The 72089-nt window shown below is 37.1% G+C and overlaps 6 protein-coding genes across 7 annotated transcripts in view; 4 read left to right on the forward strand and 2 right to left on the reverse strand.

The window, feature by feature from the left end:
* The window catches only part of LOC121260844 (probable isoaspartyl peptidase/L-asparaginase 3), a 4098-nt gene extending 2052 nt beyond the window's left edge, over positions 1–2046 (forward strand). Inside the window, 2 exon segments of the mRNA XM_041162890.1 lie at positions 1100–1204; positions 1584–2046. Coding sequence (XP_041018824.1) covers positions 1100–1204; positions 1584–1845 — 367 coding nt within the window. The 3' untranslated portion in view covers positions 1846–2046.
* Positions 2047–18581: 16535 nt separating this feature from the next.
* LOC121260093 lies at positions 18582–22864 on the forward strand. The gene is given in 9 exon segments (XM_041161945.1): positions 18582–18682; positions 18714–18958; positions 18961–19129; positions 19452–19541; positions 20227–20261; positions 20264–20685; positions 20759–21042; positions 21912–22172; positions 22583–22864. Coding segments are annotated over 8 exon segments (1608 nt in total). The 5' UTR covers positions 18582–18682; positions 18714–18771; the 3' UTR covers positions 22743–22864.
* Positions 22865–30613: 7749 nt separating this feature from the next.
* On the reverse strand, positions 30614–43345 carry LOC121260906 (periodic tryptophan protein 1 homolog). Its single transcript, XM_041162983.1, has 16 exons — positions 43091–43345; positions 36830–37029; positions 36376–36455; positions 36192–36290; positions 35901–36024; positions 35091–35149; positions 34935–35000; positions 33812–33882; positions 33625–33721; positions 32256–32330; positions 31946–32044; positions 31596–31739; positions 31483–31512; positions 31316–31378; positions 31118–31195; positions 30614–31007 (listed from the first exon to the last, which is right to left on the reverse strand). The coding sequence occupies exons 1-16, from the start codon at positions 43207–43209 to the stop codon at positions 30924–30926; spliced, it is 1488 nt and encodes a 495-aa protein (XP_041018917.1). The 5' UTR covers positions 43210–43345; the 3' UTR covers positions 30614–30923.
* A 9133-nt stretch (positions 43346–52478) lies between these two features.
* On the forward strand, positions 52479–53509 carry LOC121258981 (dehydrin Xero 1-like). Its single transcript, XM_041160445.1, has 2 exons — positions 52479–52861; positions 52963–53509. Exons 1-2 carry the CDS (start codon positions 52547–52549, stop codon positions 53191–53193), a joined length of 546 nt encoding a protein of 181 aa, XP_041016379.1. The 5' UTR covers positions 52479–52546; the 3' UTR covers positions 53194–53509.
* A 6405-nt stretch (positions 53510–59914) lies between these two features.
* Positions 59915–61692, forward strand: LOC121260094. Its single transcript, XM_041161946.1, has 2 exons — positions 59915–60845; positions 61634–61692. Exons 1-2 carry the CDS (start codon positions 59915–59917, stop codon positions 61690–61692), a joined length of 990 nt encoding a protein of 329 aa, XP_041017880.1.
* A 5174-nt stretch (positions 61693–66866) lies between these two features.
* Positions 66867–72089, reverse strand: part of LOC121260570 — a 10114-nt gene continuing 4891 nt past the window's right edge. Inside the window, exons 3-7 of one of the 2 annotated variants that reach the window (XM_041162506.1) lie at positions 69778–70049; positions 68831–68985; positions 68410–68672; positions 67598–67660; positions 66867–67398 (exon numbers count right to left, since the gene is read on the reverse strand). In XM_041162506.1, coding sequence (XP_041018440.1) covers positions 67372–67398; positions 67598–67660; positions 68410–68672; positions 68831–68985; positions 69778–70049 — 780 coding nt within the window. In that variant the 3' untranslated portion in view covers positions 66867–67371. Of the gene's footprint in view, positions 67406–67597; positions 67661–68409; positions 68673–68830; positions 68986–69777; positions 70050–72089 lie in introns of both variants that reach the window. The other variant, XM_041162504.1, reaches the window with a different exon arrangement.

Genomic DNA, 72089 nt, shown 5'->3' on the forward strand with positions numbered 1-72089 from the left:
AAGAAGTTTTGCAAGTGCACCTCAGGTAATCCAAGAAGAAACTCCCCCAGTCCAATGGCCTCTAAAATTATTTGCACTCAAGGGTTCGAATCTTAGACCTAGAGGGAGCATACCACCAAGAACAAGGCTCTTGCCGCTTGAGCCAGCCCCTAGGGGTTCTATGTTAATGTTCTTTTCAGTCATTCTTTGGCAATTCATCATTTTTAGGTCGTTGTGGAGTCTGAACTCATTCTTGAACACTTAACATTTTGTCATGTGACAATGCCAAGTGGCTCTTTCAGTTCTGATTGGGTAATCTTTCTTAACCACTGCCATGCTAACTGAAAAATTGACGATATGCTAGTGAAAATGAGTTTGTTAAAAATTAATTTTTTCAGAAAGGAAGTAAATATTAATGTATATGGTATATAAGGTGCTCTAGTGAAACAAATATTCTTTGGTACACTTTATGTGCCAGTGTGATTGCAGCATGCAGATCTTATATGCCATTGTGATTGCCAAAAATCAACCTTTCATTAATCCCTTTAGATAACCATTTTTTCCAGAGTAATGATAAATAACTAGCTGTCAGATGCTAGAAGCAGACTTGAGCATGGCTTGACTCCGACCATCCCATATTTTATGCAACGATAAGTTTCATGGTGTAGGTTGAGGTAGAAAGCTAAAAGGTACAAATAGGAGTTGGTTGTTGTTGGGAGTTTAACGTCTCTGTAATTTTGTTCAAGGTTGTTGAAATGCATACCCTTACTTGGCCTCTTATCAAACAAAAGTGTGATGGGTTTGAAAGATAGAGTGCGGGGATGTAGGAAATAAGATAAATCTGATGCAGAAAACAGCAAGAGCAATTTTATAGAACATGAACAACTTAATAGACTATCTTGAAAAGTTTTTCCTTTAAGGGATGCAGGTAATTTATTGATGTAAATTAACAAATTATTGCACTACGTTTTCTTTTAAACTTTTGAAATCAACGGCAATTTAAGGTTATAAAGTTGAAAATCTGGATGTTTCTCATAGCAATGAATCAGATGCAATGAGAATTGACGGTACATTTTATAGGCTTTTGGAGATAACTGATGAAAACTCTTCCGTCCTGCAGGGTAGGTGATGGACCCATTGCAGGATCTTCAGCATATGCTGATGACGAAATTGGTGCATGTGGGGCAACTGGAGATGGTGACATTATGATGCGCTTCCTTCCATGGTGACGTACATAACTTCAAGTTTCTTTCAGTTTGGGATCATTCATGGCACTAGTTTTTAATCATTCACAATCTGAATTCCAAAAGTTCTTTGAAAATCTGGAAAGCACTGGAATATATACTGCCAAATATTCTCCCTGGTGCATTTTGTATATTAACTTTTGGTTTGAATCAGTCCCTATTTTGTCCACAGCTGCTGCACCATTAATATAAGAAAAAATCTATTCAACAGCCTTACACCACACACCTGCTTTTATTTTTTATCTTTTTATTTATTTTTTCCCTCAGCAGGTGTGGTGTAGTGCTGTAGAGTAAAAAACTATAATGTTCTATTTTCTGGTCTGTTTTTTAGTCTTAAGAAATCCTCTCTTTTGATTACAGTTATCAAGTAGTGGAGAGTATGAGATTAGGAATGGAACCCAAGCTTGCTGCAAAGGATGCAATATCAAGAATAGCAAGAAAATTTCCTGATTTTGTGGGAGCTGTTTTTGCGATTAATAAGAATGGGAAGCATGCTGGTGCTTGCCATGGATGGACATTTCAATACTCGGTGAGAAGCCAAGAAATGGATGATGTGGAAGTGTTCACTGTGCTACCTAAATTAGTAACTCTCTTACCTTGGCAAAGAAGCTTTGATACTTAATGTGTATATTAATGAGATGTCTTTCCATAATTCCATTTTATTCCTACAATTGAAGTGACATGGTATTTATATGGCAAAAAAATACTTTAGCCATAAAGGAATTATACAAAATGAAATCTATAAATTGATGTGACTTGATGCAGTACGTCAGATTGTAAAATTATTTTTTAATGTATAGTAGATCTAACGCATTACAGGAAATCACATCAGTTTGTGAGTTTACTTTTGTGTAATCTATTTGTGTCTGTAATAGTTCTTTTATCTTTATATCAGAATTTTTGAACTTTAGACAATCTCACGCATTGCTAATGAGATGGTAGGCAAACATAGACAGAAGGCCAACAGGTAAATGCATTGCAGATACGTGTCTCGTAACTATTTGAGTATTAGAAGGTCGAGAATTCCGGATAGGCAACAAGGCTAATACATGGACAAAATGAAGAGAGATAATTAAGTAAAAACAAGCCAGGAATAAGATCATTCAGGCCATGTGGAGTTTTTTTTTAAATAGATCCAAGTCACATGTCCATGAGTCACCCGATCCTAAATTTATTAAAAAAACTCTCATTTATAGTGAGGAATACCGTAGTAACAATCCTAGGAACTTTGAAAAGATATCAAAACATTATACAAACGACCAAACTCAGGTGGCAAAAGCCAAACAAATAAACCAAATAAAACCACTCCACCACCAATCATCACCGTCTAATAGAAGGCATAGCAATTTTTCCTAAACGAATCAATCCCTGAATATGGCCTTGAATGGAAAAGGTATCATAAAAATCTGAAATTATCCCTTGAGTCCCCTTTTTGCCAAGTAGTTTGCAACCATGTTAGCTTCTCTATAAATATGACAAAATCGAGCATTAATCTCACTTACCAAATTTTTTACTTCTTCCCAAAAGTCGGACAAGTGGAGTTATTACTTCATCGATGTCATGCTAGAAATGAGTTATTATCTCTTGAGCCAGTATTACATATCTACATGGCCAAGCCTAACTTCCTACGTTTAAGATTAGGCATTGTTTGATTACACAAACCATCTAATCTCATATAATTATTTTAATTTTTTCAAACTCTCATACTATATACAATAATATAATTATTTCAAATTCTAAAATGAAAATAATATTAAAAAATTATATTCTAACAATATTTTATTTAACTTTCAACTTTTATCTCATCTAATCTATATAACAAATGAGACCTAAACCTTTTTGTAACCATCGATTACTTCCATGAATCCTTGGTGTCCCATAAACACTCCGCCCTCAGATAAAAATTCCCCAAGTTAGTATTTAGTAATCAAAATCCAAAAACAAAGCCATTGTGATAAATCCAAATTAATTATAAGTGAATTTAACAACACAAGAACGCGTTTAGAACTCTCCCCTCTCGGAATTCTGATCAGTATGGTGTGAAATTCTGGTTACTATGGTATCTGGCTTAGAGCTTTGCCTTAAACCAAAAAAGGTGTTGTTAAGGGTGGGGAACAGAAAATGAAAGAACAAATGAGGAGAGGGGGAACATTCAGGGCAAAATTTTGATGAAGTGGAAAAGAGAGGGGAGTTTCAAGGGTGAGGGTTGGAGAAGGAGATAGTTAAGGAGGGGGTGGAGATGAATGTTGAGAACTCTAATCTGTTGGAGTCTTAGGAGTTGGTTTTGCAGTTTCCAGTGCAGTTGCAAGAGGTGAATGAGGAAAGGCCAGGTACCTGTGTGAGTTTGCCTGATGTTCAGAATATTGTGTATGAAAGCAAGATGCTAATAGAGAGGATGAGTTCCAATGCTGTGGAACAGATTCAAGATAGCAAGAGATCATCAAGATGGAAGAGAAGAGCTAGAGCTAGGCCTGAGTCAGGTAAGCTTTCTAGTTCACACTCTTTGTTGAAAAGAAACTTTGAATCTGTTGAGGATGACTGTGAACTGATGGTGGAAGGAAAGAGGATGAAAGGCAATGATGATTTTGTCTGTGTTGATGATAGACTAGGTGTGGTGGCTACTGAGCAGCACCACCTGACATTATGAATATCCTATGTTGGAACTACCGAGGGCTTGGGAACCTCGGACAGTTCAGGACCTCAGCCTTATTGTTGAGGAAAAGAGGCGCACTCTAGTTTTTGTATGTGAAACCAAAGCCAGATCATGCAAAATAGCTGGATTGCAGAGAGGCATGGAAGGATGCCTTGTTGTGGATTATGTTGGGAGGAAAGGTGGTCTTGTGTTGTTTTGGAAAAATGAGAAAGGTGTTAAGTGATTAACTACTCGAATTTGCATGTTAATGTACTTGCTAAAGGGGAGAGGGATGGCAGGGATTGGAACTTTATAGGCTTCTATGGCCAACCTGAGATAGGAAAAATAGGTTCTCTTGGGATCTATTAAGGAAGTTGATGCCTACTAATGCAGCAGCTTGGTGTGTAAGGGGAGATTTCAATGGGATCATGTGGCAAGAAGAGAAGGCGGGAGGAAGAGGAGAGCTGGAAGTCAAATTAAAATGTTCAAAGAAGTATTGGAGGACTGTGGTTTAGGTGATATTGGTTGTCGAGGGAGTGGTTTTACCTGGTCCAATAAGCACTCTGATCAGTCTTTCACAAAAGAGAGGCTGGACAGGTTTATAATGAATGATAAATGGAGGTCTCTTTACAAGGAGATGAGGCTAGAGGCTTTGACAAGGAGGTGTTCAATCACCTTCCTATTTTACTTTCCATTGCTAAGGGTGGGCAAAGTAGGAGGAGACAACATTTCCCCTTCAGATTTGAGGCCTGCTGGATAAAGCAGGAGGAGTGTGAGCAAGTGATTTGGAGGGATGGGAGAAGGGACATTCAATTGTAGAACCTCTTCAGAGAGTCCAGACTAGGTTACAGTTTTGCAATGGCTCTTTGTTATCATGTTTCAAAGGGAGAGATAAGGGGAGAGGGATGGAGATTGAGCAGCTTTCAAAGAAGATTAAGGAAATACAAGGGATTTATGTCAGAATATTATGGAGGAGTTGAAGACTTTGCAAGATAGGGTGAGTTTGTTACTAGAACATGAAGATGTGAAGTGAAAGAAGCGTGTAAAAATGAATTGGTATAACATGGGAGACAAGAATACTAGATTCTTCCATGAGTGTGCTAATCAGAGAAAAAGAAGGAACAATATTGTGTCTATACTGGATGGTCAGTCAGTTTTAAGGGAGAATAAGGAAGGTATTGCTGCAGCTTTTAGGGATCATTTCTCTAGATCTACACCAGTGCGAAGACATCTGTAGAAGATATTCATGAGTGTGTTAAGGCTTTGGAGCCTAGGTGTTAGCCTCTATGAATGATTTTCTTGAAAATGAGTTTACAAGGGAGGAAGTTGAAGAGGCTTTGAGAATGATGGGAGCTTTGAAGGCCCCAGGACCTGATGGTTTTGGGGCATGCTTTTTCCAGTCTTTTTGGCATGTGGTGGGTGATGACGTGAGTAAAGTTGTGTTGGGATTTTTGAATGGTGGCAGCTTGCAAGACTGTATCAATTAGACTTTTATAGCACTGATTCCTAAGGAAGTGATCCAAGAAGTGTGACTGAATTTAGGCCTATAAGTCTTTGCAATGTTTTTAATAAAATCATTGCAAAGACTCTTGCTAATAGGCTTAAAAGGGTGATGGATGATGTTATTTCAAGATGCCATAGTGCATTTATTCCTGGGAGACTGATCTCAGACAATGTTATAGAAGCCTATGAGATGTTGCATTCGATGAAGTGCAGGCATAGGAATAGAGTGAGAAGTATGGCAGTGAAGCTGGACATTTCTAAGGCCTATGACAAGGTGGAATGGGGATACCTGGAGGCAGTCATGAGGAAGTGGGTTTTGGGGTTAGATGGACAGGTATGATCATGAAATGCATCTCATCAGTGTCTTATATTATTCTTGCTAATGGTATGCCAGGTGATTTTATTGTTCCCACAAGAGGTTTAAGACAAGGAGACAGTACAAGGAGACCCACTGTCTCCTTATCTTTTCCTCTTATGTGCAGGGGATTAAGTTATTTGCTTGAGCAGGCTAAAGAAAAAGGTGAGTTAAAGGTGTTTCAGTGGCTCTGCCGGGGGGATGAAACTGACCCACCTTTTATTTGCAGATGGCTGCTTAATTTTTGGGAAAGCTAATTGGAAAGAATGGAAGAAAATTAGTGGGATATTGGAGGTTTATGAGAAGGCATCTGGCCAGAGTTTGAATAAGCTTAAGAAAACAGTTCTGTTTAGCCTTATAGTTGGTGCAGAAGTGAGGATGGTATTGTGAAGGATTGTGGGGCTAGAGTGCAGAACAACTATGAGAAGTATCTAGGTCTGCCAATTATGGTTGGCAGGTCCAGATATCAATCATTTAGCAATGTCAAAGATCGAGTTTGGAAAAAGCTGAGTAACTGGAAAAATTAGTTTTTATCATCCTCAGGAAAAGAGGTGCTTTTAAAGGCAGTTATCCAAGTCATTCCCACTTATTATGAGTGTTTTTAAGCTACCTAAAAAGTTGTGTCATGATTTAGCATCTCAAATAACAAAGTTTTAGTGGGGTTTCAAGTAGAGGGACAACAAAATTTAGTGGAGGAGTTGATCTAAAATGGGACTGTCAAAAGCTGATGGGGGTCTGGGATTCAGAGAGTTAGAAGCATTTAATCAAGCTCTCCTTGCAAAACAGTGTTGGAGGGTGATGATGAACCCTCATTCTATGGCTACAGTGATACTAAAGGAGAAATATTTCAGACACTTCGATATCTTGCATGCTTCTTTAGAGTTTAAACCCTCGGCTATTTGGAGAAGTTTGTGGGACTCCTTGGATCTGTTGAAGGAAGGGTTGGTGTGGAGAGTAAGGAATGGTAAGAACATAAAGATTTGAGAGGATAGGTGGGTTCCAATGGCTGTAACATTTAAAATTCAATCTCTTGTGAACATTTTACACGCTGAGGCAAAGGTGGATGAATTGCTTGCAGATGAGTGTAGAGGATGAAATGTGGATCTAGTCAAGCAAGTGTTTAATAAAGATGAAGATGTTGTAGTGTGCGAGTTACTTGTTAGTCTTTCTGGACTTCTTGATAAACAGATTTGGGCTTTCTAAAAAAATGGTATGTATAGTGTGAGAAGTGCTTATCATGTCGAAGTAAACAGGATAAAAAGGGAGAGTGGGGAGGCATCAGGTAGATCAGATGAGGCATGGAGGAAACTGTGGAAATTGAATATTCCAAGGGTTGTGAAGGTTTTTGTTTGGAAGGCTATCACTAATTGTCTCCCAACAAAAAAAAAAATTTGATGAGAGGAAAGTTTTAAAAGAAGCTTCATGTCTAGTCAGTAAGAGAGTTGATGAATCAGTTTTTCATGCTTTGTGGAGTTGCAATGGGGCAAGTGATGTGTGGGCTTGTGAAAGAAGTCTTGTGCAGAAGTGGTCAAGCAGTGAAAGGGATATTTTTTAACTTTGGTCAGAGTGGTCTTCAAAGCTCTCAAGATCAGGTGGAGATAATGGCTATGGTGCTGAGAAGAGTGTGGTTGAGGAGAAATGTTTTGGTTTTTTATAATAGGTTCGAGGGACCTATTGCATTTTTTAACCAAGCTGCTGACTGCTTGACAGAGTTTCAACAGGCACAGACTAAGCAGGGAAGTGGTCAGATGAATGTTGTCCAATGCAATAGGGTAATCCATTGGAGACCACCTATTGGGGAGATTGTTAAAGTCAATTGTGATGCAACTTTGAAGATTAATGATAACAAAGGTGGGATTGGGGTGGTGATCAAAGACAGTTGTGGTGAAGTCTTAGTCTCATTGTGCTGTCCTAGACCAAATGTTTCTAATCCTGTATTAGCTGAAGCTTATGCTCTATGGAGGGCCATGAACCTGTGTGATGAATTGAATTTCAGTAAGGTGTAACTGGAGGGTGATGCCTTATCTGTGATTAAAGCTGTTAATAGTGCATAAGTGTGTTAGGAGTGGCATGGTCAATTGATTGAGGATTTGAAGGATGTCTTGAGGAATAGAAGGCATTGGAAAGTTTTGCATGTAGACAGAATTTGTAATTGTGTTGCACAGTCTTGCAAAACTTGTTTTACTTGTAAATGAAGAGAAAGTTTGGTTGGAGGACTATCCTCAAGAGATTCAAAATTTTGTAAACTTTGATAAACTGTGTAAATCAATTGATACATGAATACAACATACATGTTTTAATTCAAAAAAAAAAAAAAAGAACCCTCCCCTCCACCAAATTAATTATTAGTGAATTATAAGTGATAATCCATGTAGAATAAGTGCAATTCTTCCATTTCAGCTAGAATCAAAATTAGGATTCATTGAGAATCTCACTGCCCTGAGCATATTTTCATCATTTACATCGTCTTCTTCATCTTCATGTTCTTTCTTCTCACTAATAATACCTGTAATAACGATTGTTGAGACTCTTGTCATGCACTAAAAAAGCAAAACATGCCAGACAAAAGCATTTACCTTTATTAGTAGCACTTCCATTGTCTTTGTGGTGAAATCATCCCTAGAACAATATCTTGAGGAGCAAAACAGTTTGGTATATAGCTCGGACGTGAATAGGTATTTGTCGGATGTGATTGAACTAAAAACATCCGAGTTTGAGATTTTAACTTGGTGGAATAGGAGCTCATTTAGATATCTCATCCTTGCGAAAATCGCACGTGATGTATTGGCCATCCCTATTTCCACCATCTCATCCTAGTCCACATTTAGCACTAGTGGACGTGTATTGGACCCATATTGATGCTCATTAGCGTCAAAGATTGTCCAAGCATTAATATTTAAGCAAAATTGGTTCGGTTGTAAACTAATTAATTCTTGGGAGGTAGATGAGCATGTAGAAGGTGTTGACATCGAAGGTAAATACTTTATTCATTAATTTTGATTTTTTATTACTAATTTATCTATTTAACTTAACCTCTATATTTTTTTTCCTTCTTAAAGTAACCCTCCTCCTTCAACTTTAGCAACTTAAGCATATTCCACTTGAAGATATTGAAGAACCGCTCAAAGGTTTCATTTGGGAGTTTGATAAGGTGCCTTTTTTTTTTTTTATGATCGGGTGGGAGAAATATACTTGTAAGCTACTATCATGAGTGATTTGACACAAAGATCACTTTTGTTTAATGCTCAACATTAAACCCCCATAATAATACTCTTTTGGCTTTTGTTTGATTGTGCAGGATGCAAAGAAAAAGAGTATAAAGCATATATTGATACTGTCTGGTGATCACCTCTATCTTGATCTCCACCATATTATGACTCCCTTCATTATTCTGTAAGTTCTCCATCAATACTGTTTTTTCTTTCAATATTTTGCACTTGTCATTCTCTAAGTGCTTGTTCCATTTGACAAGTGCTCCTTTGCTGTCTTCCAGCAAATTCTAAAGAGTCTTAGCTATATCTCCCCCTACTTGCCTCATGGTCCAAGCATTTTTTATGACATCCTCGCAACCTTCCTCAAGAGACCATCTAGCCTCGTATCTAAACATCCTCCTCCTCCTCCCTACTATTGAAAGAGCCTGGTTCATACTCAGTAAGAGGGGTCTATGGTCTGAACATCTTGCTGTTAACACCTCTACCCACCCTTCTTTATAGGTCTCCTTCCATCTTGAATTTGCTACTGCCCTATCAAGCCTTTCCTTAGTGAATGTCTCCTTGTCATGCTTGTTACTCCACGTAAATTTATCTCCCCTCCAACCCAGGTCAAAAAGACCTCCCCTTTCTAGCACATTTTTGAAATTATTCATTTGCTTCTCATGCCTTTGTTTTCCTCCCACTTTCTCATCATGTGTTAAAATTTCGTTAAAATCCTCCACCACACACCAACCCACCCCATCATTAGGCTTTAGAGAAGCCAACAAATTCCATGCTTCTTCCCTTAGACTGGTTTCTGGTTGCCCATAAAAACCAGTTAGCAACCATCTCTCTTTCCCATCCTCATTCATGACCCAAGCATTAATGTGTCTGTTTGAATAATTCAGTATCTCTACCTCCACATATTGGTCCCATAGAAGCATAAGACCCCCTCTTCTTCCTTCTGGATCTACTACAAAACACCCTTCACTTCTAACCTTTCTTTTTATACTATCACACTTTTCACTCCTCAATTTTGTTTCCATAAAAAAAATCACATTTGGCCTCTTCTCCTTTACCAAATGGCAAAGGTCTTGAACTGTCCGAGGGTTGCCAAGCCCTCGGCAGTTCCAACTTAGTGTTTTCATAATGATTGGTGGGGCTGTCCTCCAGCCTCCACCAAAACAATTTGTGTCTCTTTCTCCTCACTATTACCACCTTTTGCTTTTTTCCTCTCTTTCCACCACCTCTCCTTCCCCATCTTGTCTAAATAGCCTTTTTGATAAACAAGAAGCCCTATTAGACACCATAGAATTGTTTTTTTCCCTTGCTTTCCTCTTCCAAGCCCCCATAGTTCTTCCTTTTGCCTTCATTACACAGTCACTTGTATCAGTTCTTTCTCCCACTTCACTCCTTTCCTCCCTTGATTCCACACTCTTTTTCTCTTGATTTTCTGTTGTAGATTCCTACCATATTTCAGTGCTAACCATTTTTGCATTTCCCCTTTCATCTTCTTGGAAACTTTGACTTTTACTCATCACTTTCTCGCTTCCTGTATTAAGTTCTGCATCACTCTGGGTTACATCTTGTTTCTGTTGTCCTTCTTTATCCTTCCCACTATTATTCTCTTCCTCATCCTCTACTCCAATTACATTTTTTGTTCCCATCTCTCATTTCTACCCTCCTCTTTCTGCTTAAATTTTGCTCTCATCCCTGCCCTCATCCATGTGCCAAACTGAATCTCTTCCTCCTCCTTCCCCAAACATCCTCATTCTCCATGAATAATACTACCACATCTAAAGCAGAAATGTGGTAATTTTTCAAATTTCAGAGGAATCCAGTAAGTTCTCCCCTTAATAGCGATAGTCCTTCCCCTAGCCAATGGTTTCTCAATCTCTATTTCTATTAAAATCCTCAGAAAAGAACCCCACCACTCCCGTCCTCCTGTAACTCTACTTCCAGTACTCTACCCACAGTCTCACCTAGTTTTTCTCCTCCTGCCTTATTCATACATGCTATTGGTAAGTCATGAAACTGAACCCAGAACCTCTCCCTACTGAAGTCCATCTGCTGTGGTGGTATGAATCCATCTAAGGGCAATATTACGAACAACTGGTTGTCAAATAACCATGGTCTCCCATCTAGGATCCTCTGTTTATCAGCTTGGTTTGCAAAGGTGATTACAAACTTGTTTGTACCCACCTCTTGAAACAGAGCCTTCCTGCTTATCCTCCACACTTTAGCCATCGTAGTTTCAATAACTCCCTTACTAATGTTTCTTTCCATCCATATCTTTCCCACCAGACTGCATTCCCCCTTATTTTTCAACTCCTCCGATATCTCATCATCCAGGTCTACTAGCTGAGATTCTTTCTCCGTCAGCTTCAAACATTCCCATCTTTTTGCAAGATCATTCATCATTTCTAAACCACCCTCTTCCTGATACCACTCTGTAGCGTAAGGAAGATCTTCTACCACCTTTCTACCACCTCTCTGCCACCACTCAGCTCCGTATAGCAGACTAAAACCAGTCCTTCCACCACCTTACTGCCACCCCTCAATGCCGCTTCACACACACTCCGTACCCCTCTGCCACCTCCTAATTCTGTTAGAATATTCCTGGACCCCACTTCACCTCACACCCCTCCCCGAGAGAAAAGATAGAGAGAAGAATTTATCGATATCTGCTCCGTGATCACCTCTATCAGAATGACTATATTGATGCAAATAACATGTTTGTTTCTCTTGGTTTCTCCTTTTCAGATTATCTGATTTTTATTTCATTAATGATTTTTGGGATATATGAAGGTGTGATATCGGGAGCATTGCTGTATATTCGTGAAGACTTTGACTCTGTGAGCAAGAAAACATGGCTCCAAGAAATGATATATAATATATTTCTTGGCTTTACTCAAGTACGTACGTACATATAATATATTATCTCATCTTCTGAATAATTTGCTTGATTTAATTCATGTATTAATTTCATTTTTGTGAAGGTGTCAAATATTAATCCCTTAAGTTTAGGGGTGCTACCTGCCCCCTACGGGGAGGGCCACCCCTTTCCTACCCCCCGCCCCCGCATGGGCTGGGGTGGAAATTTTTTCCCCGCACTCCGTCCCCATCCATGCAGGGCGGGGTATCCCGTCCACTGCATGGGGTGCGGGGGTGGACCTCCATCCATCTCCCCCCGCCCCACCATTAGGCCTAAAATGGCCCAGAAACACATTCAAACCTGTTTTTGGGCCATTTTGGGCCCAGAATTTAACTACAAAAATAAATAGGTTGCAAAACTAAAAACTAAAATAAATTATATGGATAGAAACTATTAACTAATAACTATATACTAAGTTTCAACTAATACTATTAAGTATTAACTAATAATCATCACTAAGGTATTAAGCTATTACAATTATACAAATTAAGAGAACTAATAAACTATTACAATATTACAAACTCATCTAAAAATAGTAAATGTTACAAATTGTATTACTAACTATTGTAGCAACATTACAATTAATTGTAAATTAACAAAATCATAACATTTCAAATTTGATCAATTTGGGGTGGCAATGAGTTCATTGAGTTGTATCGACTGCTATGAGACTGTGTAAATCGAGATCATAAAAACCTATAATATTTGTAATGCCCCGTCCCCGAGGGTCCGGAGAGTTAATTCATATTACCTGATAATCAATTCCAACATTGCTAATACTCTTCCAAGAGTTTCAAATCAAACGTAAACATTTCAAATTTAATTAACCACACATATTCGTATATAAAATCCTCAATACAGTAATCCTAAAAATTACCAACTTCTCTACATGTCACTTAAACTCACATTTCAACAATATAATTATCAAAAATCACCAATACTCATCAAAAACTTTCTATTCTTAATCCACTATTCTTAAGGCATCTCACCCAATTCTTCATAGTCATGATCCTCAACTGAAATATCCAAAAATCATCTGAAAATATTAGAGATAAGAGGGGAGTGAGTTATCAACAACTCAGTAAGCAGAGAATATATACTAGTATGCAAACATGAATATTTACAGATTTCAGAATGCAGAACAAAACATTTTATTTTCGGAATGCAGAATTAGAACATATTATCAAAAATATCAGAGCGAAAGTTCAAAAATATTCTTATTCAAATTCTTTTGGCATAGCATAATTGACCACCATCATACAAGAGCATCATATCACATCAGAGGCCATGTTTAACTCCCGTGGTAGGGTTGTGCAAACCCCGATAGCTAACCGAGTAGAAACAAATGTGAATCTTCCCCTTATTTATTCTCGGAGCCCCGAGTGTGCATACAGGAAAGACCACCAAAAAAATCATTTTGTTTCCAAAGTGGGTGCACCAGAAATAGAACAGTTGGTATCAACCCAAACAGAAGCCACTATTAGCACCCGTGGTAGGTCAAATAGGTCACCATCCACAAACCACATCCCGATTCAGAATGTCATGCCAAAAGTTTTCAGAAATTACATCATATCAAAGTACAGAACATCTTCAGAATAGAACAAAGTTTTCATAAATCACATCATATCAGAGTACAGAACATCTTCAGAACAGAACAGAGTTTTCAGAAATCACAAAACATAATTTTATGCACAAACTTTCATATTTGCTATCTTTTACACAGTTTAGAAGTAATATGCAAAATAGCTCATGTCTACACCAGTCATACCAGAAAATACTTTATTCTTAAACAGAATCTCATAAGTAATGCAGAACAAAGAACTGAGATAGTTTAAATCTCTTTTCATAACAAAACATGCATATTTTCAAAAAAAACATCAGCCCAATTTATTTTTATGCAAATCTAGTATAGGAATCCCACTTACCTGGACGACTTAGCTTTTCAGAATTTTCCTCAAAAAAATGTCGAGTCGACTATAAATCGTCACCTATAAAATAATCACGTAATTTTTGTAAGTTTCTAATCAATCACGTATTTCGATATTAAACCTAAGTTTCTAAACTAACCTATTTTAATTCCTCAAAACTTAAAACCCTCATAATTCCAAAATATATCATCACTTTCTAAAATCATCAATATCTACCATAACCAACGTCAAACTCAAAACACCAATATTTAAACCCGAAACAACCAACAAATCTCATATCATAAACCAATCACACATACAACTCCATAACCCAATCCAACCGACCCCCTTACTCCTTGGACTCAGTCCAGCACAATCAACCAATTCACAGTAAATATGAGTTAGCACAAAAATACATTTATATCTCAAAAGTTCTTTGAGAAAAATACTTATAATGCTGTAATATAATTTTTGAAAGATCACAGAGGTGCTAGAAGTGGCGGCACAGCCACTGAATAATGCAAAATGCACTGTGGCCGTGGGTCTCAAAAACCCACTTTTGAACGGGGACAAACCAAGACCCAAGATTGATAAGGAAGAGCTTAGGGATGTCGGTGAAGCCAATGATGGTGGTGGTTGGCCTTGGGTGGCGGCGTAAAGGGTGGTTGAAGACTAAAATGTCCAAAACAGAAATGTTGATGAATATGCTTCACTGGTGGCAGATCGGGGCTGAGGATGGGTGCATTAGGTTGATAAGAGGTCGAGGATGAAGTGGTGAAGAAATGGTGGCCGGAGGTGGCGCGACGGCGGCGTTGGAGCGAAGAGAACGCTGCGGCTTCAAGCCGTGCGTGGAGGAGAACGCCGGCGAGTGAGGAGCTGAAAACTGGAGGGGGAGGTCGCCGGAGGGTGGGGAAGGTTGTGGGCTAGGCGGTGTCGCCGGACGGAGGTGCACGGCGGCTGGCTGGGGAGGAGAAGAAAAACGCACGGGATGAGGGAGAGAGAGGCTCGTGCGTGCGGGAGGAAGGGGTCCAGAAGAAAAAGAAAGAAAAAGAAAGAAGAAAAAGAGGAAGGAGAAAAAGAAAGAGGAAAAAGAAAAAATGGAGGGAAAGAAATGAGGTCCAATCGTCACAACTTGGGTCACAAAATTGATCCAAAAAAAATTATTTCAAAATAACAGTTTAAATAAAATTAATTTAAACACAGTGACTAAGTAAAATAAAAACAATTAAATCCAACAACACAAAAAATTTAAAACCCTCAAACAACTAATTTAAATTAAGAGAAATTTAAATGCAAAACAATAATTAATATTAATAAAGCATAATAAAATAATTTTCACAACTTAAAAAAAATCATAAAATAAACCAACAAGAAATCTAATAAATTTTAAAACAAGAAAACTAATATTTAAATTAATTAAAATAATCATTCAGTTAAAATACACTAAAATACAGAGTGTCACAATATTAATAAGTTAAAAATAAAAGAAATTAGAATTATAAGTTATAAACATGAAACAAAAATTCAAAATACATGCACGTTGTGCAAACCATGGCAAATTGGCAATGGTGGGCCCAATACACACAAAGTCATACTGCAATAGAGGTAGCCGTAGACGCTGTCTCATGTATCACTATAACAATTAAATTTGAAATTAATACCGATTAAATGAAAATAAATAAATTACATTAAGAAAATGAAATTCAAGCCCACGATTACCAGATCCAGGCTGATCACCACTCTTCTCCTCAACGTCGGCCTCCTCATAGTTAAGAACATTCGGAATATGAATTGGAATCCCTGTGATCCAATTCTGCATGCAAATCAAAGTCTCCACAGTGATAGGAGCTCATGAATACCGGAATGAATCCAATACGCACCCTCTGGTGCTAAAGGCCGACTCTGAGGCTACGGTGCTAATAGAGATGACCAAAATACTGCGGGTTGTCTCTGCAAAGACATGATACTTCACGACATTCACCTTCCACTAACTTAATACATCAAAGTCTCATGCAAATGGTTGAAGCTCCGCTGCCGAGTATCTATCTATCTCTGACTGAGCCTCTGTAGAATTTTTGGACTAAGGAGTTCTACTTCAACCTCTCACCCCAGTCCAATCTACGTCTTTTCCCAACCCCGGCTTCTAGAACTGGTGGGAGATAGGTGTAGGTGCCATAATATTATCATCTCACAAGACGGTAAACTCATCAAATAATCTACCAATGAATTCCCTAACCCTTGATGCAATATGCTCTGCCCATGCTCTGCCGCTTGCCCGTACGCAATTCTCAATCCATATATCATGACATCCACCTTAGATCGAGGATCAACAACAATAACTACATATAACAAAATATTAATCCTAGTGAAATCTCTCCAATATTTGTTGTACTTCGTCCTCATAATCAATATCATCTCCCGCTGCCTAATGTGATTACCCGCGACCATATAATCTAATTCTTCTTTTACTCTACATATTTGCTGACATAAATGATGGGATGTAGGGTACAAAGTTCCAGATAGTGTTGTGGTGACCTCGTAGAAAAGCCTAAAAAAATCTAGGAAAATAGATACAATTTCCCAATCATCATCCATAGGTTTCCCCAATCCCCGTGGTCATTAAAATACTTTACATATTGGATGTTTTCATCACCCAATAATGCAAATGCCAACTTATATTCTTGGGCCACCTCCAATATAAAAAATGTTGAGTTCCATCATGTAGGCATATCAGTACAAAAGTCCTTCTTGGATGTTAGGCCCTCATATCTCACAGCAACCTTAAATTTCTCCAATCTAGAAAGAAAAGATCTCACCCATCTCATAGCAGTCATAACCCAAGCAATCGAGTCATGGAGATTTCTCAAACCATCAGTGACAATAAGATTTAGAATATGTGTCGCACATCTCATATGCAAACACTCACCACCCATGATTATCTTATTTGACTCTCTAAGATAGGTTTTAAGATGTCTCAATGCGACATCGTTAGACGAGACATTATTAACTGTGACTATAACAACTCCTGTCAACCCTCACTCATTTATTGTTGTCTTCAAGACCCTCTCAATCGTCTCACCCTTGTGATCAGTGATTTGACAAAATTTTATAATTTTCTACAATTAACATCCAAGTATTAGCAAAAATGACACTAGCAATATTGGTAAGTTTTTCTACAAATTCCCATCAGTTTGGTGTAAAGTTTTCTGCTTAATTAAAATATATAATCCAAAGAAGAACGAATCCAAGGTTAAAAAAATTGTGGTCTATGGGAATTATTTCAAAATGTCATTTCACACATGATCATGATCTAGATCTTTCCAACCATTAACATATATTATTACTGGCGTGTCCTTAATTTATAGCAGAGATAGTGATTAAGATTGAGTTATGCAATAAACACTATAGTTATAATTTGTTTATCAGAGTTTAAAAATTAGGCAAATGCTTTTGAAAAATGTGATTGGCAAAGTATCATATCCGACCCATCGATCATGATCAATAAGAACAAAACAAATCAAGATCATTGAGGAAGGGAACATCTTCATCCAGAAATAGATTACGATCAATACATTATACCATGTATAAAGTAGAAGACGAACATGAAAACAGGATGAAAATAAAGAATATTAGAAAAAAGCTTACCTCTCAATAGAAAATTTTGATTTCCCAATTAAATGGAGTTTTTGTTTTGGAAAAATAAGATTTTTTTTTAGAATACGAACTGATTTGTATTGTTAGCAGCAATGGCCTGGACTTGAATATATAGCAGAGTAAATAGGAAAACTTCAATCAAAGTTCAAACAATTCATATGCACATTCATCCTCCACAGCACACAATTCACAATCTCATCCTCTATTTAAATTTTAATCCCATCCTCCATTGCATAAAAAAAAAATAATAAAAAAATAAACTTTCAGCAAAAGAAAATGAGAAAGCCCAATCGAAAAACTTACCTTCGCGAGAACCATGATAGGCGATGGAGAGTCGAGACTCCACAGACCAAGGCTCAAGCTTAGGAGCAAAGGGACTAGGAGAGAGATCGAGAGAGAAGAAGGCCGAAGGGGGGAGAGAGATCGAGAGAGAAGAAGGAAATCGCAGATTTGGGTAACTAGGTATATATAATAAAAGGCGGGGCGGAGTAGGGTATTTGTGGGGCGGGGGTGCACCCCATCCTGCTCCCGCCCCGCTGCCCACCCATACTTCAGTTTTCTTAAAATGATTGTATTTCATGAAACCTTTGATTTTTGATCATCAGTTCCCTAGAACTTGGCGCTGGATGCTTGGGGTAGCTGGGATCCACCTTTGGTTCAATTTTTCCTCAAGTTATCACTTCCTGAATCTCCCAATGGCTGTAGAATTTAATGTCCTCAAATCATGTTTAAGAAAACTCCTGCTATAGTTATGTAATGGTGGGTTTGTTATGAGTCAGATAGTTTGAGATGCTTAGAACTTGGCTGTTAAAAGTGGGCTTACTTCAAAACCTTAATTATTCTTTGTCTGTTTTGACAAGAATGAACTTTAGCACTATTGCTGAAGTATGAATTTCTTTCATGAGTGGAGTTTGAGAAGTCAGAAGAGTTGTGCAATGAGTGAAAACAAATAATGTTTTGCATTATGATGTAAATAACAATGGAATATGTAGTATGCATGTAATGTGTGTTAATGTATTATTATTTATTTTACATAAAAAGATTATCTAAATGAAACCTTTTAAAAAGTGTTTAAATATTTTTTTTAAATTAAATATTAAACATGATATACGAATTTTTTTTAAAAAATATTATAAAAGTATTTTTAAAACGTTAAAATATCTTTAAAAACTTGATATAATTCGGATATTCAGATTTACATCCGGTTGCTGTCTAGATTTTTTCAGGATTTATCTAAATTGATAATCGCCTAATTTTTAAAATTCGGATACGGGTTATCCGGATCCGTATCCTTTTCTACACCCTAGGAACAGCCAACGGTAACAGTAGAAGAACTCGTACTGGAACAGCGAGGAGCAGAGTGGAAGAACTATGTCGGCCCAGAACCCTACGAAATGGCGGTTCACATGGGAAGCTCAATCTCACGTCCCAATCCTTCGGTTATTCATCTTCGATTCGTACACTAATCCTTCAACTCAGTGCCATAATCTCAAGGTCCATCTAAATCTCTCTAAATCTCTGGTACTCGTTAGCTTCTTCGAAGACCTTGAAGTCTCGCTTAGGTTCCGACTCCTAGGGTTTTGATCGACTCCGAATCTCCGGTGAGTTTCCGAGCCTTAGATGATCACATTGAGGTCAAGCTTGTCCTACTTCTTCCAGTGGATCATCCAATCGTTACGAGCTTCGACTCCGTGTTCAATTTGTCCCAAGGCAACGAAATTCTCGTTCTATGATGCATCGACGCAGCTAGAAATGGACTCTGGTGAGCTTTATATTCTGCATCTACTTAATACATCCAATGTTTGTGAAATTATGATGCGTTTGGTCGCTGGAACTTTAGTAATTTGGGAAAGAAAATCATGATATATGAATCGCCATTTGAAATTGTTGTATATTTATTCAGCGTGGCTTTTTCATTTTTGGGTTTCGAGGAATGTAAAAAGAATGGACCTTTTGCTTTGCCCATATTTGTAGTTCTTCTTCTTAACTTGACCGTCGTATACTTCATCGTCCTACTGAAATGCTATTCTTGGTATTTGGTTTTTGTTTTGTGGTTCAGATCTGAAGATTCTGTGTTCTGGTGGAGGAGTTCATTTTTACTGTAGAAGTTGCTCGTTTAAGCTGACAAAAAATCATTTCAGGTGACTTTTGTTTACTACATTTGATTGCATATTTTTATCACTATTTTCACTTGTCACTACTATTTATTTATGAGAGAGACACCATACCACCCTATCTACACCATCCCAGTAATCTGTTTCGTACACCTATCTACACCATCCCACTACACACTACAACTTAATTATTTCTATTTGGCACCAATTTGTGTTTTGAACCTGCATTGCGCAGCATGTTCCATGCCTCTGAACTTCCTTAAAGAGAACGCACAGATAAGCATCCGATGGTTCCTTGTTTTTCTCTTTTTTGGTGAGAAGCTGCAGATATTTAGTATAAAAGGGAGATTGAAGAATAATATGTTCTGCCTTGGCTGGTGGCAGTTGATAAATTTTTTTAGTTACATAAAATCTCTAGTTTGATAAGAAAATAAATTCATTGCAATTGGCCATGCCAGTTTATTGGCTTTCATTTTTTTTGATAAGTAAGAGGTAAATTTTATTAATATGAATGAAATAAGCAAAGCCCCGTGTACACTGAAGTATACAAGAGAACACCTAACCTATTGGCTTTCATTACACCTTACTTATTGTTTGTCCTAGAAGTAAAAAGTTCTTATATGTGCTACCTGGAGTTTAATAACCTTCATTCAAACAATTCAATTCCTCTGACTTTTATTTTTTATTTAAAAAGATGTTAATCCTTGTGTAGAAATTTTGTTGAAATGCCGTCAGTCGATTGGAGGAGGTGGCTGATAACTGGTTTGGGACTTGCTGTTGTTCCTTTGGAGGTGTAAGTGAGAAGTTGGTGACTAGGTATGCAAATGCCTACACATGTGTTGAGGGTACTTGCCAATTGAATTCAACAACCATTACCATTTCCAAGAATGATCTTGTGGAATGGAAATTCCCTGATTGGGTTGGATGCCAGCGTAATTCTTCTGGACCAGATTTCAAACATGATGATGGATTCAGTGAAGCTATTCTAGATTCTGGAAGTGAGTGTGCAGGAATCAAACCTGTGATGATTCCAGTGAGGAAATGTGTGCTTCTAAAGGAAAACCAAGGTTCATGCATTATGAGAATGAAAATGTTGCTTCAAAATTCAAATGTGGAGTTAATGAGGAAGGAAACTAATGATGATGCTTCCTTTTTATTGTTTGCCAGAACCAAATCTCTCTAAAGATGTGGCATCAGCACATGGTTGTTGTGGTCTATTAAAAGCCAAGCTCTGAATCATATAGACGAAGGTTGCACACCTCATGTGTTTGAGACTAAGGAGATCAGTGAAAATCAGAAAGTTTGCTCAATGGCTTTTCTTGGGAATATATTCATTGGTTAGATCCTTCAATCAGTCGGCTGATATTGAGTGGATTGAATATGTTTGTCCTCATTGTTCATCTCTTCTTGGAGCTTACCCTTGTGGAAATGGCTTTGGGCCTATAGATCTTGGAGTTCGGTTATTTAAATGTTACATTTCCACTTGTTTGCCAGTTGGGGGATCGGGAGATTCAATTCAGGTATCCATGTATTGATCTACTATTCAAGTTCTAGTATGTTTTTTTAATAAGTAATGTGCTAGTATGTTTTAGTATGATTAAGTTATTACTTATTAGACAGTTATGTATATCTATATGATTCAGTGGAGATTTATATTTTTTTATATAGGTAAAGTGGTGGTGGTTTAAATTATAAAGATCATCTAATTAGTTAGCTATTCATCTTTACTCTTGATCAGAAAAGGTTCTGCAAAACTTTGTACTCTTCAATTGGAAGTATTCTTTGAGGTGTCAAGTGATTGTTAAAGTTCTAAAGTTAGGACTGAAACCTAGGAGATGAGCATGATATGGAGCCATAGGCGGTAGGCTAGAGTGCAAATGATGCCAAGTAGCAATAAGATTGTACCTCAAGGAAAACTAATTTAAGAATCCATAAAGACTTGAGCTCTTTTTGTAACTGCATGGGTACATTTGAATCTGAGAGTAGCATCATTTATTATGTACGTTTCTGACACTCTGACCTTCAAATAAGACAAATTTCCTACAAAGCATTGATCGCAAGATATCATTGTGAGAAGAAGGATAAGTTCTCATGGTGCTGCATGCATCTTTAGACAAATTCCTTTTATGCAACATGCTCATGATTCCCCCCCCCCCCTCTCTCTCTCTCTCTCTCTCTCTCTCTCTCTCTCTCTCGCGTGCGCGCACACACACACACAGCAATTTTGGGCTATTATTTTCAATTATGCTTGAACTAATCAGTAGCTATACCATGAGTAGGAGTACTTTTCTTTTTAGGAAAAAATTACCAGAGAAGGAAGAATTGGATTTATAATCGTCTTGACTATTGCTACAGTAACAAAATTTCAGCACATAAATTTTGTTGTTCTTTTGACAGGAAGTATACCTTGGAAAGAATGTTTACAAATCAACTACTGGAAAGTGCAAAGGATGAATCATCATATCGGACTGTGGTCAGGGATGTGAAAACAAAATCCCCCTTGCTGCAAATCGTTCTTCTGAATCCAAATTCTTGGTGCTTTACTGGTTACTGTTTGGGTGCAGACGAGAACACCGGATCAGTTTTGAATATAAATCTGCAGCCTGTTATCAAAGTGCTATTTTCTGACTGCAACAACAGTTCAGAATCCAAATTGAGGTTGGATAATTCATTTTACTTTTTTGGTATCTTCTTTCTTCACTCCTTAACCATTACTGAATAACACGGGAAAGGCAGGGGGTTCAATTGAAAGCCTATATCTTCCATTCTTGAGTTAATAATAGAACAGAAAGTGTTGCTACATTTTATGCTCACTCTGACATTGTTGGCACAGACAAAGCAGCAAGCACTTTTATGTGGAGATGTCTGTTTGTCCTTATGAAGCACTCGAGTTTAATCTGCATTATTTAGATATTCAACAAAACGTGCATTCCGCTTTCTCCTGTCAAGTAGTCATTATGTGCACGTTTTGCTTCAGCTTGGTGTATTATGGTTTATCTAAATTCTATTCCCTGCCCCTCCCCCCAACTAAGTCTTCTCTACTTATTTATGTAACCAAGTTTATGCAGGATGATAGAAGACTGGGAAACAAAGAATTTAGCTGATGAAGTTTTCATGTTGACACGTCAAATAAAAGAATTGATTAAAGCCCTGGTTTCGAGAAAGGATATACTTCCACCCTCATTTTCTTGCCTTCAAGGTTTATCTTTGTCATCTATGCAGAGGTAAAGTATCCATTTCTGTTCTAACCGTATATGAAGATAGAAGACTGGGAAACAGAATTTAGCTGATGAAGTTTTCATGTTGACACGTCAAATGAAAGAACTGATCAAATCCCTGGTTGCGAGAAAGGAGTTGCTTACCTCATTTTCTTCTTCAAGGTTAACAGTACCCATTTATGTTGTAACTGTATATGAAGACCGAGAAAAAGTGATTCTACCCCTTTTATCATGATTTTGTTGAAAGATCAGACATTCATGTTATGAATGAAAGAGTAGCAAAAGCATTTTTTCGGATCTATTTGGTGGAACGCTCTCTTAGGAATAGAAAAGAAAACAAAAGTGGAAAAGAACTGCAATGAAAATCCATAAAATTATCACATTGCTTTATCATCTCGAGGATTTCTTCTCTGGTCTCTTCTTTGTTCTTTTTGGTATCGCCTTCTAAAGCTATTTTCAAATTTTCTTTGAAATTTGTTGTGAATATAATGATTTTCTTTCTCTCGGCTCAACCAAATGCCGTCAATGAATTGAGCAAGCTCGATGGAGGATAAGTGGTGTGTTTATCCACCAGGATTGCAGGTACATAATTCGTTTGAGTTCAGTCCGTTAAAAACGTACTTGTGAATGGAGTTATTTCACAACTTGTAAGATCTTTTCGCAGGATATAATTAAGTTAAAAACCGCTAAAAAAAAATGGAGTGAAAGAAAGCATTAGTAATTTAGTTCAGTCAGGCTAGGTTCTTGACTGGATTATGCGAGTTTGTGACACCTTTCTATATCAATCTGTCTTCAATAAAAAGAAAGGAGCGTGGTTGCTGGTTCTGGCCAGAACATCTCACGGAATTCCGTTGGACTTTATATTTGCAAGTCAATATTATTAGATATTGTTCTTCAACAAAGGTGCCATCTTTTGTCTCTCTCTTTATCAACAGGCAGAGCAGAAAGACTCGAGGCAGAAGGGGTGAATTGGGATTCTTAAAGAGACTTTTTATAAGGGATTTGAATCCAAATTTCCACAGGTGAACAAAACTTTCTTCGGTTTGTTTTTGGTCTTTCCTTATATGATTTAAGAAAGAAAGCATAATAAATACCAATCCAGAACAGACTGGCTTTCACGTGGTTCTAAGAAAGAACCCAAAAGTTCTGTTTCAAAATGCTGTCCACATTTGAAAGTTTTTGCAGCCCACTTAAGACTGGGTTGTGCGGGCACACATTTGCGGTAGGAGAATTTGTACAAATTCACATTTGGGAAAAGTTTGAAAGCAGTTTGCACCTTTCGCTTGGATTATCCTTAAAGAGAGAATTGTCTTCAGCAGTTCAACCCAGGATAGCAGCTTCCACCTCCCATCATTAACGGTTGTAGAAACCCTAGAATAGGAAGAGTATTTGGGAAAATGTTCCTCTTGTTCGTAAACTCTTATTTTTTCACAAGGAGAATGAATAGTACATAATTATAATGAGAAGCTGACTTATATACATGTCCAAAATAGTTATAAGCTAACTAACTTAACATAACTAAGGGACAAAAAAGTAACTTTTGCCAGCTAAGCTGCTTGTTCCCGTATGACGTGGCAATCGATTTCAACATGCTTTGTGTGAGCATGATGAATTGGATTGGCTACTAGGGATAAAACATATTTACTGTCACAATATAAAGCTACAGGTGAGAGATGAGGAATGTGAAAGTCATGAAGAATTTGTAATATCCAAATTACTTCACAACTAGTTGATGCTAAGGCACGATAATCTACCTTAGCTAAACTTCTGGACATTGTAGTTTGTTTCTTAGATCCCCAAGAAACCAATGAGTCACCAAGAAAAAGACAAAACCCAGTAATAGATCTCCTGCTATCAACACATGCAGCCGAATCAGAGTCAGAAAAACCTCTAATTTGTGTAAAAGATGAAGCAAGAAAATATAACCCTTGAGTAGGAGTCCCTTTGTCATATCTAAAGACTCGGAGGTAGAATCTAAATGTGATTTGCAAGGCTTGTCCATGAATTGTGCTAGGAAATGAACTGAATATGACAAGTTTGGCCGGGTTATGGTGAGATACAATAATCGACCAATGAGCCTTCGATACTGAGATGGATCTTCTAAAAGATTGACATCTGATTTTGTCTATTTAAGTTTGGAATCCATAGGAAATAGAGCAGGTTTACAACCAAGATAACCACTGTCTTCCAAAACTTCAAGAGCATATTTACGTTGAGAAACAGAAATTCTAGTAGTATTGCGAGCTATTTCTAAACCCAAGAAATACTTAAGTTGACCCAAGTCCTTGATCTTGAATTTATCATGAAGATAAGACTACACTTGAGTAACACATGACATGATTGGAAGCAATTATGACATCGTCAACGTAAATCAGAAGTGCTATAAAAGAAGAACCTTGTACCTTTGTGAACAAGCTATAATCAACTTTAGATTGTTCATAACCCAAAGATAATAGAGCAGTAGTCAATTTCTGAAACCATTGGCGGTCGTCCTGCTTCAATCCATATAAAGATTTCATTAATCGACATACTTTGTGCTCCCCTTCTTGTGCAAAACTTGGCGGTACCATCATATAGACTTCCTCGTCTAAATCCCCATGCAAAAAAGCATTATTCACGTCAAGTTGTTCTAGAAACTAGTTTTGACTTGCAGCCAAGGCCAAAAAACAACAAATTGTTGTCATTTTGGCAACAGGAGATAATGTTTCAAGGCAGTCTGATGGAGTGGTTCAGCAGCTGGCTGTATTGATGTTAGAACTGCAAAAAAAAGAACTTAAGCCATCCGAATGGTGAACCTTCCTCAGGAGGACATCACAGAGTAGAAGGGTATGGAGAGACCCATGGAGAGGTTATCCCCAAGTAGGTGAGGCTTGACTTTCCCTCATTTCAAGGAGATGATCCCTTGGGTTGGTTATCTAAGGCCAAGCAATTATTTTATTTTTAACACCTTGCCTCACCAAAACCTAAGGCTGGCCTCCTTGCATATGGAAGGTAGGGCCATGGTTTGGTTCCAGGATTTGGAGGAATCTGGAACCATCACAGACTGGGAAGCATTTGTTAAGATTTTCTTGATTAGATTTTGGCCAAGTTTCTACGACGATCCCATAGAGACACTTATGTGGCTAAGGCAAACAGGGACTGTTGAGGAGTATAAGGTGGAGTTTGAAACATTTTCCAACAGATTACATAAACTGTCTGATTCCCACAAACTAAGCTGTTTTTTTGTTGAGTTAAAATATGAGATCAGACTTCCTGTCCAAATGTTTAACCCACCAGACCTATTAACAACCTTTAGCTTGGCTAAAATTTAGAAGGAAAACGTAAGGGTTAGTAGAAAACAATTTAAACATTTTTCCTTTGGTCACATTGAGTTTGGACATGGGAAGGGGAGTGGTAGTTTGGGGGGACAAAACTGAACAAGGTTGTAGTACCAGTGCAAAAAATTAATCCTATTCAAATGAAAGAACAAAGAGACAAAGGGCTATGTTATTACTGCGATTCCAAATGGAATATGGGGCACAAGTGTAAAAATTCTAAGCTAATTTTAATTGAAGAGATAGATGATAATGAAGGGAATGAGGTTGAGGGGGACAGCCAAGTAAACACCAATTGGAAAGGGTATTGTAGAGTTCCCTAAGGTGGATTCAAGTCCAGAAATATCCCTCGACGACTTAATAGGCCCCTCTAATCCTAAAACCATGCGAGTGATGGGGAAGGTGGCTAGACAATGGGTGGTCATATTAATTGACTTGGGCAACACCCATAATTTTTGGGATGTTGCAGTAACTAGAAAGTCTCGAGTCCCTATCTTGGAGGATGAAAAAGTGAAGGTTAGAGTGGCCAATGGAGAACAATTGTGTAGTGAAGGCAGGAGTAAGGGGTTAAGGTGAATATCCAAGGCAATTCTTTCACCTTAAACCTTTTCATACTAGAGTTAGTGAGATGTGGAATGGTTTTAGTAGTGCAGTGGTTACAAACATTGGGCATAGTTTCTTGGAATTTTAAAGATCTTACCTTGCAGTTCTCAGTGCAGGAGCGATGTATTAAATTGCAGGGTATGGTGACAACTCAATGGCTAGAGGAGAGTCCTTGCAACCACATTGGCAAGTTAGAAAAAAAAGGAGTGGTGTTGCTGTTAATTAATGAAGATGGACAGAGCAGTAAACAATCTTGTCCTAAGTCTATAAGAGGAGTGGTGGACCAGTACAAAGATGTTTTCCAAGAACCTAAGGGGCTTCCCCCCCTTAGAGCCCAAGATCACTCCATTAACCTGTTGCCCAGGTCCAAACCAATGTCGGTAAGGCCCTACAGGTATCTTTTTTTTCAAAAGGATGAAATTGAGAAGATTATTAGAGAGTTACTGAGCTCCAGGGTGATCTAGCCCAGTCAAAACCCATATTCATCTCCCATATTGCTGGTAAGGAAGACTGACGGAACGTGGAAAATGTTTGTGGACTACTGGGCCCTAAATCAAGTGATGGTGAATGACAAATTCCCAATTCCAATGGTAAAGAGCTGTTGGATGAATTGAGTGGGTCAAAACTTTTCTCAAAGCTGGACCTTAGATCGGAATACCACCAAATCAGGGTCAAACCCGAGGACGTACACAAAACGACCTTCCGCACTCATGAAGGCCACTACGAGTTTAGTCATGCCCTTTGGGCTGACTAATGCACCATCCACGTTTCAAAGCTTAATGAATGAGGTTTCTGCCCTTTCTTAAGGAATTTTTTTTTTTTTTTTTAATGATATTCTAATCTATAGTAGAGATGAAGAAGAGCACCTACATCATCTGAAACTGACCTTGGAGATGCTGAGAAGGCATCAACTATTTTCCAAGGAGTCTAAGTGTAGGTTTGGGTGTCGTAAGGTAGGCTACTAAGGCCACCTAATTTCAAGAGAGGGGGTCAGAGCTAATCCAGAAAAACTACAGGCCATGGTTTAGTGGCCCAAGCCCAGAACACTTAAATCCTTGAGGGGCTTCCTAGGTCTCACAGGATATTATAGGAGATTCATAAAAAATTATGGATCTGTAGCTACTGGCCTTATGACACAGTTGAGAAAGAAAAATTTTAATTGGGATGAAGTGGCAAATGAATCTTTTAAGAAACTCAAAGAGGCCTTGACAAGCCCACTAGTACTAGTTCTCCCGGATTTTTCTAAGGCGTTTGTGATTGAATGCGATGCTTCAAGAAAGGGAGTTGGGGTCGTGTTGATGCAACAAGGAAGGCCCATTTCCTTTTACAATCAGGCCCTTGAGGGCAAGGCCATCTTGTTGTCCATGTACGAGAAGGAGTTGTATGCCTTAGTGGCAGCGCTATTAAAAAATGGAGACCTTACCTCTTAGGTAGGTCATTTGTGGTGAAGAATGATCAGCAGTCTAAATACCTCATAGATCAGAAGATTGGGACCCCTATGCAACAGAAATGGCTCAGCAATATGTTGGGATATGACTTTGTTGTGAAGTACAAAAGATGATCTGAAAATAAAGTGGCAGATGCCTTGTCGAGGGGGTAAAAGAGGAAGAGGCAAAACTGGTACTCTTATCAGTTCCATCATTAGAGTGGTTGGATGAGATCAGACACGGGTATAAGGAAGACACTAAGTTGCAGGAGCTAGTATCTAAGTGTCAAGAAGACAAACTATCAAGGCATTATTATTTAAGAGAGGGTTTGTTGTTCTATAAGGACAGGATGTACATTGCAAACAGCCCTAGGCTCAAAAGCAAGCTCATATAGTTTGTGCATGGGAGTACTTGGGGTGGACACTCAAGAATGGATAAAACGATTCAGAGAGTTAGGAAGGAGTTTTACTGGCCAGGGATGAAGTCTGAAGTTTTTTTTTTTTATTGTTGGCACCAGGTGTCCAAGAACATCGTCCTAACTAACCTAGGGGTGCATAAGCTATTGGCAAGGAGTTTCCCGCAAGCGTATTTCGGGTAATTCAAGGAGAAAATCCCTCAGTCCGATGGCCCCTAGAGATTGTTTGCACTCAAGGGGATTTGAACCTTAGACCTGGGGGAGCATACCCCCCAACCCAAGGCCTTTACCACTTGAGCCAACCCCTAAGGGTTAGAAGTTTGAAGTTAGAGCATTTATAAAGAGGTGTGAGGTTTTTCAACAGCAGAAAACAAATCATTCATTTCCTCAAGGATTATTTCAGCCCCTTGCAATTCCCACTCAACCATTGACTCACATCAATATGGATTTTATAGAGAGGTTACTGAGTTCCAATGGTTTTAGCACACTTTGGGTAGTTGTTGATCGTTTGACCAAGTATAGTCACTTTGTGCCATTGGGACATCCTTATACAGCCAAGGTAGTGGTTTAACTGTTTGTGAAACACATGTTTAAGTTACACGTCATGCCACAGTCCATTGTTTCAGACTGTGGCAGTATCTTCACCGATGTATTTTGGAGAGATTTGTTCAAAGCCCAAGGAGTGTTCAACTGGAATTTAGTTCGGCTTACTATCCACCGACTAATGGTCAGTTCGAAGCAGTGAACAAGTGCCTAGAGACCTATTTGAGGTGTTTTGTGGGGGATTGACCGAAGGATTGGGTAAAGTGGGTAGCCCTGGCCAAGTGGTGGTATAACACCACCCAGCATACTTCCTCTAAACTGACCCCTTTCGAGGCTTTGTATGGGTAGCCACCCCCTATACTAACTTCCTATATACCAGGCACAATCAGATTTAAGGAAGTTGAAACTGAACTACGAACCCAAGACTCAATGATTCAACTACTTTGACAACATTTACACCAAGCTCAAGAAAGAAGAGTAAAATATGCTAATATGTGAAGGAAAGAACATAGCTTTACCGTGGGTGATTGGGTCTATTTGAGGCTCCAGGGACAAGACATATCGTCAATCTTCAGTGGCATAGCGGCGGAATCAGAAGCTTGCTCCCCGATTCTTTGGGCCTTTCCAGATCGATAGCAAGGTAGGGGAGGTCGCATATCGATTGAAGCTTCCCACCACGACTCAGATTCACTCAGTCTTTCATATCTCCCAACTCAAGAAGCATTTGGGAGATCGTGTGGTGGCTACGATGGTGCTTACTCCTATGAACAACCACGACGTGGGTCAGCCAGAACCAAAAGAGGTGTTAGAACGCCGTGTGAGGCCTATCAACAATCGATTGTGGTGGAACTGTTAATACATTGGTAGGGACAAGAAAGAAATGAAGCGACTTGAAAAAATTTTTACAAGCTAAAGATGACCTTCCCACACCTTGTGGGCAAGGTGTTTTTGAGGAGGGGTATTGTTATACGGCGAAATCTCCACTGCTGAAGGGGACCAAGGCACCAACAACAGCTGAAGGGAAGAATGGCTCAAGGAAGGGGAATGTGATCTGATGAGAAGGATGGATGGGTTGATTGAATTAGGGCATCTGTGGTAATGGGTTGTGGGCCTTGGGCCAGGTGTGGTTGGTCTTAAATACTTTATTAAGTAGTTGCCTAAGGGTTGAGTTAAGAGTCCAATAAAGAGTAGAGGTGAGTTGGTCTCTACCCATTAGCAGCTTATGTACAGGCTCTGCACACTATCTAGTTGAGTTCAGTCCATTAGGCTCGTCGTCGTGTTTGTTATTTTTCTTTGTATGGAGCACTGTAGCTCCCTTTTTTACTCAATAGGTGGTTACAACGAGAAGCATAAAGCTTTCCAGTGTAGAGGGAACCCCTCCTTATGCGAAATCAGAATACAAACTATCAATTTCTTCTCTCTATTTATTCTCAATTTTCTTCTTCTGGAGGCTCTCACCCTCGAAATGAGTCAAATTTCCCTTTCTCATGCTGGGCTTGTAACAAGCTCTCTTCACAAACAAAGTCAAGAACCATTCTCCGCCCCTTTCGATGATTCATATATAATTTATAAGTCATAATACCAACATTACATTTTTTTTTTTTTTAATTCTCAAGCATAGATGCAATACCAAAATTGAAAAATCCCTATGCTTATACTTACTAAATACATCTCCCAATAAGAAAGATATAGAAAGGGGAGGAGACTGGGAGGTTAGAAAAGATCAAGAGATAATCTGCGCCGTACAGATCTCAAAATTGAGAACATTACGCGTAGCAATGCCCTCCTTCAGAAAAATAAAAGTAACAAATAAAAATTACACCAGTGACAACCTCTTCGCTTAACTGGGAAAAATTTGAAAACCACTTTCATCTTCCAATATAATAACATCAAGACCTGGATTGAGATATCTTCTGCTTTCCGTAATTCCCAAATCTTTTAGCGACCCCAGCATCAGATAATGTGTCCCAAACCTGAAAATTTTCAATGACCATTGATTATCAGTTACACAACTTTCACAAAAATATATTGGAGTGGATAAACCAACTTCATAACAAATTGTCAAGAATTGTTTTACACCCACTTCCAGTTTTCCCTTGGAACCTCCTATTGCCAGCAAAAAGGGGCTTTCCTCTGAGAAGAAAATGGAAAAGACAGCTCCCTGACATTACCCGGAACAAAGCATGAGAATCTATCTAGAGTGGTAACGGTAAAACAAAGTCTACCAGAGGCTTATTTACCTCACGACATAAGATTTAAGAAAATTAGGATTATCGCTTACCGCTTTAGGATTCTGGGATGCAACACAAGAAGGTTGATTGTTTGACAGATCCCAAAGCTTCACCTGCATGCAATGGAAAAGCACAAAACATTAACAATCTGCAGGGTTTAGAAAGTGCCCGTGTGAAATAATAAATTATCTCACAACAATAACAATTATAAAACTACCATTTTATCCTCAGATCCAGTTGCAAGAAGCTGTAGGAAAAGTTGCACAGAGGAAGTTAATAAAGTAACAGACATGACTATGCGAGGCAGAAAAAGAAAAGATGGGTACTTGCATTAGGTGCTGAAGGATTATAAGAGACTGTGCAAACAGCTTTGTCATGTGCATGGAGAGTAAAACTTGGAATTGACTCAGAAGCAGCATCAGACTTGGCAGCCCTGATATCAAAACCTTTGACAGTACCATCTTCAAGACTCACCTGAGAGGATCTTTGAATGATTATTTAATTGATCTTGTTATACAACCTCTCTAACCAAAACTAAGATCTGCCTAAAATTCTCTAGAAACAATAACAGTGTCCTCACACAAAGATGAATTTCTCTTCTTCAAAAAGAAAAAAGAAAAAAAAGAAAAAAAATGAAATCACCAATGGGAAGGTGGTTACAGATAGGCTGAAGCACTCACCACAAATGAGTGCTCGCTGTGTGGATCCCATGCCAAGCTTTCTACATCAGCTGTGACCGACCATTTATAACCAGAATGTGCTGGTATTCTCCCATCCTTCTGCAATGCAAAAATATGAAATATACATCAGATCATTTTATCATCAAAGCAACAAGAACTGGAAGAAAAAAAAAAAAGTCCAAGTCAAAGCTTGAGTCACCGCAAATCCTCCATTAGAGGCTATGTAGATGCACACGTGTTCAATGGAAATAGCTATGACTATAGCGTTAAAGATAATATAAAAAATAATTTCAAGTCAAAGCTTTATTACCATGACCACTGAACGATCAAAAGATCCAGTAAGAATAACTTGTGCTGCATGATTATTCCATGCAACTGCTTGAACCTGCAAAGGATAGGAGGAAGAAGGTAAACATATAAACTCAGTAGACTCATCTGTGTGGAGATCATCAAGAATTTCGTTTGGTTGTATTGATAGTGTCTGATGTGGTTCAAAAAAGTCAAGCATTCCAGTTTATGCTAACACTTTAACATTGCAACAATGCAGAATACCACTCAATTATGGGCAAGTAGCTTGCGTTTGTTCATACAAGCAGATTCATAAATATACTAATTAGTTTGTGTTTAGCTTTTCCCTGACCATATTTTGAGTGCAAAAATTTGACAGACGGAGCTTTATATATATATTTATATATAATTATTGGCACTGGGTGTCCAAGAACAAAGTCCCGACTAATCCCAAAGTTGCATAGGCCCTCGGCAAGGAGTTTCTCGCAAGTGCACCTCGGATAATTCAAGAGGAAGTTCCCCAGTCCGATGGCCCCTAAAAATTGTTTGTACCCAAGAGGACTTGAATCTTAAGACATGGAGGGAGCATACCACCAAGACCAAGGCCTTTACAACTTGAGCAACCACCCCTAGGGGTTCAGACAAAGCTTTATATATTATACACTAAATGGAATGTAAATCCTATAACCACTTGCAACCAAACACGCATATTAGAACCTGAATTCTGCATGTATTGATGTGCCACACTTTGGAATGAGAATGACAATGGGTGACCATAATGCATGAGGGCTTCTAGCATCTCGATGATGGTACCTCTTCCAGTCATCCCCGAGCTCTTTAAGTCCCAAATTAGAATGGTTTTATAATTATTGTCAATTATGTTTGATTTGTATTACAGGCGCCAGTTTGTATCTTACTAATTGCTGATTGATTTCATTTTTTTGAATTAATTAGTCCTAGAAGGGTAGCATTAAAAAAAACTTTCCAACATTGCATTCAATCAAGATCTGTACGGAGTGAAGGTTGTCTAGTTTGAACTAGTTTACTAACCTGCGACCCTACCGATTTAGATCTTTAACCTAGCTACAATTAAGGAGGATTTGGCTTCAAGAACCCAAGATTATCACACTTAAATTTATCCAATAATTGTCCAGTTCTTTTTAAAAAAATAAAATAAAAGGACGGTACCCCAATTTCATTAATATACACTCACTTATGGTGGAGGAATCCAACACCTTGGGCATACATTATTGTCTAACCTCATCACCTCAATCCACTACAAAGAGGAGCTTCTATGATAATACCTATACTACTGCTATGGTGGATAACAACAAATGTCATCCAATTACATAACGAGTAGAAAATATACACAACTAAGTTATAATTCTCACCTTATCAGTATGATGCTCCATAGTAATATTACATTTTCCAGCAGCCACATCCCAAATCTTAACTCGTTTGTCACCACTTGCACTAGCTAGTATATTCCTGATTTTTAAGAAAAACAGAGAATTTATCCAATATACACACATAGGCCCAATGAAGCAACTAAAGACCAAACAGTAGCAGAGGGGTAACCTGTACTCCTTGTTCCAAGCAAGACCAAGCACTGGACCTTTGTGACTGTCTTTTTTGTACTTGATTGATGTCTAACAAAAAGCATGTAATATAGTTGGTAAACAGAAGTTAAAAAATAAAGTATATATTTAGCAGGTATATATATTTTTTTATTGGCAGTGGGTGTCTGAGAACAAAGTCCCGACTAATCCCGGGGGTGCAAGTATATTTAGCAGGTATAATAAAATATATTATGTTGAGATGGAAAGCATACCTAGAAAACAAACCTTCATTTTCTATTATCGGAATGAAGGTTTTCTAGGTATGCTTTCTATAATGAGTTGATTTAACTTTTCTTTACTCTAATACTTGTCTCTTTATTAGATAAAACCGAACCAGTCTCATAAAATCGAACTTTAACATCTATTGGTGCATAAGAATATTTATCCAAAATTAGAGGCTTGTGAGACATGTTGGAGTCAATAGGTAGACATGCCCCCCTTTTTTTTATAAGTAGGTAGACATGCCCATTTTTACAACCAACATGACTTAAAAAAGGCTTAAAAGAAACACCATCAGACAGTTGATATCCCATTTTGTACAAAGATAGATGCTTTCAAAATTTTTGACAAATACTTTCAGGATTCTCCCAAGGATTGAGATCTCTTGAATTGTTATGATAAAATTTTCAGTTTAAATTAGCTCTTGATAGAATATATGGGAGGAGATTATTTTTCCTTTTTTATGACATGGAACCTCACTAAGGTAAGACTGTTTGGACCGTACCACTAGGGAGTAAACCCCGGATACACCACCCTACCTGTCATAACGGTGTATCAGGTAATCTAGAAGAACACCAAGTACAGAATCAAACTCAAGATGTCTGAGTCTACAGCTCATCTCAGGCCCTCTGTTTGACCATTAGGTTGCACATTCACGGGTGCAATTTTTCAATCTTTTTAGCCTTTGAAACATTTTCATCTCTACAACATGGAGAAAATTAAGGGTAGAAGTTGGGTGAAGTTTACAACCGCATAATACCATAAATGCAATAAGCCTACAAGTATTAAGCAACATCAGAGGAAATATCATTTACATGGGAACACTATACTGGCATCATCTTGGAAGGAATTCAGTGACAAACCTTCTTTCCTTTCCCCTTCTTCTCAGCAATGCCACCTAATACTATACATGGTTGTACTTCATCAATCTAAAAACAAGAGAGAGAAAAAAAATTTGGGTTTGGAAGAACATCACAAAACCTTTAGTCTAATTAGATCAATATCAATAGTCCACATACAATGTCAAGGTCCCATATCTCAATAGAAGGTTCCATGGAGCCAACAGCTATAAAATTCCCTGGCAACACAAGAAAGCTTTTAAATATAAAATAAATGAATAAATAACAAAACAAACCAACTTTAAATGCAAAATACTAGCAATAACCACAATCCTTTATGATGTAAAAAATTCACTTCAACAAAATTGGTTATAACAGGGGTTCAGTTTTCATATCAACAGCTACACTAGAAGGATTGTTCTTTATGTGGTGCAGAAAATTTAATGGCCACTCTGATTTTACCTCGGAGTGGAAAACTTGATTGGACTTGAACAGTTAAAATGGTTATAATTTCAATACAAGTATTGGGAAACATTTTTAAGAAAGTGCTGTCAAGACAGTTTTAATTGGATTTCAGTCAAAAACTGATTAAATAAAATTCTGGATTCAAATCTTCACTTTGAAGACAACCAAGTTCAGATAAAAAAAAATTAACAATTACAAAAGAGACGAACATTGAAATTCACTTTGATTTCAAGTAACTAAACCATGAACATACTTGCACCTATATTATTTCATGGGATTCAGATCTTAGTCTGACTGGATCTACCCAAGTCCAAATACCAATTATAATCATTCATGACTATCCGTCAGATTCAAATTCAAGCCATTTGATATGATGGAAGAGCAAAATTAAATAAGATCTGAATCCTGACCAACCCTTTAACATTCATCTCTTCATTTCAATGGGACAGAAGAAAAATTATGTAAAAAGAAGCACATTTGCTATTGGATAAACTCCAAAATTAAACCAAAATCAGTATGTCCCACCTTTTTCTCCACCTTTAAGTGGACAATCAAGCCATGCAGTACAAAGTGGATCCGCTGAAATGATGATATCATGGTGAACATACATGTTTGCATCCCCATCATCAGATTCTTCATATATCCAAACCTGTAAGCATATCAAGGGGATCACTTGCGAGTGCCTGAAGAAAGTTATTCTTTTTTTTTTTGCTTTGGAGGGGTGGGATTCCCATGGGTGGCTGGCACGCGCATGCGGGCGTGTGTGTGTGTGTGTGAGAGAGAGAGAGAGAGAGAATATTTTCAGATATTACATGCCTCGAGATGACTGACATCATCCTGGTTACTACGTGCACATACAATGACAGCATCCATTGGATTAATAGTCATGTCCTCGACCTCTTCAGAGTCCTCATCCTGGAAAGACCAGAAAAAAAGTGACGTTCTAGAATCAAAAGGGTAAAAAGTAACAGAAGGAGAGACCTGAAGGAATCAAACTTACATCCTTATCTTTTAGATATGGATCCATGTTATTACTTGGGTAGTAGAGGTCCCCTAGACCCGTGCTAAATAACTCAATGCCTGAGGTAAGCCATGAGAAAATGAAGTCCTTGTTATACATCCAACATAGCCTTTTGTTTTAGTTTTTGGGACCAATCACATATAATATGAAATTTGTTTCGAGGAACAAGCACAAAAATAATGTCATTGGCAAAATCAGGTACCAATGAATTGGTGCAAATGCCCCAATTTCATAAATATCCTTCAAGGCCAATGCTGATCTAAATTTTGATAATATAGTCTGACGTCACCAACATAAAGCAAACTCCAACACCCCCCCCCCCCCCCTCTTTCCTCTTGAAGAGAGGTAAAAATAAAATTCGAAAGGAAAATACAGACAGAAAAAAAAAAAAAAAAAAAAAAAGGAAATCCAAGAACTAAAGCAGGAAGGATACCATCATCCTCCTCATCATAATGTTCCATGTCAAGTTCCCTCAAACTGTTGGTTACATCATCAAAACCGGTCCCTGAATTTGTGTTTTTGGAAGTTCTCCCAAGTGCATCCGCCACCTCCAATGCATGGGCAGCTTCATCAGCCTCCTTGGCAGCATCAACATTCATATCTTCATCATCTTCCTCGCTGTCACCATCTCCACTACATTACCAAAGAGCCTCATCAGTAGACAAAGCCCGGAATTTGACTAACACATTTTTTTTATAGGTAGAATTTGACTAACACAGAGAACAAGATCGAGATCAACCTTTCTTGCCTCTAGGAAATAAAAATATTTCTCCAAATATATCCAAATTTCAAGAACAGTTTGATAATCTATATTAATTTTCTTTCTGGATTAAATTCTGCCAAAATGCATCAGCATCATCATTTAAATAAACAAAATCGATGACAACATACAGTAAATTTTCTGAAAATTTGAAATTGAATGTCTCTAAAATATGGAAAAAAAAATGTCAGAAAAGCATGCCATTTCCGAACCATATCATTTCTCCAATCCAATGTTTGTAAAAGCGTGCTTAAGCCCAAAGTGCCAAAGCCACAAAGCAGCACTTTTTGATGGTTTTGTGTAAGCTTAAAGTGCAGAAAAGCAGACTTTTGTAATTGTTTTTACTAAAATACAAATATCATTCTAAGTATTTAGTTGATACAGAAGATCTGATAAATTGAGCTAATAGGCTAAATATATTACCATCTTGTTTTTTAAAACTTTTTTTTTAATTTATTTTATGAACATCTTTTTATTATGCATAATTTTTTTCCGATAAACAAAATTTAATTGATCATAAGAATAAGCAAGAGCCCAAGTATGCAGGACATGTACAAAAGCATCGCCTATGCATGTTACTTTAGTGGTACAAGAAATTCATGAAAGTTTATGCCATTAAATCAATTACAATCAACCAATAGATCAAAGTATTGACAATTAAATTTCTAAGTTCATCCATTGACCGGTCTAGATCTTTGAAGCTTCTTTCATTCCTCTCCCTCCAAATATAATACCATAGGCCATCGGGACCATCTTCCATATTGCTGCAATTTGAGAATTGCCCTGAAGGCCTATCCAAGAAACTAGGAGATCGATCACCTTTCTCATCATCAACCAAGATAATCCCACTCGAGCAAAGAATTCATTCCACAAGGTCATAACAATCTCACAATGAAGTAGTAGATTATCAACGAACTCCCCACTCTTTTTGCACATATAACACCAATCCATGAAAATGTTCCAGTGTTTCCTTAAGTTGTCTAGTGTGAAGACTTCTCCAAGAAAGCCATCCATACAAAGAAGATTGTCTTTAGAAGTGCCTTTGTCTTCCAAATACTTCCAAATACTCTTCCATGGGAATGGACTTGCATTATGCATATTCATGGCTTGGTAGAACGAGTGGACAGTGCACTTCCCTTTCTTAGAGGGGCGGCACCAAGAAATCTAATCTTCAACTCTCCCCCTTATATGTGTAGAGTACACTAGTTCATAGAAGTTGGAAAAAGCATCAACTTCCCAATTTTGGGCATATCTAAAGAAAGTAACATTCCCCAATCGAGGCTTCTTTCATTCTTGCTATACAATATAATTCTGGATAAGCTTCCTTAAGTGCCCTATCAATCTAATTTTAGATCCATCACCCACCTCAAAGCGGGTATTCCCAAATTATGTATCTTATCCTCTTTTTATGTTCTTTCAAAGCCCCACCCCATGTAGCCCACTCATCTCATTTGAACACCATCCTCCCCATGCTTCGATTCTATGACTTATTCTTCACAAGGTTCTAGGTGGTATCTCCATAGCCATTTTACCCAAAGAAGCCTTGTTAAAAGTCTACAAATTCCGGATACCAAATCCTGTGTCTGATATTAAGAAGCATATAGTGGCCCGTTTTACCAAGTGAAATTTATACTAGTCATTCATCCCCCCATAGGAATCATGTTGAAGTTTTTCCGTGCAATGAGGCACCCTGATGGGGAGCAAAAATAGTGAGAAGTGGGTCGGCAAGTTGGATAGGATACTTTTAATTAAAGTGAACCAAACACCTTTGAGTAAATACATCCTCTTCCAAATAGCCATTTCCACTCCATTTTTTCTAGCACATCATCCCAAATTGATTTCGGATTGAACGGAACACACAAAGGGAGGCCAAGATATTTCATAGGCAAGTGAGATATCTTGCATCCCAAAATGGAAGACATACTCTCCACGTTAGGAACATCCCCCATTAGAACTACTTCTGATTTGGCCAAGTTCACATTCAATCCAAAAGTGGCTTCGAAGCATAGAAGAAGAGCCCTCAAAGTTCAAATTTGATCATGCTAGCCCCACAAAAGATTAGGGTGTCATCAACTCATCGGCAAATAAGAGATGAGATATGTTGAGCAAACCAATATTTGCCTCACCCACTAAGAATCCGGATACGAAACCACCCTCCACAATACCTTAGATCATCTTGCTAAAAGCTTCCATTATGTAAAATAAATAGTAACGGGGATAGAGGATCACTTTGTCTCAAGACGCAGGAGCTTTTAAAGGAGCTCATCGGTGTGTCATTCACCAAGATAGAAAAGCAAGTAGTAGAGATACAATATTGGATCCATGAGCACCATTTCATACCAAAACCACATCTCTCGAGCATGTAAAGCAAGAATCTCCAATTTACTCAGTCATAGGACATCTTCATATCTAGATTGTACAAAAGCCATAGCTATCCCAACTTGAGTCTACTATCCAAGCATTCATAGGCAATAAGCACTTAGTCAAGGATTTGCCTACATCTGACAATGGCATTTTGAGGCTTGATTCTAACTTCACCACCACCATCCTCAATCTATTTGCCCACACATTCAAGTTGATCTTGTACATCCCACTCACCGAGCTAGTTGGACAATCTTTTACCCCTACCACATATGGCATTTTTTTTTTTTTTTTTTTGGATGAGAGCAATAAAGGTTGCATTGAGGCTTTTTTCAAATCTTCCATTTTCAGGAAATTCATGAAAGACCCCCATTATATCGTCTTTGATCACTTCCCAACAAGTTTGAAAGAAAGACAGAGAAAAGGCATCTAGACCTAGAGCTTTGTCACCCACCAGACCTTTTAACGCTTTCCAGATCTCCATTGCTTTGAAAGCCCTCTCGAGCCATCCTACTTCTTGTGAGTCGAGCATTAAAAATAAGTCCATCTATGCATCATTTTTTAAAATGTGCGCTTTACTTCAATTAGGCGCACACTTGTGCTTTATACCTAGGCTCTAGACAGCATTTGCACTTAAATGCACGTAGCAATTTTACCAACATTGCTCTAGTCTAAAGGTGATACTATTGCCACACATCACCTTAATAGTTATTGACCAATCAATAAACAGGAAAAAGTATAAACATGCAAATTCAGCAACAAATGGCAAAGAAGTCTGCAAATCATCCACTGTTACATGCTTGTGTAACAGATTGAGCAACAAGTCTTCAACTATAGGAAAATCAGAAAATGCTTGAGAAGGAACCCAGATCTCCTCATCAATTCTCACGAGCAGCAACTAAAAGAGAACTTATATCAACTGATTTCAATTATGCTGTACATGCTTATATATGCCTGTGACATAAGACCTCTCCTACTAGAAATGCTCCTCTAATCTATTTAAAATCTAATTAAGACACTTCTACTCAGAAACCAATATAAAACTAGTGTTGCACTGAAACCTATTCTCCTATTCGGCTAAACAATTCATAAATAAAGGAATTCAATAAAAACCCAAACCAAACTCACAGATTTGACTGCAATACAACTACTTTGCTACTGTAAAACAATTATCACCGCCTAGACTAGTACTTCTTGTTTTTTGTTACATAAATGATGATCCAAAATGGCTTGAGGCACAGGGAGCAAATTACCTTTGCCTTTATGGATACCTGGAAAATCAACTTGAGGTATAGCAGTAGCACCCAACTTTTTCTTAAGAACCAAACCATGGAAAACAGGATGAGTTTTACTTCCAGCTGGAAGATCAAGAGTGATCAATGGAAGAGCTTTGGATATTGTTTTTTCCAATACTTAACTTCATTGGTCAGTTGTAATTGATTTCAATGGAATGAGTTTTCATGAATTTCTTGTCACTGAACTAGCACGCTCAAGCGATGCTCTTGTATATGTCCCGTATACTTGGGCTTATACCTATTCTTATGATAAATAAAATTTTGTTTACCGATCAAAAACAAATTTACTTCCAGCTGGTAACTCCAATTAGTAGGCTACTTCACCAGTTTTTTGAAGAACTTTTTAAGGTCCAAAAAGTTTAGGGGACAACTTAAGATTCTTCTTTAAGGATAACAATTTATGATGATAAGACTGTAGACAGGAAACACCCATCACTTTTTGAAACCCCCATTACTAGTGTCCCTTATCAAAATATTTCTTCATCCTATTTTGGGATTACCGCAAATGATCATGAATGCCATCGAGCAACCAATTCCTTTCTATTAATGATTAAGTACCCACAACAAATGGTAAGAGAGTAGGGAAGTAAACCCCATACAACTTCAAATGGGGATTTTGAGGTTGAAGAATGAATACGTGTATGGTGCCAATACTCAGCCCCAAGGCGGCCATTGTACCCATTCTCACAGCTTATCACTTGTAAATCACCAAAGACACAGCTCGATCATCTTGTTGAGTTGTTGACTATTTCAGTTTGCCCATCAGTTTGGGGATGACAAGAAGTTAAACAAGTCCCTTGAAACCAAAAATTTTCCATCCAAAAAGCACTTGTAAATGTAAGATCGTGATCACACATGATAGATTTCATATGATGTATCTTGAAAATCTCTGCAAAAAGTATTTGGGTCGCACTCAATGAAGTAAACGGATATGATAAGTGCGTAAAATTGTCATGCTTTTGGAACAGATCTACAACAACAAACCTGGCCGTCTTCCCTCTCTTGATGGTTGTAGCACTGTAATGAAATCCAGAGAGTTGTCTGTCCATGGTTGTAAAGGAACGGGCAATGGCCTCAGCAATCCCACCAACTTCACTGTGCCTCCGAAAAACCTTGCAATTTGTTATAAACTCCTTCACTTGTCCAATCACTCCCATCCAGTAAAAATAACACTTTATCCCAAGATTTCCAAGGACCAAGTGCTTCTCCCTCAAACAAACACATCAGCTGCGACAAAGAAGGCTTTTCCCAAACTTCCTCTTTGATCACATCCAACCCTAAAGGCACTAGTAGCAAGATTGCTACTAATTCATCCACATGATTTTTTATGAAAATGCATCAGCTACTTTGTTTAGCACCCCTTTCAATTCTCGTGTACGTAACAAAAATCAAGTAGAATTATTTCATTGCAAGGTTTATTTGCTGCTGATGCTATTTGAGTGAAGCAAAGAGGAGTTTCTTCATTTTCCTAAGGGATTGTCTAAGGCAGGTGGTAACAACGTTATTGCAATAGAATTGGTTTGTTTTGGAGTTTGGGTTTTTTTATGACGAGGAATCTCAGAGACTATGCCAATGCGACATGTCTTTAACCCATGTAATGTACCTGAGTACCTCCATAACAAAAATCAAGTAAATCATTGGCTTTTCACCAATGGACATGGCCCTTAGAATTTGTTTGTACCCAAGAGTTCAAAGCATAGAGATGGAAGGAGCATACCGCCAAGACAAAGGCCCTTACCACTTGAGCCAACAACTAGGGGTGTTTGGGAGGTTGTTGTGCAACACTAGCTTGAAATCAATCAATAAAAGCTCTCTTTTAATTACTACTTGTGCAAGGCAGTGAGCAGGTCCATGCTAGCTCCAAAAAATTCACACATTTCCTTCTTTCTTGCTGATTTGATTGTATTATACAACGCAGGGCTCCAATTAAAAACCCAAATTACTTATAAAAAAAAAACTAAAAACCCAAATTCTAAAACAAGTTGACTCTACTGCAATGCAACTTCTACATTACTACAAAACAATTATCGCCTCCTAGCCGTGTTTTCTACCTTAGCTATTGTCTAAAAAGATAAAGTTGATCAATTTACATAAAATGTTTTGCTACTTCGTGCCTCCTCCCTATTCCATCTACCTATACAACGAACTAAAACAAACGAATGTGTAATTTCACGAAGCGAAAATGTAGCCGCTGAACTTCAATTCACGCAAGGCTTGGAAGTAAAACCAAGGATTAAAATAGAGCTAAATCCAGTTCGTCGCCATTAAAGTAACTGACCTTGGTTCCAAAGCGCCGGACTTAATCATCTCTTCGATTTCTTCTTTGGAAGGAGGATCGGCCACGCTGGGCACAGGATTCGCGGCGCCCCTGGGTAACCAAGCAATGGAAGATATCATTGCTGTCCTATTCGATATACTATTATATTGGAATCTCTATATGCGACGAGAAAGTTAAGAGGTAGAGCTAATGGCAGCCAAAGGCGGTGCTGTCGTCCGCTGCTTCTCTTCACATTCGGTGGGAAACGGTTTTTGTGAATGGGGTTTTAGGGGAACACTGTAATTTGTTTGGTAGTGCGTTTCTTGTAATCGGGGACACGGGCTAAGAGTATTCGAGGTTAGGTTATTATCCTACTCCTATTTCAATTGAGCCAAGGTTTCCCTTCGTTCATGGACAATAAATCTTTCTTTTTTTAAATAAAAAATTAATGTCGTGTGCTATATTTACTCATTCTTATCTCAGTATGAACAGATAGCAGTGTCAACTTTTAGATGTTGAATAAAATTTTATCTTTTTAAGAAAAAAAAAATTATTTATTTTTTTCTTTGGCCTCATTTCATTTTATTTTTAAATATTGGTTGATCATTGCCTTTTTTTTTTTTCCCTTTCGGTAAGAGTACATACTACAAACCTTGAATTGCCGTTCATCATTAATTGCGATTTATCATGCTAATAAGAAATAATATTTACAATCATAAAAATTATAAATATTATGTATTTTTTTTAAATAAATAAATAAATATAAGATCCATTTAAAAATTAATTTTTTTAAGAATAGGCTATATTTTTTTAAAAAAAAAAAGCGTGTATCATTTATAATTCATGACTATCTATCATTATTCCATGAAAAATGCTAGATTTTTAGTTTTTTTTTTATTCTTTAAAATTATTTTTTCACATTATTTTTTTAATACTTTTAAATATTTTTAAAAAAATAAAAAAAATCATAATATTATTAAATAATATTTTCTTAATTATTAAGTAAAAAAAACTAAAAAAAAATAAAATATCCAATCGGACAAAAAAAGGGAAATCCCAAATCGGGCTCCTGGCATTGGTCTTATTTCATACCAATTATCTTTGTAAACCTTAAATCCAGCATCTCACACCTTGCAAAAAGTCACTTCATTCAGTTGCGGACCCACGTTGGACTTGAAGGCCCCTCCCAGACTTTTTGAAAACACAAAATACCTCTTAGATTTTATACATAATTTTATAAATATAAAAAATATCCCTCCAAAAAAATTTATAATCTCCATATACTCTCTAAAATATCAATATATCTAGAAACACTTCTCTCCAATTTTTTTTCTTATAGTCCCAAAATTTTGTTTACTTTCTATAGATTATTTAATTTCAAGGATGTGGTCTCTCCAAAATTAAAATTAAAACTAATTTTAAAAAAAATAATAAGCTTATAAATATGTATCCTAAAGTTTCTTGTTATACAAAATTGAGCTTCTTAATTATATGGAATCCAAAGTAAAAATACAAGAAAAATTATTTAAGGTTGATGATCTATATAAAAAATAGTTGAAAGATTTTATTCTCTAGACTTCATTGAGAAAGAAAAGAATTTATTTAAACTCTCAATTATAGCATTATAGGTTTATAAGTGATACGAAAATATCTAGATTTTGCACAAAATCTGATATAGTAGCTTACATACTACAATAAAAGAGGGCATTCTAAAAGATCCCTTGATAGTTTATATAAAGAAAATAAATTCTAAATATTTCATTACAAAAATAATAATGGATAAATATTATTCCAGGAAATATTATCGTCAAAATCTAAAATATATATTAAGTTGTGTTTTCATAATTTTATTTCAATGCATATGTAGCAAATTACTAAAATATAATTTTATATGCAGTTATGCATTTATGATTTTTCAATCTTTTTTCTTAATTTACATAAGAGAAATGATGTTGGCAGTCATAGGATGTGCAAACCTCACCCACTCCCTTTAAAAAGTAGATAAATTTAGGAAATAGAATCCACATGAAAAAAATTATTTTTTAATGGTGAACCTCATTTTTTTTTCAAATGAAATATGTAGAACTTGCACACACTATGATTGTATATAGTATTACTCTTTACAAAAATGTGTCGCACAATAAAAAAATTGAGCCCCCTCGACACAATTGCTGGTTCCACCACTAACTCCATATGATGTAGCCCGACACACCTTGCATCTTTCTCTCTCTGAGAGATAGTTCTTTGCTATCTATTTTCTCTGAAGGGGACACATGATAATGCTTCCTTTCTCGAGGATAAGATGGATGAATGCATGAAAAGCTACCTCAAATGCCCTAAGATAATCAAATTCAATACAACTTTACTTGTTGCAACCATTAGAAATAACATCATCATATTTCTATGCATGGACAGCCAAATATGATCCAAACGAGCCTTCATGAATGGTGAAGCTAAATTAAACTAGCTTTACTCGCAGTTAAAAAAAACTTAAGCTCGAAATTAATTTGATAACATTATTCTAGAGGCTGGAGACTCTCTGGACATTATCATCTTCACCCAAAACAACTTATCATCAAGGATATCTCTCTCTCTCTCTCTCTAAACAAAATTTCCTCATAATCTATTCAAAAAGTTCATACAAGTGCCAACTTTTTTGCGCACAATCTAGTTAGTTGAGCTGCTTATTAAAATATTAGAGCATTCACAATGGCTTTTGTAAAATACATTAGCCATTGTAAAATACATTTTTTTGTAAAATATAAAGAAAGTTACTCAACAGTCAATTCCAATGAATTTTGTATTTCATCTTTATTATACACGTTGCTATAGTAATCCCACTCCAATATAATCTCTCTCTCTCTCTCTCTTTTTTGAATCAATTTATATTTTGGTTTAGCTTATAAATTTGGATTGATTTAAAATAGAAATTAATTATATGACATTGTATATGGAGAGATATTGCAAATATCAAAAGATATGAGGATATCATTGATAGTTAGAGAAAATATTTGAAATGAATAACAAATACTAAAAAGGATAATATGTAAATGATATAAAGAAAAAATAGATAAGCTGATGTATGGTATATTGTGTAAGAAATGCAAATAAATGTAAAAGGGATCAACAGAATCTGGGCTAGGTGATGGAAAAGGTATGGAAGAAAGTTTCTTTTCACTTACTTGATAAAATGTCTATACAAAAACTGCTTATATAAGCTTACAAAAGAATATGACAGCTAACGTAAAGATTCTATTTTCTCCCTTGCTAACAGCCTCAACAGAAAAGGAAAACAATAGCTTTACAAGAAGACAAAAAATCATACACTAGAATATTCCTCTCTATTTTCCTCTAGAACATTATTCCTCCTTTCTTGTTGAGCTGCTACCAATTGCTGATGTGTGTTGTTGGCTTTTCAAATCAACAACTTCATTAGTTCTCAATAGCCCCCCGCAAGATGGAGAGTAGATATACACTACTCCCCTCTTCAGCATACATGAGTAGAAACTTTGAGAATCCAAAACTTTGCTAAGCATGTCTGCAATCTATGATTTGCTCGGAACATGCTTTGTGACAATGCTTCCATCTTGTATTTTACCTCGGTTTAGATGACAATTAAGCTCTATGTGCTTGGTCCTTTCATGAAAGATATGATTTGTGGCTATATGCATAGCAAACTTGCTGTCACAATATAAAATGACAGCTTGAGAATGTGTTACCTGCAAGTTTTCAAACAAATATCTAAGCCAAGTTAATTCACAACACAGATTTGTCATAACCTTATATTCTGCCTCTCTAAAAGAGGACCTAGAAACCACCTGTTGCTTCTCACTTCCAAGACACCAATGACTCTCCAATCAAAACACAATATCCTATCATAGATTTTCTGGTATCAGGACAGACACCCCAATCTGAATCATTATATCCATGTAACTGCAGCTTTGAATTTATAGGATAAAACAACCCTTAGCCTAAGGCTCTTTCAATGTATATTAGAATTTTATGTGCTGCATGTAAATGTGAAACCCAAGAACTATCCATGAATTGGCTCAATAACTGGACATGATATGAAATATCTGGTCTTGTTATTATTAGATATAGCAAACGACCAACCAACATTCTGTAAAGTGTTGGTTCTGGGAGCAATTTTCCTTCTTCTTTACTTAACTTTATGTTTTGGTCCATAGGGATCCTAGCAGGTGCAGAACCAATAGTCCCTGAATCACTTAGAATATTTAAAGCATATTTCCTTTAGCATATGTGAATGTCATGCTCAGACCTGGCCACCTCAATCCCAAGAAAGTACTTCAACTTTCCCAAATCCATGACTCTAAACTTGTCATGAAGTGACCAGTTTTAAAATAATATCATCTACATACATTAAAATAGTTGTGAATGAACTGTTGGTCTTCTGGGTGAATAAATTGTAATCAGTTTTAGATTGAGTGTACCCTTGTTCGACAGTGAATTTGGACAGCTTAGAGTACCACTATCATGATGCTTGCTTCAATCCATATAAACTTTTCTCAAGTTTGCACACCCTCTTGCTATTACCATTAGAATACTCAGGAGGGAGTTCCATATACACTTCTTCATCTAACTCACCATGCAAGAATGCATCATTCACATCAAATTGGTAAATATTCCATTATTTTATTGTTGCTACAACTAACAAGATTCTTACAGTAACTAGTTTAGCCTTGGGTGAGAAGGTCTCATGGTAATCGAGACCTTCTTGTTGAGTGTACCCCTTTGCCACTAGTCTTACCTTAAATCTCTCCACACTCCCATCAATATTGAATTTAACCTTATACACCCACTTGCACCTAATAGCTTCCTTATCAGGAGGCAAATCAACTAAAATCTAAGTGTCATTATGTTCAAGAGTCTCAATCTCAACTCTCATGGTTGTACACCATTCAGGATAATTGTTGGGATAATTGTTGGCTTCTTAGTAATTTTTAGGCTCAGATTGAGAGGTAATAGAAAAAATAAAGCATTTGTGTGCAGTGGATAGTTTTTCATAGAAAATACTATCACTGAGAGGAAAAGGATTACTTGAGAAGTTTTGGCCATTTTGTTTGTCCAAAGCTTGAGATAGATAAAGAGAGATCGGCTGTTGACAAATAAAGTCCTGCAAGTGAGGAGGTGCCCTTCCAGTTCTTATTGATCTGCGAGGTAAATGAGTTACAGATGTGGTATTTGGTGTAGAATCATGGGTAGGAGGATTTTGGAAGTCACTATCAGGTTCACCTTGATCAGAGATTTCTTTCAGTTTGAGTATTTGTCTCTACTTCTTGTGGGGCAAGTTGTGTAAAACTGGTAGGAACTTGAGTGAAACTAACATTTCTTTGATCTAGTTGGGTTTGAATATTAGTGAGAATTTCTTTGTAGGAAAAAATATTTTCATAGAAAACAACATTCCTAGAGATAAAAATCTTCTTAGTTTCAAGATCCAACAAAGTGTATCCTTTAATTCCAAAGAGATGCCCTGTAAACATGCATTTTTTTTGCTCTAACATCAAACTTGTGCCTTCCATTAATAATGGTTGTAGCAAAGGCTAAACAACCAAACACCTTAAGATGGTTGTAATCAAGTTTCTTCTTGAATAGAACTTGATAGGGGCTTTTGTCATTTAATATGGGTGAAGGTGTTCTGTTTATGAGATGCAAAACAGTTAAAACACAGTGATTCCAAAACTTTAGAGGGATGCCACTTTGGAATTTCAAGGCCCTAGTAGTGTTTAGAATATGCTGATGCTTCCTTTCTACAATAGTATTTTGTTGGGATGTCTCAACACAAGTCTTTTGGTGTATAATCCCCTTTTTAAGATAAAATTCTCTCATATTGAATTCCCCCCCCCCCCCCCCCCCCACACCCAATTGTTTAGCCAAACACCTTAAGATGGTTGTAATCAAGTTTCTTCTTGAATAAAACTTGATAGGGGCTTTTGTCATTTAATATGGGTGAAGGTGTTCTGTTTATGAGATGCAAAACAGTTAAAACACAGTGACTCCAAAACTTTAGAGGGATGCCACTTTGGAATTTCAAGGCCCTAGTAGTGTTTAGAATATGCTGATGCTTCCTTTCTACAATAGTATTTTGTTGGGATGTCTCAACACAAGTCTTTTGGTGTATAATCCCCTTTTTAAGATAAAATTCTCTCATATTGAATTCCCCTCCCCCCCCCCCCCCCCACCCACCCACCCACCCACCCAATTATCACTTCGAATGATTTGCATTTTGGTTTCAAATTGGGTTTCTACCATTTAATATGGGTGAAGGTGTTCTGTTTATGAGATGCAAAACAGTTAAAACACAGTGACTCCAAAACTTTAGAGGGATGCCACTTTGGAATTTCAAGGCCCTAGTAGTGTTTAGAATATGCTGATGCTTCCTTTCTACAATAGTATTTTGTTGGGATGTCTCAACACAAGTCTTTTGGTGTATAATCCCTTTTTAAGATAAAATTCTCTCATATTGAATTCCCCCCCTCCCCCCCCCCCCCCACCCACCCACCCACCCACCCACCCACCCAATTATCACTTCGAATGATTTGCATTTTGGTTTCAAATTGGGTTTCTACCATGACGACACAAATTTTGAATAGTTGTGCTAGTGGCATCAGATTTGAATTTTAGCATGTAGGCCCAAGTATATCTACTAAAATCATCCACAATAGTAAAAAAATATCTAGAACCATCACTTCCTATGACATTGCAAGGACCCCAAATATCACAGTATATTAATTGAAAACATTTTCTATTTTGTGTAAACTTATAGGAAAATGTAACTTGTGGAGCTTAGCTAGAGGACATATGCAATAAAGCTTATCACTAGATGATTTTGAAAACTGAACATCATCATCCATATTGAAAACAGAATAAGAAGAGTGTCCTAGCCTATAATGTCAAATGTCAAAGTTTTGATCATCATTGATGACTGATGCATAAACAGGAATTGTAGATGGAAGATTTAATTTGATCAAGGCATCTGATAGAGCTGAAGAACAGACCTCCTCTTGCAGCAATGATATAGGCCTTGCCTAACCTCACCCATACCAATCGTTTTCCAAGCTAAAAGGTCCTGAATGTAGCAAAAATGAGGGAAGAAAATTAAGCAACAATGGAGAGTTTGAGTTAGCTTTTTGGTAGATATCAAGTTAAAAGAAAAACTAGGAACACAGAGAACATCATGAAGAATTAAGGAGTCTGTGATTTTTACTGTACCTATTTGAGTAACAGGTGCTAGATCACCATTAGGTAAGACAACAAAATGGGAAACTTTGGTTTGAAAAGTAGAAAACAGTGAGGCAGAATAGATCATATGATATGTCGCCCCTGTATCAATTATCCAAGGTAGTTCTGAACATTTAAAGATTTAGAACAGGTAGATAAACATGTTGATATACTAGAAACTTGATGGATGTTTCCATTAGAGGAGGTAGAAGCCACAATACTCTGAACATTATTGGTTGAGGGAATCAAGTGTGAAGGATTTGTGCTTGGTTTAAGCAAAGCTAGAAGCTGCAAGCATTGCTTTTGGCTTAAGGACACTTGAGATTTTTCATTCACCATTTTCTGTACAGGAGCAAATGCAGTAGCTTGGTTAACAACAAATCTGGTCTTCCCATTAGACTTGTGAGTTGATGGATATCCATGGAGTTTGAAGCACTTATCTGTAGTATGGCTTGGAATCTGATAGTGAGAGCAAACTGGTTTGCTTGGATTAGCTTTGAAACATCTTTCAAGTGAGTGCCCTGGAATCTTGCAAAAAGTGCAGTGGAATCTATCCCTCTTTTGTGTAGGATTGTTGGTTTACCCCATTCTTTGTAATTGCCTCTAGTGAATAGAGCAATAGAATCATGGATAGATCCTTCTGTGGATATTTCCCTCCTTTTTTCTTCTTGTTGTATTATAGAGTATACTTCATTAAGACTAGAGAAATGTTTTATTAAAAGGATTTGAGATTTGATTCCTTTGTAAGAATCATTTAGGCCCATTAGGAATTTCATGACCCAGTCCCTCTACTGATTTTGAATAACAGTTTTTAAACCTCCACAACTACAACTAGGAATAGCTTCATAGTTTAAAAGTTCATCCAAAAGGGTTTTGAGCTTGGAGAAATAGACACTTACATCATCCTAGTTTTGCATTAGCATGGTAATAGCTTGCTTAATTTCAAAAATCAGAGGTGCATTTTGTTGATCAAAGCATTGTTCTAGCTCAAGCCAGAGTTGATATGCTGTCTCGGCATATATAGTGCTGCACTTGATATCCATGGCCATGGTATTCTGTATCCAGGTAATCATAATGTCATTGCAGTGTAACCAGTGCTCCATAAAGGGATCATTTGGATCTGTGGGTTCACATAGGTTTCCATCTTTGAAGCCAAGTTTATTTTTGATGCGTGATGCCCTCTTCATTGATCTAGCCCATGAATAATAGTTACTGACATCTAAGCTATGAGTGACAAGCATGGCGCTAGTACCATCATTGCTTCCAATAAAATATGGGCTGCTTGGATGGGTTGGGTCATGAGTGTTTGGGTTTAGGTTTAGGTTTTTATTTTGGTTGCCTGAGTTAGGATCTTCCATAGCCGAGCTTTGACACCATGTAAGAAATGCAAATAAATGTAAAAGAGATCAACAGAATCTGGGCTAGGCGATGGAAATGTATGGAAGAAAGTTTCCTTTCACTTGCTTGATAAAATGTCTATACAAAAACTATTTATATAAGCTTACAAAAGAATATGATAGCTAACGTAAAGATTCTATATTTTCTCCCAAGCTAACAACCTCAACAGAAGGAAAACAATAGTTGTACAAGAAGACAAAAATTATACACTAGAGTATTCTTCTCTATTTTCCTCTAGAACATTATTCCTCATTTCTTGCTGAGCTGCTACCAATTGCTGATATGTGTTGTTGGCTTTCCAAATTAGCAGCTTCATTAGTTTTTAATATATTGTAAAAGTTAGTATATAAAATAGAAAAAATTAAGTTTTGGTGATGTATTTTAAAAGATATAATAAAGAAGCCATTGAGAATGCTCCAAGATAAATTATGAATCCTATGTATAAATAAATATTGAGTTGTAAAAATATTATGAATTTCACATATAAAAAAATTTTGAATTAAAATTCGTTTAATAATTTAAAACTTAAATATTTAAATATTAAATTCAACTTAACTCAATTCCAAACCGGCTTCACACTCGGTCTGTTAAATTCATGGACGCGGCAACGTGTCACCACCAAATCCTGCCTCAAGTCACCACAGTCAGACATTTGTCTGCTTTCTGAAACCGCCACGTAGCCATGAATAGTAACGTGGCAGGGGCACGACAGCTTGTGCCACGTCTCCAACGTCGCCCGGTTACCACGCTTGTGCCCGCCTTTATAAACTCGTCATCCATATCCATAACCTACTTCAGGCGTACTCGCTTCTGATCTTCTTGCTGCTTATTTCCTTGATAATGGCACACTTCCAAAGCCCATACGGTGCATCCCAAACTGACGAGTACGGCAACGTTCTCAGTACCGATGAATACGGAAACGTAATCCGCCGAGATGCGTACGGCAACGTGATTCGCACAGACGAATTTGGCAACGTGATACGCACAGATGAATACGGCACCGTGATTCGAACCGATGAATACGGCAACCCGATACGCCACAGCGGCACCACTGCAGGCACGTACGGAGCGGGTGGGTTCGATACGACCACCACTCTCCAAGGCGGGGACCGTACTGGCAAGCTTCATCGCTCTGGAAGCTCTAGCTCTAGCTCCGTAAGTCCTCCTTTTAACTTTGTTTTTTCAAAATCTTTGTTGGTTAATCGTCTTTGTTGTTGTAATCTTTTCTTTGTCGACGAAATGTGTTTATAATATAGTCTGAGGACGACGGGCAAGGCGGGAGAAGGAAGAAGGGGCTGAAGGAGAAGATAAAGGAGAAGATACCAGGTATTGGGCACAAGGAGCACAGAAGTGCGACATCTGCAACAACAACAACAGCGGGTTATACAGAGACGCAGGTTCAACACCCTCACGAGAGGAAGGGGGTGATGGAAAAGATCAAAGAGAAGCTTCCAGGCGGCCACCATACTTCTGAGCACCAGTACTAGTTCTTGTGTATGTGTGTATATGTGCTTGTGTGTGCGAGCTATATGTAAAATTATTAATGCTTGTTTGTAGCTTAAATGCATGACGGTGTTACAGGGTTTAGGTAGGGGTTCATAAGGGTTTTGGTTACGATCGAACTCGATCCTGCTATAAGGCGTTTAATAAGTGGCCGGTCATGGCCGGGGTGGTGGATGTATAAGCGTATGCGGTTCAATCTTGTATTTTATTAAGTGCTTTTTGTTGGGTTAAATAGTGTTATATTGTTGAAGTTTCTGGTTAATTAATTAATTAATTAATATATCATGTTCATATTTTTCATTTTTATTTTACCTTTTAGTGTAGTGGTTGATGATCAGGTACTGCGTACGAACACTACGGTGTAAGTACCATATAATTTATCTCAAGATTTTAATAGGGTCGACTTCTTCACATCCATCGTCCTGCAGTTCGTAATAGACAGAAGAATCATGATAGACACTTTCATGTACTAGAGAAAGCTTTACGTATGTGTGGGGGAGATAATATATATTCCGCTATTGATATGAAAGTGAAAGTGCGGTGAAAGTCAGCTCTAAGCAGATCCAAAGACGTTCAAATCCAGTTTCAATTATCTGGATATAAAAGTGAGTCCCATGCCGAGTGGCAGATTGGCCCATGGCCGTCGAAGGGGAGAGAGAGAGAGAGAGAGAGCGACCGATAGACGACAAAATAGAATAGGATAGTTGAGACAGGAAACAGAGACACCGCGGGTGGTTGAACTTTTACTAGAGACAATCGTCGTCTCTAAGGTACTCTTTTGATTTAAGATATATTTTATTTCATTTTATAATTATAATTTTTTTAAATTTTTATATCAAATATAATAAATAATTTAATTTTTTCAGATCTTAAAATAATAATAATATTAGAAAATAATATTATAATAATATTTTATTAAACTCATATAAAATTATTTCATTTTATCTCTCTATCCAAACTAACAATCCTAAAATGTCATCGATTTATTTAAAAATACATAAATTAAGATAAAACTACATTTCATTAAAAAAAATTAGTTTCTTACTATATATATATATATATATTAATAGAGGTGTAAATCAGTCCTATCTGGTCCCAAGATGATGGACTGAAATTTTCAGTCTATTGTTTTTTGGACTTAATCGGACCGATCACTCTTAGTGAATTGGTCCGGTTCGGTCAGTCTGACCCTTATCCAAATGGACACTTTTTTATAACTACAAGAAAAATATTTATTTGTAGCTAGTTATTTCTCGGGAAAATGACTATTTCCTGTTAAAATGAGTATTTTTATCCCAAATAATTATTCTCATCACAAATAATCCATTACATTCTTTTTTCTTGTAGTGTAAGTTTCGGCCCAACTAACTTTACTAGTCAAGTTTTGATTCAAGTCATGATTTTGAGACTATTTTCAACCTAAATTATTATTAACATACAAAAAAATAGAAAAAAAAACTATTAAAAGATACAAAAATTTATAGTATATATTATTTAATATTTTATATGGTAAATAATAATAGATTATGTGAAAACTATTAATAAATAATTTTCAATTTGTAAATGATTAATAAATAGTTGTCAATTTGTCATTGACCATATATACTTTATACTTACTTGCAACTTAGGTATTTTACAAAAAATTTATCTAATAAGTTTAATTAGAACATATATCATTTAAAAAAAAAAAAAACTAGATCATATATCTAGATGTTAGTTACTAATTAGTTAATGGTGGGACATACAAAAAATGCTTTATATTATCATTAGTCTCATTAATAATTAGATCATAAATTTATGATATATTATTAATGGATAATATATATTATTTAATATTTTATATATTTAATGATAATAGATTATATAAAAATTACATCATTAAATTATATAATTATTATATAAAAATAATGTATTAAATTATTAAAAATATTTTAATATATATATGGGATTCAGTATGGTCTGGTTTAAAATTTATAAATCCGAATATCTGGGACCGAAACCGACCGGGAGAGGATTCAGTCCGATCCAGACCGAAATTTTCAATCGGATCAGTTTTTCCAGCCCAGACATAATTCTCTTTACCCCTAATCCACCCCTAGAGTTTAATAATTTTAATAGACTTTAACTCAGGGAGGCGGGGTGGATCTGCTCTTTTACACGTAGGTCAAATCTTTCTCCTATTTTAATATTTTGTAAAATCATTACTCTTTCTAATAATAGTAATACATAGATCTAATTATTTATATTCTAAATAATTACGATAATTTATTTTAACGTTGTAAACTTGTTACTTGAGAAAAATATGTTGTAAAATTTGTTATAGAAGATAATTAATTTAGTAAAATCTCATGTAAATATAATAAAAAAATATTAAATATATTCAAAAAAAATTATAAAAAATTTATTCTCTAAAAAATTAAAAATTACACATAAGAAAATTATGATCTCGATTATATGCTGATGTGGCAGTATCAGATGTCGCTGTCTCGTTGGCCTCATTTAAGAAATTATATAAAAAATAAAAAATAAAAAATAAAAAGTAGAATTAGGAAGGAGGGCCAAAGTCAGAAAATAAAAGCTCAGTGCTCGGCTATGTCAGAAACGATTGGAACAAAAAGCAAAGCTTTTTCATTTCTTCTACGCGTCTTCTTCATCTTTCAAACCCTAATCTCTTTAGTAATACTTTATCTTATCTTGGTGGGGCAAACAGCCAGAACAAAAAGCCAAGGGTTTTTCGTCCACCTAATGGGCTTCTTCAGGGATTTGCAAAAAGCGGAAAAGGCTCATTTTATTTTGTTTGGAAGAGGGAGTTGAAGTTAAAGGGGAAGAACCAAAGGTGGACGTGCGCTATTATGCTCACTTTTCTTTTCTTTGTGTTTTTTAACGAAAATGGATGTGCAAGTAGGCCTGTGCAAGAAGCCTGATGGGCCGATCAACCCGCATGACTTGATTGGATTCACCCGACAATAGTCGGGTTCATCGGGTTCAGATCATCTAACGAGTTCGATAATTTTCATGTTGGTTGAAACCGATCACCGATGGATTCACTCTTGCATCCATCTTCGACAGATTTTGAACGAGCTACTTGCAAAAACCCATCGATCTTGCGTTGATCTTCAACAGATTCCCCACTGCTAATCAGGCCCCCAAGAAATCAACAAAGTTTTACATTTTTCACTGAGAATAAATCAAGCAAGCTAATCAGACCCACTGCTTCCTCCCGAGGTGAATGTCGTCGATGATTTCAAAGAAAATTAATAGATCTTTAAATAGATCTCAAAGAAAATGAAATACATCACAAAGAAAATAAAATACATCATAAGCTTCATCACCGGTGGGGCATCTGACAAGTTCTAGAGGTAGAAGCGACGATCTACGGTGGGCCCTGACCACCCTCGGCTTTGAGGACTACGTGGAGTCCCTCAAGGTGTACCTGCAGAGGGAGGGTGGGTTTGGGAGGGGAAAGGCTGAGCTACAGAGGAGAGGAAGAGGAAGAGGAGAAACGAACTATGTGAGAGAGGCTGAGTTTGCAGAGCAAGAAAGGGGTGTGGGTCTGCAAATGAAGGTGAACGGGTGAAAACGATAAAAAAGCAAGACAAACGGGTTCGACCCGATCCGACATTTACAGGTCGGGTCAAGTCGAGCTTAAAACCGTCTTCCTTGCGGGTTGGGTCGGGTCCAAATTTGATCGGGCTGGGTCTATGTGCAGCCCTATGTGCAAGTGCTGGCTGCTGCTTGTTAAGCCCTTCAAGGATCTACCGAATACATCAAGGAATGAAAGCTGTACCGATTGAAATAAAAAAAGAAGAAAAGGATCTACAAAAAATATCAAGGAATGGAAGTCCCAACAACTCCAGCGGAAATCCTTTTACCGATTTCTTCTTTTACGGCTGCAGCACCTGTTTCCTTGAGTTTTATCTGAAGGCTAAAGGAAAGAAAAATGGGAGAAGAGAGATGGATTGCGATTTGTTCAGTTTTTATTGCTAGGCATTTGTCATGCATGAGTCATTATTCACGGCACATTTCATATTTGATAAGTTTTTTTTTTTTTTATTAAATGTGAGGTGTGATTAATGAATAATAACTGATGAAAAGATTAATTATTATTTCTAATAATAAAAAATGATGTGACATCAGCATGTATAGAGGAGAGCATTTTTCTGCCGTACGTGTATCAGCACTCATGCTGAAAATGATAAAACTTGAATTTTAAAAGAAAACTAACAATAATAACAATAACAATTATTACTTCTAAAGAAGAGAACCGATTTTAACTTATTCACGAGTTTACAAAAGATAATATTTACTTGACCAATAGAATTTTGAACAAGAAGAGAAACAATTATCTATATTTTGAGAATTCATGACTAGGGGTGTAAAAATTAATCGGAAAACCGGCCGATATCAATCCGGTTTCAATTCTATGCTTTTTAAGAACGGACTGGACCGGTTCATTATATTATATATTTTAAATTACTTTTTTAAATATTATATATAATATTTTTTATATTATATATCATTTTTATATATAATATATAATAATATAAATTATAATTATATATAAGATAATATTATTATAATTCATAACATAAAATTTTAATCTTAAACATGAAAATTTATTTGATCATATGATTTAAACATAATATAAATATATTAATAATAATTTATGGCCTAATAAATTCTCAACATATTCATTTTGATAAATACATAATACATTTGTTATACTAATATACATTAGTATATTAATTACATTTCGCTTTAATTAATTAGTATACATTAGTATATTATTTACATTTTATGTCATAATATTAATACGATTAAAACTAGAAAACTAGACCGAACCAAACCAAAACCGGTAAAACCGGAGGTACCTGTTTAGGAGGGTAACTAATGTGTAATCCATTTTTAAAAATACAAAACTGGTGCATACTGGTTCGATTCTAAATTTTTTTCAAAATCGAACCGGACTGGTTACACTCCTATTCACGACATGATGGAATGGAGATCCTGTCTCTCAGCTTCCATATTTCATTTAGAATTCAAAATTAAACTATCCGTTTTTCAAGCTTTCATATGATGTAATTACCATTTATTTGAAAAAGAAATGATATTTACAGCTCTAGAATGTGCAGTTTCCACGTACTTTGTTTGAAAAAATAGATAAATTTGAAACTCACATAATTTTTTTTTTTAATGGTAGCTCTCACTTTTTTTTCAAATGGAGTATGAGGAGATTGCACACTCCAATACTGTATGTAGCATTACTCATTCATCATGTGTTGGTTAGTTTTTTGTCTGCTTTGCTTTGATTTATTTTGGTGTGAATGGCACTCTTCACCCTGACCCAAACAAGGAATTTTACTTCCGACCTGCTCGAATTTATTTCAGGGTGAATAAATATTTTTTATTAGAAAAGTTTGACCGAATCTCTAACTTGAATATTGTTCATCGGCATTTCTGACCCGGCCCGCTTCCGATCTATTTTAAATTTATTTTAGTCAAAGGTTAACAACTTTGTTTAACACATATTTTGGATATGTCATATAAAAGTGTAACCCATCCTTGATGAATTTTCATCTTCCATTTTCCGGCGCTTCTCGTCGAGAATAATCCTTAAGCTTTCTTAAGTTTTTCTGTTTGGATTTCTTTATTTCTTGCATTCGTGTTCTTGCAATGGGTTTTTATCAGAAAGTTGTTCATTAACTCTAAGATTTTTTATTTCCATCATGAGAATGATAAGTGGTGGCGGATCATGGACTCAACCACTGCCACAGAAAGGACCGATGGGCTCTAGCGAACTCTCTGACTGTATCCCAGTGACGGTATCTTCTTCGACGAACTCGATTTTGCGTGACTGTATTCAGAATGCCTTTTTCAAGGACCAGGATAAAAAAAAAAAAAACCCGTTCGAATAACATTGCCTACTTGAATAATTTGATATAGAGATCAGATTTTCCTTCCTCCTCCTCCCATTCTATTAAGGAGGTGAAGGCAGATGATGTTGAAGAAGGGGAGTGTAGTGTGGAGAGGGTTGGCAATATTAGTCGATCTCCTTGGAATTTTGTGGGTTCTCTGTACTCAATCAGCTACCTCTGATTTGTAGATGGTTATCGGGGAAGATTTTGTTTTTTTCTCTTAGTGGGTCAGATGGTCAGTGTTGGAGTATAGCCTCACAAATTGAGAAAATAGAATTAAATTCTAAAGAAGCACGTGTCAAAGTAGGAAAAGATGTAGAAAGTTAGTTAATTTTCTGTTATTGTATTTTATCTCTATAAATACATTCTGTACTTGTATTAATTCATCAAGTCAATTACATGAAAGCTTTTCTTTTCATCTACTCTGCCTTTGTTTTGTGTTCATCGAGTTTTACTTTCAAGTGTTCATCAGAAAGTTGAAATGGTATCAAATTGAAAACCATACTAGCTTCCACATATTTTCTTTCCTAAATCTTGCAATCTACATTGCAAATTCTGCTTAGGAATTCTCTTGAGATATTTTCGTGCATATTTTCTACATTTCTTGCATTTTCTTGGTAAAATGACAGAAGTAAACCCTCACAATTCTTTAGAATCTTCTTGTCCCTCTAATCCTTCAGATGATTCTTCTAGCCCATATTATCTTCATCCTAGTGATAATCCGGGTTCTCTCATGGTCTAAAAAGTCTTTGTAGGAGACAACTACATCGCCTGGAGTCGATCGATCACTATGGCTCTAATTGTCAAGAACAAGGTAGCTTTCATTGATGGTTCGATTACTGCTTCTCCTACTAATCAGCGTGTTCATCATACTGCTTGGCTCCGTGCCAATAATTTGGCACTTTCTTGGCTCATGAATTTTATTTCTAAAGATATTAGAAATAGTTTGCTTTATGTAGCATCTGCTGTAGATCTCTGGAATGAGTTAAAAACAAGATATTTGAGAAGTGATGGCCCAAGGGTTTTTCACCTTGAAAAATCTCTAAGTTCTATAACTCAGGCTTCTTCATCAATCACTGAATATTTCAGTGCTTTCAAAACCTTATGGGATGAGTATGTTAGCTATAGGTCATTCCCAACTTGCACTTGTGGAAAGATGGCATCATGCACATGCAATCTTTTTGATTTCTTACTACTTCGACAGCAATCTGATTATGTGTTAAAGTTCTTGGTTGGGTTAAATGATTCCTATGCTTCAGTCAGGAGTCAATTACTTCTTGTTTTCCCATTGCCAAGCATGGCTAAAGTCTTTTCTTTACTGCTTCAAGAGGAAAGCCAAAGACAATTAACCAATTCTGTATGCCATGAAACCCATGCCTTGTTAGTCAAACAGAATACTCAACAATTTGTTCAATCAAAGTTCTCCAAAGACAAGCAAAATAAGTCTTCTTTGTACTGCACTCACTGTGGATATAATGGACATACAGTGGAAAAATGCTTCCAACTTCATGGTTATCCACCTAGTTGGACTGGACCTAAAGGAAAGCGAAATCTTCCTACTACCCATGCTTCCATTTCAACTGGAGAGGTTTACATTCAAAACAGTAATGAGAATCAAAAGTTTTCTTTAACTTCTAAGGAATTTACTAAACTACTAGCACTTGCAAATTCAAATCCATCCCCTACACCAGTTGTGAATCTTGTTACTTCTCAATTCTCTGGTAAACTACCACATTCTTGTTATTCAATTTCTTCAACTTCACAGCATAATTTTTCTTGGATTTTGGATACTGGTGCAACAGATCACATGATCTGTTCACCCCTCTTATATTCTTTTACACCCAAGCAAATTAATACTTCCATTAATCTGTCTAATGGCAACTCTATCCTAGCTACTCATATTGGTACTGTCTGCCTCTCGAACACATTATTTCTACATAATGTGTTGTGTTCCAAGTTTTTTATTCAATTTGCTATTTGTTTCCAAACTAACAAAAGAATCTAATCTCTCTGTTTCTTTCTTTGATTCTTACTGTCTTTTACAGGACCAATCAACAAAGAAGATGATTGAGATTGCATTTGAGAAACATGGACTCTACCACTTATCTCAAACTACCTCAAAAGAGGCTACTTGCAATCAACCCCAGTTTAGTTCCTCATCTTTTGTTTCAGCCATTACTCAAACTCAATTAGATCTTTGGCACTATATATTAGGACATGTTTCTAACTCAAGATTACCTTTTCTTAGACAATTAGAATCGTCCATATCTCTTGATTCCACAAATGTTTGTGATATATGTCATTTAGCAAAGCAAAGAAAAGCTTTCATGTAATTGACTTGATGAATTAATACAAGTACAGAATGCATTTATAGAGATAAAATACAATAACAGAAAATTAACCAACTTTCTACATCTTTTCCTACTTTGACACGTGCTTCTTTAGACTTTAATTCCATTTTCTCAATTTGTGAGGCTGTACTCCAACAGTTAGGATGGATTTGATGCAGATCCTGATCCTGATCCTGATCCTGATCCTTTAAGTTCTATTCATCCTGGACTTGAATGAGCCAATATTTCTTCCGATTATTTGTTTAGAAAGGTTGATGAAATTAAGTAATGTGTCGGGATTTCATGTGAAGGATTTGAATAGCAGTTCAAAGCTCTCCTCATAGCCATTAAAGTTGGTCATCCATCTTTGGCTAAATCCACCTTTAAAAAAGAAAGGGAATTAAAGATGTTATCTCGCTCGATCAACTATGATGCTAGGGAAGGGAGTGTGCTTATAGGCAAAAGAAAGGTGAGGGCTGTCTCTAGTCTCTTATGAATCCAAAAATCTTTTCATTGAATGTTCAGGGGTTTAATTATTTCCATTAGCGTCTCTGGGTGAAGAATTTAATTCAAAAATGATAGGTGGATGTAATATGTTTACATAAAACTATAATTTAAACTAAGTTGAATATGTAATATGTAATATAATTCGAATATATTCAACTAAGTTAATTCGAATATGTAATATAAACTATGTTTACAGGAAATTATAATATGTAATAGTTTAAACAAAGTCGAAGTTTGTTGATCAAAATCTTATTTATAATTTATGAAGTTGTGCATATGTGGGTTGGTCCGCTTTAGTCTCTAAAGGGGCCTCAGGAGGTATTGTTGTAATGTGGGATATGAGGGTAGTTGAATTGGTTGAAGATCTAATGGGGACTTTTCAGTGGCATGCTATTTCAAAAACGTGGAGGATGGTTTTGAGTGGGCTTTCGCAGCAACTTATGGCCCAAATATATATATAGCAATTGAAATCTTTTGTGGGATGAGATGGCTGGACTATATGGTTGTTGGGATCTTCCTTGGTGCTTTGGAGGGGACTTCAACACTATTTGTTTCCCTAATGAGCGCTCGGGTAAATCTTAATCTCTTCAGTGATGTCTGATTTTTCAGATATTATTTTTGAACTGAATCTTGTCGAGTTTCCTATGAGTGGAGAGGATTTCACGTGGTCTAATGAGAGGTCATGGTCGAGGCTGGACAGATTTTTGGTTTTCTCTTCTTGGGAGGTCCATTTTCCTGATTTATGTCAGAAACGGCTTCCAAGACTATGTTCTTATCACTTTCCTATTCTTTTAAATTGTGGGGGTATTAATGGAGGACGTAGATATCTTAAATTGGAAAATATATGGTTGAAGGAAGAGGGTTTTGTGGATAGGGTGAGGGCTTGGTGGCCGTCATATCAGTGTTTTGGTTCTCCAAGTTTTGTTCTAACTAGGGGTGAAAATCGACCCCTTCGGTTCGGTTTTTGGGCTAAACAGACGCCGACCGAAAGTTAATTTTTGGGGGAGAAAATCGGCCAAAACCAGTCGACGGTGGGGAGAAACACCGACCGAAACCGTTGCTTCATTTCTTTGGTGGTTCACTGTCGGTTCCCAGACCGGGCTTCCTCTGAAAGAGTAGAGAGAGAAAGTGTTGCAGAGAAGAGAGAGAGAGAGAGGATGAGAACAGAGAAGAACGCGAGGAAGAAGACGAGAGGAGGAAGACGAAGTTATTTTGAAACGACGCCGTTTGGTTTAATACCAAACGCCGTCGTTTAAGTTGTGTTTAAAACATAACTTAGGCTTAAAACGACGCCATTCCACTTAGACTTAAGTAGAACGGCGTCGTTTTAAGTACATAATATATATATAAAAAAAATAGTTGTAGTCGGCCGGTTCAGCGGTTTGAACCAGGTTCGAACCGACGCCGAACCGGCCGATATCGGTTTTCTCTATTTGCTGCCGCACGCCGACCGGTTCTCCACCGGTTTCGGTCGGTTCTGAGCTCCGGCGGCCTGTCTTAGTCGGTCTAGGTCGGTTTCTCGATTCTTTGTACAACCCTAGTTCTATCTAGAACTTAAAACCTTAAAAAATGATTTAAAGATTTGGAATGCGGAAGTATTTGATAATTTGAATAAATAGAGGAAGACTCTTTCTGAACAACTGCACTCATTGGAGGATAGGGAGGTGATGGGTGGAATTTCAAAGGAGGATAGAGTAAGAAAAGTTGAGGTGGTAGCTGAACTAGAGAAGATTTTTTTATTGGAGAAGATCTCATGGAGGCAAAAATCTTGGGCTGAAGGAAGGTGATTATTGCACTAAATGTTTTTACCGTATGACAAACTCTCATCACAGAAACGATCCTTTGAATACTAAGGATCGCATTGTTACTTTTTACAAGAAGCTTTTCTGGGAGGATTCCTCTTGGAGACCCAAACTTGATGGGCTGGTTTTTAGGCATGTCGACCAGCACTTTGTGGACTGGTTGGAGAGACCTTTTGAGGAAGAGGAGATTCTAGATGTGGTTAGAAGGATGGTGTGTGATAAAGCCTTGGGTCTAGATGGTTTCTCTATAGCTTTATTCCAAGATTGTTGGGATATTGTGAGAATGGATATTAAGAAGGTTTTTATCGAGTTTCATGTGTACATGAAATTTGAGAAAAGCCAAAATCCCACTTTCATTGCCCTTATTTCCAAAAAAGTGGGGGTTGTGGAAATGAAGGAATTCCATCCTATAAGTCTGGTCAATGGGGTCCATAAGATCATTTCGAAGGTTCTCGCCAATCGTATGAGTGTGGTGATAGAAAAGATCATTTCAAAAATCAGAATTCATTCATTAGGGGGAAACAAATCATTGATTCAGTTTTAGTTGCTAATGAATGATTGGAAAGCAGACTTAGAGAGGGAGTTCCTGGCATTCTTGTTAAGCTAGAAATGGAAAAGGCTTTTGATCCTGTCAACTGGGAATTTCTTTTATATTTACAAGGGAGATATGGCTTGGAGAGAAATGGTGTGTCTGGATCAAACATTATATCTCTACGGTTAGATTTTCAATCTTGGCAAATGATTCCCTGACTGGATTTTTCACTAGTTCTCGAGACTTGTGAAAAGATGATCGGATCCCTTGTCTCCTTTCTCTTTATTATTGTTATGGATGCTTTGAGTAGAATGATTAATGCAGTTATGGAAGAGGATTTCATGTCAGGTTTTTTGGTGGGAGGAGTCTCTCGTGGTAGTATCAAGGTCTCAAATCTTATGTTCGCTAGTGACTCTTTTATTTTCAGCAGTGCTAATCATGACCACCTTTGATCGTTGAGAGCTCTTTTATTATGCTTTGAACCTATTTTTGGGCTTAGAGTCAACTTATCTAAGTCATAAATTGTCCAGTGGGTCATGTTTCGAATATTAGGGACATAGCAAATATTTTGGGTTGTAATATCTCATCTCTTCCCATGAAATATCTAGACTTTCCCTTGCGTGCCTCTTATAAATCTTTATCAATTTGGGATGGCGTGACTGAGAAGATAGAAAGAAGGTTGGCTGGGTAGAAAATGATTTATTTATCAAAAGGGGGAAGAATTACTTTGATTAAGTACGTTGTCCAATCTTCCAATGTATTTTCTTTCCCTTTTTCCTTTGCCTGTTGGGGTGACTAGTAGAATTGAAAGAATCTTCATAATTTTTTGTGAGGTGATCTTGGGGATGACAGGAAGCTCCATCTTGTAAGTCGGGATAAAGTCTATTCAACAATTACTTGAAGGGGTTTGAGGTCCGTAATTTGAGGCTTTTTAACAAAGCCATTCTTGGTAAGTGGTGGAGATATCAATTAGAGAGGGATGCATTATGGAAAAATATTATTATTGATGCTAAATATGGAAGGGCTTGGGGGAGTTGGTGTTCTAATGAAGTTAGAAGGGTGTATGGTGTGGGCTTGTGGAAGTACATATGGAATGGGTGGGGGAATTTGCCAATCACATTTTGTTTAAGGTTGGAGGAGGAGATAGGATTCACTTTTGGCATGATCTTTGGTGTGGGGATTTGGCACTCAAGAATGTTTTTCCTTCCCTTTTTAGAATGGCAAGGATTAAAGACGCCACTGTAGCTGATTCTGTATCATTTCCCAATAATATTCCCCAATGGAATGTGAGATTTATTAGAGATATTCATGATTGAGAAATGTTGATTGTTACTAACTTTTTTAGTAGATTGTATGACATAAAAATGGAAAATGGTGTAGGGAGGAGATGATAGAATGTTGTGGCAACATGTTAGAAATTCAATTTTTTCTGTTCGTTCTTCTTATAAAGTGTTGACATGCCATTGTGTCAACCAATTCCCTCGGAAGTATATTTGGAGATCCAAGGTTCCAACTAAGGTTGCTTTTTTCTGCTGGTTGGTGTCACTTGGGAAGATCCTAACAAATGATAATTTGAGGAAGCACGATATAATTTGCCTAGACTGGTGTTACTTGTTCAAGAAAGATGGAGAGTCGGTTGATCATTTGTTTCTACATTGTGAGGTGGCAAAAAGTATTTGGGATGAGATTTTCAGTAGTTAGGTGTAGCTTAGGTGATCCTCAAGAGAGTGGTGGATCTATTCGCTTGTTGGAAAGGATATATGGGTAGTCATCATATTGCTGAAATTCTGAAGAGGATTCATCTATGCTTAATGTGGTGCTTATGGCTGGAAAGAAATGGACGCTATTTTGATGATAAAGAACGTTTGTTGAGAGAATTTAGAGAGTTTTTCTTTCGAACTCTTTGGTTTTGGGCAAAAACTCTTGTACTGAATGAGGATATTTTAAATGCTTCTTTTATAGATTTTGCTAGTTACTAGTTCTTAGCTTGTATTTAGGTGTTTCCATTTGTATACTTCTTGTCTACTTAGATTATGCCTAACTACTGCATTATTAAAATCTCTTTTTACTCATAAAAAAAAAAAAAAAAAAACTACCAATAACTTTTGGAATATAATCAATTTTTTTTTATTACCAATCTGTTTCTTATCGGGTCGGGTGAGGTCGGTCATGTGTTTGTTTGTTTGTTGTTTGGGGTACACTTCGAGTTGTGATCAATCACGAATCCATGCACCTGGATCATTCAAGAAATTAACTAAAGCACCTAGCTCTGAATTGGATCACGAATTTCATTTCATCGGTTGCTTGGAAGGACGTGCATGTATGGTAAATTGGTATGAAGTCTACCATGTTTTTCTACAAACTTAAGCCAGTTGAGCTGTCCTAAATTACATAATTTGATCTCGATTGCACCCAAGTTCAATTCGAGGTTCAAAGGTACTATCTAATGTTTGGGAATTCAAAGATTATACCGAGTCCCGATTCAAGTATCTGGCATTAAAACATCATCAAAATATCTCGATAATATTTTGCTCTTACGCTACAATGAAAAGGCTTATTTATATGAAAAAGAAGAAGAAGAAGGTTTCTAATTTTGAGCTATCTGCCAAAAACCATCCGTCCCATTGCCATGAGATGGCAAAGCCAATACTATTGGAACGACAAAAATTTCCCACTGTATAAAGATGGCAACCCTGTGACAAGCTACTAAGCTTAATTTCTTATCTGTACACAAATCTAAAACCTTTCTAAGAATACGGACCATAGCAAGCAGCCGGGGAGTAGGTTTGGCTATTACTACAGAAAAACTCAAACTCCTAATTTGGCTTAAAATGATATGGCCCTTCAAAGCCTTAAGCCAGTTAGCTGCTCTTTGACTTGTGTAACACTTCCTTCAGAACAGCAGCAATTCTATGCGCCATGTGCCGCTCTAAAAACATCTCTTTGACCCTTTCATAACCTCTTTTCCCCATTGTGAGCCTTCTTTCAACATGAGTGGCGAGTTTCACAATATTTTTGGCAAGGGGAGAAATCCCTTCTTTTCCAACAGGATGCAACAGACCTGTCGTCTCATTCACTACGATCTCTGTGGTGCCACCTGCCGCTGTTCCCTACCAAATGTTTTTTAAGAATGAAGCTTCCTTTAGTGCATCAGAATAGAAGAAAATTCGGCTACACTGCTCTTGTTACTTTTCTTTATTCATTTTACTTTCTTTCTCACGAATACTGTTCATTTTTCTGATAAGAATTAGGGCCTTCGCTAGGAGACGAGTGCCAAAAACAAAAAGAAAGGAGTTAATTACCAGTACAGGCAGCTGAAATGCCATAGCTTCGATTGTTATCCTACCAAAGCATTCTCCTCGGGCCTGGATGCAAGTTATATATTAGAACGGATTATTAGGATCATGTACTCCAACTAATTATTCGAAGAGAACAAGAAACTTATAAGTGAACAGACAGACTGATCAGAAGACCAAGACAATGTAAATTGTAATGATTAAAATAAAACCGGCATGCCCATGATGAAACTCAGTAGATCCATAAGATGCAAAACAGAGCAAAGAAAATAGTTCAAAGCTCTTATATGGCTTCTGTTTCATAATCATCTGTCTTAGACACATTCATACTTGGTGCCTTACATGCCTTCTAAATGTATTTTAAGATGTGCTTTCAGGCTAAGTATCCGCAAAATGAATTACAACTAAAAATAGAGTATCATCACAACAAACCCTAGTTCCCCAGATGAAGACCAGATTTCTTTCTCATATTGTATTTGCTATTATATTCAGTTTTCATTCATGTATTGCAGTTTGTTTGCAGGATATTTTGTTCCTCTATTTAACTACTTGTTTTTCCCTTCTTAGCTGATGAGATGACCAAGATACGGGAAGTTAAGGAGTGGTAGGCAAGCCAAAGAATAGGGCAAATAGTGACAAACTTTTTTTATTGGTAATGACATTGTTGCTAACTAATAATCCATAAAACAGAAACAATCAATGTGCGCATGAAAATAGCCACCATCAATATAAGATCAATAACAAATAAACTAATTTAGTGCTTAAAACAAGATATAGCATCAGAGAGAGAGAGAGAGTTACAGGTATATCAAGATTACCTGGGAATTCTGAACGAGAACATCGATTGCAGCTAGGTAAGGTGCTACAGTCAGAGTTTTATTTACAAAGTGAACTCGATCTTGAATTTTCTTCAGCATTACAAAGTTACGTAATTCTGACTCAAACTTGGTCTGAGCAGTCATGTCACTTCCAACGATAATGGCATGCATTGCTGGCACCTGCACCTTCTTCTCTTGAATCAGTTGCAAGCTTTCATAGAATGAACGCAAAAATAAATCCTGGCCTTTTCCACGTGAAACACCTGTTATATCGAGTAACACAGTGCCCATAAGCTATGAGTATACAAATAACTAGCGTAAACCTAACAAGCATTCTTTTGGTGTCAATTGGTCTGGGTTGAAGCAGTTGCAACTACAATATGCTGGCATATATATGATAACATCAGTAATGAAAGCATACTGTTTATGATAGCAAATAGCAAATCTTCATTTCGCACTCCAAGCGACTCCCTGACATGTTCACGCAAAACCCTTTTCGCTACACTGTCTTCAGCAACTTCCATAAGTTCCTTGCTATTTCCAAGGTGAACAACATAGGTATCAGGCATTTTAATTCTGCAGAGAGCAAATGAGTGGAAATATTATCCTCAGCATTCGATTGAAAAAACAGAGGATTGAGGAAAAAATATTGCCTTACGAAATACTGGATCCCAAAACATAATTGCATTTGAGAGTTTCTAACCCATTCAACCCACCAAACCTGCCAGAACTGTAATGAATCAAAGGTTGTCCCTCTAAGCCCAGGCATGTGTATGTGTTTATGTGGTTCTAATGATGGATTTGGGTTGGGACTGATCTCCCCTTTGGGCCAAGGTCTACGACTTTAGTAGTTCAATTAAAACATTTTGGCCTTGTTTGGATTCAGAAAGCATCTCAACTCATCTCATCTCATCTAATCATCATTACAACTTTCCCAAATTCCCATACAAAATACAATAAACAGTTCAATGTTTTCAAATCCCAAAGTAAAAATAATATTAAAAAATAATATTTTAACAATATTTTATTCAACTTTCATCTCATCTTATCTCATTTGTGTAACCAAATGAAGGGTCACCAAGGATATGCAATGATACTGGAAAAAAAGAGACCATCATTCCAACCTCAATTACCCAGCTAAGGTAAAGCTAGATGGAAACAAAAAGACCACTATTGAAAGAGAGTGAGTTTCCTCATTTGAAAGAAGAAAAGAGGCACCATATAACAAAGAAAAACCTTTTATTAGATAGCCTTTTCCCTCTTAGAACATGTCCCAAGTTTATGATCGACTGACCCGTAACACATTAAGGTAACCACACCTATAAGGACTAAACTAACCGAGTTCACATTAAGATTTTAGAAGCCTACCTCAAGCGCTCATGAGTCCTACTCTTCCAGTATTCTGCCGTTACATGTGAATCAATCATAGCACCAGCAACCAAAGGCAGGTGCTTGACATAGTCCAGTTTGAAGTAATGCCCACGCATTTCATGTATCCACCACAATACTTTAGGTAGAACACGAGGAACATTTTCCTTGAGAACAGCATCTAGCCATTTCCCAGCAACTGCTGTGTTCAAAACAACCAAATCAGCTTTGAGGGCTGTTTCTAAAGCTTGCTGACCCTTGGCAGAGAAGACCTAAAAAGTGTGTATATAGAGGCATGATTAGAAGCAAGAGACATCAATCAAACCCTTCAAAATTAGCACCAACACTGCATATTAACCATATACAGGCTGAAATTTAACACGCAAACAACAAGAAGATTTTCCTTAAGAAAGCCACAGCAACATTTTGGTCTAAATAGTAGTACTCTGAATATTAGACCAGGTACAGAAGGCAGACTGCTTCCTCTACCGTAAAAGATATAAAACTACTCACCCACTAAGAATTTGGGCTCAAGTGGTGACGGGTTGGCTGGGATTTGGTAGGCATTAGGTCAAAAACTTAACAAGCAAGACAAAAGATCAAATATATTTTTTTTGATAAGTGTAAGTATATTATATATAAAAGAATAGGCAAAAGCCACGTTCAGTACAAAGAATGTCCTAATTAAGTAGGAGCATTAGAAACAAGGAAAGTATGGAAATCTTGGCCATTATAGTTAACAGCATTGGCCCAAGTACAAAGAGTTCTAAAAAAACAAAGTGTTAAGTTCCTCCATTGTTCTTTCTTTGTCCTCAAACGTTCGTTTATTGCATTCCTGCCATAAACACCACATAACGCAAATAGGCAACATCTTCCATACAGCCTTGATTTGATGGTTACCTCTTAGATCTGTCCAACTAGCCAACATCTCCACTACAGACTCGGGCATAACCCACCCCAATCCTAGTCTTCTGAATACTTCATTCCAAATCTCTCGAGCTATATCACAATGTAGTAGAAGGTGATCGACAGATTCACCCTCGTTCTTGCGCATGCAGCACCAATCTGCGATGATCACCCCTCGTCTTCTCAAATTATCCGTTGTGAGGATCGTACCCAAAGAAGCTGTCCACACAAAAAATGCTGCTTTGAGAGGCGCCTTGTGTCTCCAAATCCTTTTCCGAGGGAACTGAGTTGGAGGTTCTTGAGACAGCGATTTATAAAACGAGCGAACCGAGAATAAGCCTTTTCCCGTATGTTTCCACCACAACCTATCAGCTTGATGGTTACTGCATTAGAGTGAATACAAGTGGCTGAAAAGAGCTGCAAAACTGTCAACTTCCCAATCATGTGCCGCCCGGCTAAAATTAATGTTCCATTGTATTTGTTCCCCCACTAACACCATAACTTCCGCCACAAAGACATCATTGTCACTTGCCACCCTAAAAAGAACAGGAAATAGATCCTTTAAAGCACCATTACCACTCCAAATATCATACCAAAATTTGATCCTAGTCCCATCTCCAAGACAAAATCTTGTGTGCTTGACAAAGACCCCCCATCCTTTTCGTATATGTTTCCACAAACCTACACCATATGCCCCACTCACTTTATTGGTACACCATCCCCCCCATAATTCTCCATATTTACTCTCAGTCACCAGTTTCCATAAAGCCTCAGGTTTTTTATGGTATCTCCACAACCATTTCCCAAGTAGCACCCGATTAAAGATTCTCAAATTTTCCAATGCCCAAACCACCAGAAGAGATAGGTCTGCATACTTTTTCCCATCTGACTAGGTGGAATTTAAACTTTTCACCCAATCCTCCCCACATGAAATCTCGTTGAAGTTTCTCAATGCGAACCGCCACACTTGCTGGGATAGGGAATAAGGACAAAAAATAGGTCGGTAAGTTAGATAACGTACTCTTTATCAAGGTAATCCTACCACCTTTTGACAAATACAATCTCTTCCATTCTGCTAATCGACGCTCTACTTTCTCAATCACTGTATCCCATATAGAAGCCGCTCGCGAGGCGGCCCCCAATGGAAGCCCAAGGTATGTCATTGGGAGTGAAGCAATCTTACACCCCAAAGTATTAGCCAACTGTCTTAGACGTTGTACACCTCCGATAGGTACCATCTCTGATTTATCCAAGTTCACTTTCAACCCTGAAACTGCTTCAAAACAAAGAAGAATGGCCTTTAAAACACGAATCTGATTGTTATCTGCCTCACAGAAAATAAGTGTATCATCTGCAAATAATAAATGCGAAATATTAATAAGTCCCCCACCCGGGGATCCTATTGA

This window comes from Juglans microcarpa x Juglans regia, chromosome 4D (assembly GCF_004785595.1).
Source record: "Juglans microcarpa x Juglans regia isolate MS1-56 chromosome 4D, Jm3101_v1.0, whole genome shotgun sequence".
Lineage (NCBI taxonomy): Eukaryota > Viridiplantae > Streptophyta > Magnoliopsida > Fagales > Juglandaceae > Juglans > Juglans microcarpa x Juglans regia.

What these genes read in the sequence shown, in the direction of transcription:
- LOC121260906 (XM_041162983.1), bottom strand. Translation starts at nt 43,209, where the DNA reads ATGATATCTTCCATTGCTTGGTTACCCAGGGGCGCCGCGAATCCTGTG. An exon ending in AGATATGGGACCTTGACATT is followed by an intron (nt 35,001 to 35,090) that starts GTATGTGGACTA and finishes TCTTGTTTTTAG; the next exon opens with ATTGATGAAGTACAACCATG. An exon ending in ACAGCGAGCACTCATTTGTG is followed by an intron (nt 31,740 to 31,945) that starts GTGAGTGCTTCA and finishes AGATCCTCTCAG; the next exon opens with GTGAGTCTTGAAGATGGTAC.
- LOC121258981 (XM_041160445.1), top strand. Translation starts at nt 52,547, where the DNA reads ATGGCACACTTCCAAAGCCCATACGGTGCATCCCAAACTGACGAGTAC. An exon ending in GAAGCTCTAGCTCTAGCTCC is followed by an intron (nt 52,862 to 52,962) that starts GTAAGTCCTCCT and finishes TTTATAATATAG; the next exon opens with TCTGAGGACGACGGGCAAGG.
- LOC121260094 (XM_041161946.1), top strand. Translation starts at nt 59,915, where the DNA reads ATGGCTCTAATTGTCAAGAACAAGGTAGCTTTCATTGATGGTTCGATT. An exon ending in TGTTACTTCTCAATTCTCTG is followed by an intron (nt 60,846 to 61,633) that starts GTAAACTACCAC and finishes GATTTGATGCAG; the next exon opens with ATCCTGATCCTGATCCTGAT.